We start from the raw sequence: 60,948 nt of genomic DNA, 5'->3' as shown, positions 1-60,948 counted from the left end.
CGCTGTCTCCTCCTGATTGGTGGATTTCTCCAGAGATGGTTCTCCTCTTGCCACATCAGAATGCTGGAGCTCTGACAGTTCATGGTAAAGAAAAAAACTTCAAGTCTGAAGTTTTTTTCTGTACCATTACCCAGAGCAGTGCTTCGAGACAGTCCTATCTTGAATAGAAATGAAAGTTTGATGTTGATTGTGGAATTTGCTCAATTCTCCATGCAGGTCCCAAGACTTTTTAATTAGGTATGTGTTCGTTTCATACAATTGCCCCATCCCCAACTTGTCTTCTTCTCTTGGGAACTACAGTTAGTGTTGGCCATCTTTCTGCCAGGGCTTTGGTTCCTGTTTGACCAATGAAGTGAAAGATAGGCAACGCTAGAATAATTTAAGTCAAACGTGATCAGATTAAAGTGTTTGCTTTTCCTTAATGCAAGTCAACATATGGAGTGTCATGACGGATGTCACATTCCCACTACAAAATTTGGTGGTGTTTTCACCTCAATTTTGGCGTCCTGGTATGCCACTTCAAAATAACACAAAGCTTCTGGAATCACTCACTGTGATGCATCCTTTCTCCTACAAGGAGAACATTTGAGAGAGCTTTTAAATTTAAAAAAGCAGTGGAGCAAAACCTCCCTTTGTCACCCATGACTGCTGTGAACTCATGCAGGACCGAGCATCAGTCCGGGCTGCCAAGCTCCGCCGGAGCCAGGGAGGCCCCATCGCTCGGGCCTGTGGGCTGCTTTCACACCAGGTTTATCCACGGCATGGCGATCAGGGGGATTAAAGCGGCAACTGATAGTAACAAGCCTACTCACGGCCTTTTGAACATGCTGTCAACGCTCCGGCCTCAAACACATGCACCGAGTGGTGCTGGGTGGAAAAGCAGACACAGGAGGACAAGTGTCTTTAGGGAAGGGTTAAATCATGTTTTTGTTTTTTTGTTTTTTGAAAGTGGAGCTGTCAACTCACAGGATGCAATGGTAGGTACTTCTCTACGATCTCAATGATTGCAATCATGGATGGATGGATTTAATATGAAAAAAAAGCAACATTATGAAGCTACTGTGCTTGATAGGCTAGAAACAATATCAGTCTGATAATTTCCACACTTATGAAAATGACAAATATTGATCTACATGTACTGTATGTTCATTATAATAACGAGGCCGTGAACATTTATATTTAGGAATATCACATCTTTATAGTCAGTTAATTCTAGTAAAATAAAAAAAATAAAAAGTTTTCATTCTCTTAAAAATCAGATGAAAGGATTTTTCATTCGCTTAATTTCTCTACTATACACAGTAGGATATAATGATGACATGTACAGTCTGAGAGCCTACATAAAAGTTGCATCAGAAATATATGCTTCTATGAACATAATAATACTCAGATTTGATTAAATTCCTGTTATGTTTGCTTGACAGGAACAGCAATAATGTCCTTGAGTCACTTTGACCTGGGGCGTGTTTAGTCATCAGAAACATGACCTAAATTCTTTACTTGTTTTAATCTGTGCATTATGTGTATTTCTCAGTTATTACAATAATGTCTCTGGGACACTTTGAGCCGAGGGTGTGTTTAATTATCCAAAAGTGTCATAAACTCTTTATTGTGTGCAATCTTACTCACCAACAAAGTCAGTACTTGAGTTCAACATATGTGTTCAACGCATGTGTTTCTCTGGACGCTATCCATTGGACACTTTTGAATGAAAGAATGAATGAAATTGAATGAATGAAAGAATCAGAAGCAATTTATTTATTTATTTATTTATTTATTTATTTTATTTTTTTGTAATTTTTAGATTTAGACTTAGACTTGATCCCTTTGGGATGGCTCCCTCTGGGAAATTTACATGTCCAGCAGCAATAAGAACAGATGATAAAATAAAAAAAATAATTCAATCAATCAATAAATAAGGTTATTACACCAGAGATTGAATTAATAATAATAATAATAATAATAATAATAATAATAATAATAATAATAATAATATAAAAAATAAAAATTTAATCAATAAATAAATAATAATAATTCTGCTCACAAACAAAGACAATCGATGCATTTGAACTCTTTTGATACCTTTTTTTTCTTCAGGAATAGGAATAATATCCCTGGGTTGGTTAGCTCGATTAAACAAAAGTTTCAGATTTTTTTTAAAAACGCCAACAAACATTTTGTTTAATCTAAAAATAACTCCTTTACTAACAATCCCAATCAATAGTTCCTCTCACATAAACTTCAGAGTTTTTAAAATAAATAAATAAACAAATACATCATTTAAAAATTGCATACAAATACCATTTTCAATGAATATGCTGATTATACATACCAAAAAAGGACTTTCACCATTTATTTGAACTTTCAAATGGGTCAGTCTCACCCACAACAACACAGGAAGATTAACATGGTTAGACAATTTGTTAGATGTTAGCTTGCATTGGTATAGAAAATTTGAATGGAGATTTAGCTTGTCCGTGATTATTCTTTAATCATTGCCACAAAAATCATCTCTATTATATATATTTTTTAAATTTAGCTTCAGTCGCAATCTATTTCAGTGACCTTCAGTACCTTTTAAATTGAAGAGCACTGATTAAAGGTAATGCCTGAGACATAGATTTTGCTTTTTGTTCCTCAAACAGGACAAACACACTGTACATACATAACAATCGGTTGTCTTGTATGACACCACCGAACAGAGGTCACAGTTCAACAATCAACATTTCCCAATACGATGTGTTAGAGTGTGTGTGATTATTGTATGGCCTTGCGCTAATTCCCCGTCCCTGTGTAAACAGAGCGCACTGAGTGGAATAGGAAGTGTCCCCTAACCCCGGAGTCCCTCTCGTCCCTCCTCCCCCTCTGGGAGGTTTTGTAAAGCGGACAGGAAGCTGATGGTACTGGCTGACCTCTGCTTTGTCTCGCGACTCATCTCACATCTGGGCAGCCACACAATGTAGGAGACAGTCGCATTCAGCGTATATCACAAAGCCCAACTCTTATCTTCAGAGCTGCACATCAAGCAAAGTCTAATTGATGGAAATGATGTTGGATTTTGGATCAGGGTAATGATGGAGCACTTGAACATGTCCTCAGTAAATATTAGGCCACTGTACATTATGTTACTGGTACTGTATTATCAAAAGCATACTATATACTTGCAATTGGTTCAGGTTTTATGGAAGTGCATCAATTGAGCTAATTACCATCTGCATTATTTAGTGATGCTATACTATATTATCAAAACAAAAACATTTGAAGTTTTGTTTTATTTTATACTATTTGACCACAAATTTGACAATAACTATATGATTATGAGTGATGCAAAAAAAAGTATTGCCCCCAAGTCTTCAGAGAAAGAGACAATAAGATTTTTTTTATATATAGTTAATAATATTACCGAAATGTTCTTTGTTTATTTTATTTATTTATTTATTTTAAATTGTGACTAATGATTAAAGTTTTCAAATCCAGGAACTGATGACACAGATGCATTTGTGACATTTCAGAGCAAGGGAGAAAAATAAATGTGTCTTTAACGACACAATTAGTCAACTTTACAATGGACACAGCAGTTTTTATTTACAGTGTGTACAAGCTTATTAACTTTTGGATTATCTTTTATAATTTCATTATAGTGATTGCAGCACAAACCAAATGAAGTCATATTTCAGATATTTTTTTTTTATTTCATTCTTCAACCTTTCAACTTCGATTGAAATGTGAGGAACATTGGCTAAAATAACTAAAGTAAATAGTTAAAAGTTATAGATAGCCTATACTGTACAAGACAAAATACATTACAACGACTTGAAGTTGCATAAGGTTTGCATTAATCACCTGAACAACGATTAAGAGATACCAAAAACAATATGTAAAATTTCCCATATAGTTCTCGTTTTTCTTTCTGAAATGGACAACAAATTCACAGTTGAATGGTTTTATTTTGAAGACTTAACCAAAATTGATGTTAGACTTAAGTGAGCATCTTTGATTGCAAATTAAAAAATAAATAAATAAACATACCTCATATTATAGGTAAAAGGGTCATATTTAGTAAACTATAAATAAATATATAAATAAATGTCCCATCATTCCGGCATCATGCACGGCTCTTCAGTACTGAAGCCAGACAAGTGGACCTGTTGTGACTATTGCCGTACAATAAGGCTGTGCAAATAATAGAAAAATAATAGCCTCATCAAAAAAAAAATGCATTGTAAGGCTGCATTGACATAAAAACGTGATGATTTAATAGGCCTATCTGCCGCGACAATATAAACCAAACTGGAAAATTAAGTTTATGCACTTCATTCTGGACCGTCAAAAATGATTATCTTGCCTATTATTATTATTATTATTATTATTATTATTATTATTATTATTATTATTATTATTATTATTATTATTATTATTATTATTATTATACAATACGTCAATAAAATCAAATATGAGACAATTTGATACTTTAGAGTCGTTTTCGAGTCTGACTGCATTGTGGCATCTTTATCAATTCCTGCCAAACTCGCGTCATAATTTTGAGGTCAAGTTAATTTGGCCATTTTATTTTTATGTTTATTTTCCACTTCAAATGAATTATCTGCGAAACAGACTATCCCGTAGACTGGAGTGAAGCGCATCACATAACGACATTTTGTTATTATTATTATTTTTTTTTAAGTGTCGACTTATGTTAACCGCCATGAATTAAGCGGTATATGCCTACATTTAAGTTGGATCATGACTGTCCGTGCCATAGTGGACATGCATTGTTTCGTGCGCGCAGTGCAGGCGAGCGTCAAACAAGAAGCCCACATTTGGCAAATGCGTGCTACCTGCCGCGAAGATGAAGGCAAGGGCCTTGCACAACTGCTAGTGCGTTTATTCTTTCGAATGCACATCGAAATACGCAAATGAAGTAAGTATAGCACAGTTTAAGAATTAAGGTTAGATAGATAGATAGATAGATAGATAGATAGATAGATAGATAGATAGATAGATAGATAGATAGATAGATAGATAGATAGATAGATAGATAGATAGATAGATAGATAGATAGATAGATAGATAGATAGATAGATAGATAGATGTAATTTGCATATTTCACTGAGAATGCCATTTGTATACGTTCAAGTTCTATAGAGAAGACTATAGAAGTAGACAGTGAATAATTATCATTGCAACATTTGTAATACAATCTATTTATTTTATTTTTATTTTTTTTAATTTTTATTTTATTAATCAATTTATCAATAAAAGAAGGTGACTGTTAGTGTACTCATAATCTATTCACGAGAAATTATTACGTCATTTGAGTTCGCTGCTTAAGAGGCAACGACTCTTAAGAGCGTGCGTGTCGCACACATCCAGTGTGCGTGTGTGATGGGATGGGGGGAAGGGAGGCGGAGGCTGAACTGGATGCAGGCGAGCCCCTGACGGCGATGATGACGGGGATAGTCACGTGGTCCATGGTCATGTTTTATTTATGTTGTATGCAGACTCATTCCAAGATGTTGTCATTATCCACGTGTAGGCTATAGGTCCAAATGTAAAGACAGAAGACAGTTACTCGTGTTGCATTCAAGCTCTATGGGAAAATGTGAGCACTTAAATTATGCATGACAATTAAACGAATGTCACCTATTTTTCTTAATTACATGTTTAGCCATCCATGCACTTAATTTTTATTTATTTTTAGTGCCTAATAATAAATAATACAAATTTGAGGGGAAGTGTAGTTTTTTTTTCATATTCGAATCGTGACATGATACTTGAATTTGCACGTGTTGTTTTTCTTGACAATTTGAAGATGTCATTAATAACACAAAGGCTAATTAGGCTAGTCCTTAAAACAAATGAAAACATTTAAACAGCGGGCGTAGCCTATACATAAATCATTAAAATTGATAGTCACTACAATATTACTATAAATACGTCCAGAAATACAAGACATTTTTTTTATTGACCCTATTTATCTATCTAGTTATTACAATTTGTTATAATGACCAACGGTGCTTTTCATTTTCCAGTTATCGTTTGTGGATATTTAATTAGAGTTATAGATACTGACATTTTTTTTTTCACTTGAACGTATACACGTATACGGAGCAGACTGATTCTGCCTCCAAGGAATTCTAGTGACGTCACGTGACAGGATCTCTGCATGTGGATTGGTCCAAGGCACGTGTCTAAAGCGCCGTAGTACAACGACTCTCAGCCAATCAGAAACGAGAAGCAAATCTTTAGTGAAAGTATTTGAGCGTCGCGTCTGAGTGAGGACGCTTTACTGCTGAGAGCATCAAAAAATGTGCGCAGCCATCACGGAAAACTCTTGAAAAAAACAAAACAAAAATCTTTTATTATTATTATTCAGAATAATAATTTGAAATCTCTCAACAGGGAAACAATGAGGAGTCGATTATTATTTGAAATGGAACTATGATTTTTTTCTCAGTAAAAAGAAAAAAACGGCACGTTTGTATACCATTCATTTGTAGTCTACTAAAAAGCCGCTTTTGTATATTTTTCTTTAGCATCTTGAACGCATCATTAGATTGGAATTCACTTTTGTTGCAAAAGTTCTGAGGACATCAAGCGTCATCATCATGGAAGAAAATGCTCGTCGAGACCCGGAGCGCCCGGAGGACTCCGGTGAGGAGTCCAATAGAGCCATCCTGCCTCTCATCCTGCCACCTGGCAACCAACAGTCCCACAGGATCACAAACTTTTACATTGACAACATTTTAAGGCCAGATTTTGGTCGGAGGAGGAAAAGTGGCATGCTGGTCCGCGATGGGATCACAAGAAGAGATGAGGTGAGAAACGAGCCCAAAATTGGCGACATCCAGGGACGAGCCGAGGACGACTCTCGATCATCCGACGACAACCAACCGGACATTCTCATCCAGAAGGGCGAGCTAGGCGGGGAAGACAGCGAGAAGGTCCGAGAAGCCGACGAGAACCGCTGCAGCAGCCCACAGGCCAGCTCAGCATCTGATGGGGGCAAACAGATGCTGTGGCCAGCCTGGGTTTATTGTACCCGCTACTCGGACCGTCCGTCGTCAGGTTGGTGCAAGAATATTCATCTATTCTTTTTAAGAGATTCGAAGGGAGGGAAAATGGATCCTAAATAAAGTAGAATGTGAGAAAAGGCAAAGATTTGATTCAAACAATCCGTTGTAATAATCAGCTGCAATATAGCATATTTTCCGAGATTCAACTTTTGAAAAAGTTTGACTTCCCGAAAAAAAGCACAAAAAGTTATGCATTATGTGTTTTAATTCCCAGAGCAATGCACCCACCTCGTCCAATTTAATAGACATATCACTTGTAACAATTGACAAACCAATTATTGTATCATCAGATTCTGCTTTTAAAAGTCTTAATATGATCAAACAATCGAATAGTTCACTCTTCTCTCTCTCTCTTTTTGTTATTCCGAGCTGTTTAAAAAAAATAAAAAATCAAGAGAATCCATTATAACAATGGCCTAATATAGAATTGAATTTCTCATAAATACATGAAAATTCGACAGTTTTGTGTAGTGTGCTGCAAATAAAGTTGCATTTCGAACATACTTCGAAAAACACAAATAGAAATATAGAAAGTAAAGTAAAACCAAGTTTAACGCCATTGTTCCCGACTCTTCTTTGTTAATATTCTATTAGCATATTTTTGACAATGGAGGGTGTCTAAAAAGTGAGGGTGTTGAGTCCTAAAGAGATGGATTAAAGGCGAAAAGCAGGCTACAAAATTACCCCCAAAAAAAATTAATAATGCACTTACAAATTTGAGATTAATGTCATTTTGAATAATTCTGCGACTTTGTGCATATTTTTTACGGATTTGCCACTATAGGTGCATGCGTTCCTTAACCACAATGTTTTTAAGGCTGCAAAAATGTTGAATAGGCCAATATGTATAGATTTTCTTCATTTAAATAGCCTAATCATTCCTCACTATTGACAGTCATATTTTAAATGCAACCTTTTTTGTGTAATATAGGCTATATTTATTTATGCGAAATCCCGTTGAAAAAAAAACCCTCCATAAATATATAGTGATGTTCAAAGACAACTCCGAAATCATCATAAAGTTATAATGAGACCCAAAACCATCTAAAATGTTAGAATGCAGTCCTATTGTGTTTTGGAGGCAGAAAAGTTTTCATGAAGCTTATGGAAATCGCCACAATGGGCCTTTAAAAGGGGAAGGGGCTGCATTCGGCGGACCAAAAGAGCCTATAATAGAACAACGACTGACGTCACACAAATGATTTATATTTTAAACGTGATTCTAAAACGGTCTATTTATTCCCCCAAAGTTAATTGCTGTCAAACTATATAAGCATGCAGATTTGCGGCTTAATGAGACTCCATAATTTGCTGATTTTAAACAATTAAGGCCAATACTTATTTATTTATTTTATTTATTTATTTATTTTTGGGGGGGGGGGCACTTTAGATGTAAAGTACACAAAAACACGCTAATTGGATTTTCGTTTATTTGTTATCCCGATTTCCCCCAGATATCACTTAGTTCGAAAAGATGAGTTGATCGTGTGTTTTTTCAGGAAATAAAATGAAAATGCGGGGAACAGAGGGAAAGAGGCACCTTCTCCCCCTCCTCCATCCCAGTCTGGCCCCACCCCCATCTGCACCCCTGCGCCTCCTCCTCCTCCTGCAGGCTTCACTGTGAGCTGCAGCGGGACTGGAGGACATGCACCTTGTCCTTACTCGTTTCCATGGAATAAGAACTATAATTGTTTCGCGTGTTTTTGTCTGCATGCGACTAATGATAATAAAAAGTGACATGAGATCATTTGCATATTATGTATTTTTGTGCGTCGATTTGGGGAGACGAATTTGTGGCATTGTAGCTGCTTATTGATGACTAATTGAAAGAAAGAGAACTAACGACCAACTAAAATCACCCAACTATCAAAGTCCTTTGCAACAAATGAGCGATTTCGGAGTCTCACCCTAATTAAAAAGACGAAATATAGCTTACCACCAAACACTTACTTCCATTTGCGGCAAACATTTCATGTCAAATTCAATTCAATAGGCTGACCGAATAACATTTCTCCCCCTCAACTCCCACCCCAAGGGCCCAGATCCCGCAAGCCAAAGAGGGCTCGGACCCCGACGAAAGAGGACAAGCGACCCAGGACCGCCTTCACCGTCGAGCAGCTGCACCGACTCAAGAGCGAGTTCCAGAGCAACCGCTACCTGACCGAGCAGCGGAGGCAGGACCTGGCCCGGGAACTTGGCCTCAACGAATCGCAGATCAAAATCTGGTTTCAGAACAAAAGGGCCAAAATCAAAAAGGCCACAGGGAATAAAAACTCGCTGGCGCTGCATCTGATGGCGCAGGGACTGTACAACCACACCTCGTCCAAGGACGCCAAGTCGGACAGCGACTAGCCGAGATGAGATGATGCAATAAAAACCACGCCAACACCAGCATTCCTATTTAAAACAGAGACAACTTTTAGATGAGTATAGGTCACGTGTGTGAATGTGCGCGCGTGCAGGCTGCGTGTCCTCAGGGTTGATGGCGAATGAAACGCAGAATGCAATTTCAATATGTGCCACATCACAATTCATGGAAAATAATGAGCAAATATGTTTGGAATGCAACACACGACGGCGTATGTCGTCATTTCATAATTCTGAACTCGTAACTCAAGGGGTTGATTTAATTAATTTAAGGATTTTTTTTAAGATTGCATGCACGCCATATTCAAAATATCTTGGTCACGTGGCATTGGATTTTTTTCTTTTAGTACGTGTTGGCGGAAAAAGTAAACCAAGAGCCAGTTGGAGCTGAGAGACACTGATGATGTGGACTGCCTGGATGAGACAATTAAGTGGCCTGCTTGGACAAAGACGCGTGTCCCGCTCAGTAGACCGAACCTCTTGTTGCCTGGTTCACACGAGTGATCATAAAAAAACTATATGCTGAAGTCCAAAGATTTTTTTTTTTTGTGCTGCATTCTGGTGGCCATTGAAATTTATGAAATGTGTTTTGTCTTTTCTGAATTGATTATTTTCTGGTTTTGTCTTTAGCCGTTAGTGTCTTTTGTTTGCTATAAGTGCAGTGACAGTTAACCTGCAGGTCTGCTTGTTTAGTTCGACATTTACAGCCTTTTTATGGGTGCCTAAATCGAAATTTGGAAAGCACACATTTTTTTTGGAACATATGCGCTCGCGCTCGCGCACGCGCCGGCACCAGCACGCACGCGCGAGTTGTATTATTTTATTTTTCTATTTTCTAAGTAGTCTGGTGAATAGAGTTGAAACTCTCCACATCCGAATTGGCATCGAAAACACACGCTGTAGGATAGAACCAATAAGCAGCAGACGTTAACAAGTCAGACTTTTGATTTCGTTCATTCTTTTAAAGGAGAAAGGTCAACACCAGCACGCTGAAATTGAGCCCAAATTGTGTGAACTTCTTTAAAAAAGTTTCATTCTAACTGAGCTCCATGCATGTGTTCAGGGATGGCTGTCATTCAAACGTGTTGACGTGGCACCGAAATTTATGGAACTATATTACGATATATTTACACGCATCCACGAATGTTCAAGCAACTTGTTATTATTCATTTTAGAAAAAACAAACAACATATTCGTATTTATAATAAAACAGCCATGTTGAGTCGCGTTTACATATAAGTTATTTGTTCCTGCAATATTATTATTTTTTTTTTAATGCAAAATCTCACAGGCCTTTTGCTGGGTAGATGTAATGGAGATCGAAGCCAAATGGTGGTCTTACTATATGCTGTGAATGTTTTTTTTCTCCCCTCAATTTTCCTCGACTGATCGGGAAAGTTGTCTGGCAATGTCAACTAACTCATTTGCCTTAAAATGATGTATAAGCTGAAATATGTTGCAGTGTTGTGAAGAGTGAGGGCTCACTTTTTCTATACGGAAATGGGACTTTGACATAAAAAAAAAATTATAAAAAAAAAAAAAAAACGGGAAAAAAGAATGAAATCTGCCATTTGCTCCTCAGCCAGTTTAGGTTCTATTTTACAAGGTCCTGTGTAAACATTTTTATTTTATTTTTGAAATGATGATTTAAGGGTAAATAAAAACAGTGCAAAGTGATTGTTGGGATTTTATTTGAAATCAGAAAAATACAACAAACATGAAAATATATGGTTTGTATTTAGCAGTAAATCCAGTTGCTTAAAGTCTGTCATCTGAAAATCAATTTGCACAACAATAAATGCAGAGAAGGACAGAGGAAAATTTGACCAGGTGCACCTTTTGGCCTCAAAGGAAAAACCTTTAAAAAAAATAAAAAATACAGACTATCCACTACCCATGTCTTCAAGAGTGCAGATATAATACATATTTGAATGTTTCCAGGGAGGCAGATATTAAAAAAATAAATTAAATAAATAAATAAATAAATAAATAAATAAATCAAACACACCTTTACATAAATTAAGTGCATGGAGATATGTCAGTTAGATAAGCTTATTATTTTTTTTAACTTAAACTAAAAAGTGAGCTCCAATGAAAACACATCTCAAGAAATTAATACTTAAAACTATCATGATAAAGGTTCATGAAAAAGTCATGAGTAATAATCCATTTTATTTTGAGTAAATATTGAATGATTTCTTGTGGACTAAAAATGGTTTGATTGCATTGCGCCATCAGTATTTACTCAGTTGATTTTTAAAAGTCCTCCAAGTACTTTTGTAGCATTAATGTACCACACAAAAAACTTTGCAATAAAATATGCCACGTTGGTTTGAAAAGAAATATTTACTGAATCTCCTTTTACCTGATTTTGGTGGTGAAACAGCAGACAAAATGAAAAAATAAAAATAAAAAAGTATGTAAGTTTGTCCAAAACGAAAGAGCCAGTTATCTTTGACTCCTCAGCAGAAGCTTTGACTCAGATTCTGTGAATGGCTGCTGAAGGACTTCATCTGCATTTTCTTTTATTAGTTGTCTTGTATATGGAAGTAACACCCCAACGCTGGCTGGCTTGATGAGCTGAGCTCTTGACTTGGGACTGGGAAAGGGGGAAGGCGCTGAACGGAGTCTCTGTGCACAGTCTGTGCTTGTCAGTTGAAGGGCTGGAGGGTGTGGGGAGTCAAATCAGCAGAGAACCTGGATGAAGGTCAAAATACTTTGGGTGTCCATGCAAATAGCAGCAGGTGCCCGAGCTGCTGCCAAGATTGGCCAGAAAAGGACATCAATCTCCTTAGTGGTTCCAACTGTGGGGATTATTTCATATTCAAATGCTTCCTGTAGCTAAATGAGATGCACTTGTTCTCACCCTGGATCCCCAAATGTGATCATTTCACGTGTTACATAAATGCATTCAATAATAACTTTCAACAGATGCGTCATTGTAGACTCAAGCCAGTGAAAGTTTGGGAAATACTTTTAGAAGGCAAAAAATATATATATATGGTCAAAGGACAAAAGATTTTTTTGCTGGCCAAGGGCAAAAAAGGCAAAAGGGAAAATCCAAGCTTGGCAACATGTGAAATGCACATATAATCCCTTTGTGATTAGGGAAGCTACTTTACAAAGTAGTTTATGAGTTACATCTGCCAATTTAAAGCAACACTTTATAGGAAACATATAAACGTAAATGTATAAACATATATAAAACTATACATGTACAGTATAAGCATATAAACATTTTCTATTTGTAAGATTAACTTTTTTTTTTTCCTCAACTTTTAATTAGAATTGAGCTATTAAGAAACATTGACAACATTAAACTAAAAGCATACACATTAATAATAAGCTCCATCTCTTTTTGTCCACATCCAAGTCACGGTCAATTTGACAATTTGTCTTGAGCTGTTGCTCTCAAGCTGTAAAGACAAATACTCGTGAATGTGTAATAGTTCAGTTTTCTCGTCACAAAGTTCATGTCCTTTCACTTGTGCTAAATGCCTCTCCTTCAGCAAGAGGCAAATGGCAGACAAACAGAGAAAAGAAAAGTACATATACAAGTCCTGATGTCCCCCCCGCGTGTCCCTGACAGACAAAAGATGACCCATCAAGTTGCCCTTCCCCCACTGAGTAATTTAGCCATAGTTCTCCAAAACGCTTCCTAGTCAAACCTGAAATATGGAATGAAGGGGCCGGGGGCTTTGTGGCGGAAATATAATTACGGCCCTGAAAGCTGGAAAAGATGGAGAATGGGGGATGACATCAGACCAATTTCACACCCAGCCTTTGGATGGCCAGGCCAAGCCTGGGCCTTGCTGCGCTACACTGATCAAAGCCTGCTGCAGCCGCCCCAAAAGCCAAAAAAGGGGAGACTTAACTATGCTAATCTCCAGGACAAATATATTTTAATCTTGTTAGAATACAAGTTAATGCCACAGCTCAGTGACCAAACTTTATAGCATAAGGATACAAATTCACACTTTGTCTCACTAAGAGTTGTTTTGTTTTTTTTCTATTCACCAAGAGCGGCGGGTTTAAGTGAAATTGGGGTGAATTCATAAAACACAGTCACTTAAAAGCTTCAATTATTATTTTCACTAATAATGACTCACCAGGTGTTTTCTTTATGTGGCGACACGGGAGACAAGATATGTTGTTTATGTATTTTCTTTAGAAAACAGCAATTGCTATGTCGGATCATTTTTTTCCTCCTTGCATTAGTACACTGTATGATGGTACAAGCTAGCATTCTGACCAATTTAAAAAAAAATAAAAAATAGGCTACTTCCTGTTTATTCTTACTAAAAACAGTGGCGTACATGTAAAAACAATGCAACAAAGTCAGAGTGAAATATCACAGCTAACTTGTGAAAATACATCTTTGCTCATATGAAATAGTTGTGCTTTAATAGGAACTCTACCATAAACCCTGGCAGTACCTAAATATGGGATCGTTCCAAGATAGCCATTGTGGGAAATGGCCAACAATAGCCGTGAGGAGTGTCTGTCACCCTTTGTCAGCACTTTTGTAACCCTTGATCTGTCATGTGTGGAAGCTGAGCTCGCTAACATTTCCAGACAGGCAGCTACACAAAGAGTTTGCATGGGCCCTACCGTGACTTTAATTACAGGATAGAGAGGAAACTTCAGCAGCAAGGCGGGAGGGAGGCTGAGAGTGGAGCAGAAGCAGGAAACCAAAAGGGGTGTCTTTGCACTATAGTCCTTATTTGGGATGAAGAGTCATGTTCATAACATTGGATGAGAGACAAGTTTGCCGCTTTAATTACACAAAGACTGCACAAGACTTGCATGAAACTTTGTGGGGTGCCCAATTAGAACCCTTGTATTGTGTTGTGATTTGTGTTTGTGAGTTATGTTGACTTCTGTTGAGTTTTGAGAACTAGATGCTATACGATATAATATTATGCAGTTATAGCCTATACAGGAAATGTGTTCAAATGCCATTTTTTATGTTTAAAAAATGAGACCAAGATAAATAATTTGAAAAGTTAATTCACATATAATGTGATCTACAGCCTGTCAGACTCAATTTTAAAAAATCAGGAGGGGAAGCAAAAACATACAACTGGGATCATGGGGTTGCAAAAATGAACACACCCTCTTATAAGGGGGGATGTGGCTATATTCAGAATTAACCAGTCACATCCAAAGTCAAAATGGGAATCGGCACACACTTGCCACCAATTAACCCCAAACAAAGGTCTGTTGTTCTAGTAGGCTTTCATGACATTTTTACAGCACTAGACAAGATTCGCAGACAGAGTGTCAGAGGCATCGCTTGATGAAAGGCATCAATCAGTCAAGTCAACTACTAAATACCAAGAACATCTGAACTTTAATCGGGATTAATCAGACGCACTTGCAATTGTGTATTGATTCCCAATCAAACATGAACATGAATGTGATTTGTTGATTCTGAACACAGCCCATACTAATTGGAAGAGGCCATACTACAATTTCTCATTTTCTTTTACACCACAAGAGACCTGAAATTTATATTCACTGTCTAGGACAGTGGTGTCCAAACTACGGCCCGGGGGACATTTGCGGCCCACCATCCGTTTTTTTAGTGGCCCGCGACATATGCTAAAAATGGCATTTGACTCAGTTCAGATAAAATAAACATGTTTGGAGATGGTCAAAGTAAGAAGGGAGGGTGTCGAAAAACACAGGTGCTATTAAAGGTTATTTTAGTTATCTAAAACTAACGAAATAACTAAATCTAAAATTCAAAAAAACAATTTCGATAACGAAATAAAATAAAAACGAAAATGCTTTTTAAAAAAAATGAAAACTAGCTGTAATTACATTTTATATTTAAAAAACTAACTAAAACCATAATTACAGCAAAAATGTACTTCGTGTTAGTCTTTGGTGTAATTTTTAGTAGATTTATTTTCATATCAACCGGAACAATGACGTTTGAAAGTATGTCACACAGAAGTGACGTCGTCTAGCAACAGCCAATAGAAAAGTAGAAAAGCACCTTCAGATGACGTCGCTCCCATGGTGTTTTTTTAGTTTTTTTTTATATTGTGCACAACTAAAACAAATTTAAAAAAAAATAACAAAAACACATTAAAAAAAAAAAACTAAAACTAATACTGAAACTAACTAAAACTAAGCATTTATTAAAGAACTAAAACAAATTAAAACTAACAGAACTACTCTGAAAACTAATAAAAATTAACTCAAATGAAAAATTCCAAAACTATAATAACCCTACTGCCATATTACAAATAAGTTGGTTTATATACTGTAGCATTTTTCTAAATATGCAAAAGCACAAATAAATTATTTGTACAATTTTTAGGACTAAACACAATTTCTCTTCATAACATTATGTGGCCCTTGCATCCTTCGGATTTTCTGTATGTGGCCCTCAAATGAAAAAGTTTGGACACACCTGGTATAGGATGTCATATTTTCCTTTTGTGCTGTGTGCTTCCACAATAAAGGCTATTCATATTGCCTATATTACAGTGCAAATCTGCAAACCACTGACGACAGAAACTGTAGAAAAAAATATATTACTGTATGTACAATAATGCCCACATTTGCAATTTAATATTCAAAAATTGAATCCGGTGCATTTAAAAATAATAATAATAATATAAATAAATAAATAGATAAATAATAATAATAATAATAATAATAATAATAATAATAATAATAATAATCTGGAAGCAATTTAATTGTTAATGAGTTTAAAGTTTCAGTTTGTTTTGGGATAATAGTTAGTATATTTACATTTTTAATTCTAAAGATTTTGGGGAGTGAACAATCAATGAATTGAAAAGGATTACTGTATACAGTGTTCCCTCATTTTCCGCTAGGGTTAGGTTCCAAAAAATACCTGTAATAAGTCAAATCAGCAAAGTAGTTAGCTTTATGTTTTCCATGTTATAAATGTTTTAAGGCTGTAAAAGCCGTCACCACACACTTTATAAACTTCTCTCACTGAGGCATTTACGTTTTCTCACATTTCTCTCTCATTTAAAGATTCTCAATGTTCACACCTTCATAAATTTGATAACATAACTACATTAATGTAAAAAAAAAAAAAATGCATGCAAAATTGCACAAAACAAAATCCCGGATACAGCGACGCCGGGAAAAGTGAACTGCGTCATAGCGAGGCAACACTGTATCCTATACATGTCCCCCAAAACGTCTCATTTAATTATTATTCTAAGTACAACAATCTTGTAAACTGTGTTTTTTGCTTTAACATGCTTTATGTAATCACTTTCACTTTAATCAGTAACTCCAATTGAAGGCAAAGAAAACGAACATTATGCAATTGAGAGTCAGTGGTCTGATCTCAAGCCAGCACAGGAGCTTTTCCTTTTTTCTTTTCTTTTCTTTACAGAGGACAAAATTGAAAACGGTCTCACAAACAAGCAGCATGTGAAGGCCTGGCAAACATCTCCGGGCAGCAAAGAGATGAATGATATCATTGCTCCCAGACTTCACATTCTCACTCTTTGATTTTGCATGTTTTATTCATCAAGTGTCAGTCTGTCACTTTTTACAGGACTACTTCCGCTGATGCAACTTCACAATAAGAGAGTATCCAGAAGTGTAAACATGATAGCAGCGTTAGCCCTCTGTCTCTGTGCCCCATCAAAAATTATTTTCAGTGTAGGCCTGACATCGAGACTATGCGATCTAATGCCTCATGTTGTTGACAGGCTTATTTGACTTGTCAAAAAATGTCATTAATTAAAAATAGGCAACCTACGTGGCATTTTCCAGGTCTGGATTCTAGAGCGCCGTAATGATATTACCATTAAGAGAATTTAACTCTTTGACCGCCAAAAGCGTTTAATAACGATCAGTAAAATCACGATGTATGCCGCCATAAACGTTAATTGACGTCAACTAAGTTTTTTGATTTTATTTTATTTTTCTCAGTGCAACGTCTTAGTGCAGTGCTGCCCGGTCAATGGGCTGTGGAATCAAAAACACTCTAAATATAGCCAGCAGGTGGAAGCATTGTTATTTTTTGTGAATGAGCAAAGCTTTTGTTATGTAAAAGTTTTTATTTTTTATTATTTTTTTTATATAACGTGTGGCAGTAAAAGAGTTAAAGATGAACACCACTTTCACTACTTCTAGACAACTCCCAAGAGTTTTTGACAACACGTTTTAAACTGGATGCTTTAGTTAATGAGACTTGAGACAAAGACTCATGACTAGTAAACAACGCACATCATTTTCCACCATTGACTCTGCTGACCATGTCAGTGTTACATATCCTGTTACTGAAAACTAACCCATTTAACAAGGTCACCTTTGACAGTCAAGTGCTTTGCCAAAACACCCTTTCAAGGCCACTACATTTCAAGCTCAAGGCACAATGAGGGATTTAACTAGCCTGTTGTTTAGACTTTTTTTTTATTTATTTTATTTGAGAACAAATGAACACGTTCACATTGTACTCAATTTACGACTTGAGCTTGATTCATACGAGCATCAGTGCACTGACAGCAACTGGACATTGTGTCAGCTTTGACATAACAATACTGTTATGTATTTATTGTATCAACGGTCTGTGAGCAATAAACTAACTGCCCAGTTCACTTAGAGTATATAGCTAAACAAAAGTGCATCAATGCAGAAAACACAAAGGTACATATAGCAGTCAGTAGCTGCCACTGTGATTTTGTGATCTTCCAGTTTTAGCATAACCAATCATTTCCCGTTTGCCCTTGAAAGCACTATCAAAAATCTATCTTGAAAGGTGACTGGATTTACATATGTGCCAAATCTGATCTGCCAATGAAATTACAAAGAAGCAGCACCGGTTTTCCTTGCCATGTGAGCCAAGAGTTAAAACATCCTTTTCAGAATATAAAAATCTTCAGTGTGTTTTGTTTTTTTTCTTTCTCCAACGAAATGCTACACAGTTCTGATAAAACTATTATAGCATCCATGCTAATCTCTTTAAGGCTCACCATTGTTACAAACTTGCATTTGCTTATTGCCTTTGAGCCTTCGAGCTATTAGATGCAATATTCAAATTTAACAGCTTATGTACAACTATTATAGGTTTGTGCATGCAAAAACAGGACCCAATTTGATTGAGAATGCAAACAGATTCTTAATTGCTGTTCACTTCATTTTTTGCTTTGTAGGATGAGTTTTGTGTCGAAATAGCACATCTGAAAGACAAGTACAAACCAACATGCGAAGCAGGGCCAAAACGGTTGCAGGGGTAACTTTTCTGCCCTTGTAAACATTTTTGAAAGCACGCTCTAACTGCATGAGACAACATACAATTTAGTATCCGCTTTTCAGGATCTTTGCAAATTATGGCCAAAAAGATGATCAAATTTGGAATGACCAATACAGAAAAAAAATTATTTTACAATATTTAGAGTTTGAGTGGTTAAATAAATTGTGCACCATATAACATCAACAATAAAGAGCATGTATAGCAATGGCTGGGCAGAGTTGTATCTTCCACCCTTACGTGGGTTTTTGCCCAAATCTAACGTCAACTATCAGAATTTGTTCAAGAAAAAACAAATGCCTTTTGAAGGGCAGTTCTGGGGTTTGTGCTAAAGGAAATGTACATTTAAGTTATTGAAAGTGTGTGTTTTTATTGTGTCATTACCATGTTCACATAATGATAAACATCCTATGTTGCCATGCATGAAAGGAAAGTAAACTGATGACTCACACACAGCTAAAGTAGTTTTGGAGCGCAATAGCTTGCTCAGACAGAGAACGATAGTTCAACCTTCCACTAAAGAGATGACCGAGATGTCCACAAGTAAATGCCCCGCCCCTAACATTTTTTTTTTTTTTTCATTATAAATTTCAATACCCAACCAGACACACACTACAATCGTCTCCTGCTGTAGTACTGCAAATACAAGTCTGTTCTACTCATATACACCAGGCTAAAGTGGGCTGCATCGCAATTTTTTTGGATCATGTTTGGCACGTTTGGCAATTCTTACTACTAATATTTTGTTCTAGAAATTTATTAATAATGTCTTTATTTGAAAAAAAAAAAAACTTTTGTAAAATAATAATAATAAGAATAATAATAATAATAATAATGCTAATAATAATAATAATAATAATAATAATGCTAATAATAATAATAATAATAATAATAATAATAATAATAATAATAATAATAATAATAATAATAATAATAATAGCATTGTTGTTTGAAATTGAAGTCCTTATTTGTAGTTTGTGAACTATTGTGAATATGGGCGGACTTTCCTAAAAACAAACGGTCACAGAAAAAATATTTTTGGCAGTGGGTAAAAAGAGCAAAACTAAATAAAACAAACAACAAGCAAACAAACAGAAATCAGGGTTAATATTTGGAGGGGGAAAAGTCAACATTTTCACATTAAAAGAATGGTAGTAAAAAATGAATGGATAAGCAAAAAATGATGAAACGGGAAGACAGTGCCATCATATCACATGCCATGCATACAGTATGTTCACATTGCTGAGTAATTAATACTGCTCTGTAATCTGTTGACTATCATCTGAACTGACATGAACACAGATAACGCAGATATTGAAATAAATGATATGGAAGATTTGTGTGAAAAAAAATAGTCCTCTTACAGTTTTTTACATGTTTTTTCCTTACACATTTACATTTCTGTGCGCTCTTTTTAAATGGATTTATAAATTAGTATGATCAACAAAAGAAAAAACATTTGTCTCATTTTACATTAAAGAGCCTAATAAATGACAATATTTTTAGATTACCAAAATGAATGAAATCTATACTTAAATTACACCCACCATTTAAATCCATTACTACTAGAAGTAGTTTAGTGTACCAAGTTACCTGTTGTACATTTTATTCTCCAGCCAAAATGCTTCCACTGCATATTAAAGTGAATATACACATACTCGTCATAGAACTACTTTATAAGATAGTTTAGCACTGAGCTGTGTGTGCGCAAGAGTGTCAATTATAAACCTCAGACAAATGTTGACAAAATATATATTTATTTGTCAAAAGTTCCTTTTTAAAAACAAAAAAAGGTCCAATTTTCCATTTCATTTAGAGAAGGTTGGTCACGCTCTTTTAAACCTAAAAAAAACACACTTAAAAACTATAGCTCATCGTTTCTGTTAGTGTTGTCGTTACAGTAGTCTGAAACAAAGAGCAGGAAAAAAAAAACAGAATAAATGTTTGACAGCAAGCTGATCAATGTAAAGATATCGCAAATAAATATACAAAGGTTTGATTTAGGATGCCACAGTCACAAGATAACAGCGTTGTGAGTTTACACTAATTGCTGTATTTATTAATAAAATAGCTCAATATGATTTCATATAAGTAAAAATGCATGTATAAAAAGGTGGGTGGCTACAAGCAATTCATCTAAAACTTTCTATGATGAAACAGTATGTACACATTGTGGAGCGGCATCACGAATATCGAGAGAAATCATTTCAAATACGGTTAGTCCCTCCTAATCATGTTTTGCTCCACACATCCAGCTATTTTATTTGTGCATCTATGTTAATGTAAAACTAAATGTCCATTTGTGGTAAATAGTGATGCAATGACCTGATGGACAGATAAACAAAAAGCTGAGTCATACATGTGATAAATAATGTGTGAAGGAGTTGCGGTACCTGAGACAATGTTGCATAACTCCTTGTGCGCATCGTCTGTGTTCTGGCTGAAAAGAGCGATGATATCATCCTCCAGCTCCTCTACGATGACTTCACACTGAGAGAAAAAAAACAGAAGAAAGACTTGACCTGGAGGTAAAAGTAGAGCAACCTGGCCATATGTATACTCATACACACACAGTATTGTCATGATTTTTTTGATACAATGGAGGACCGCTGTTTGCAGGGCTGTGGCCATTTTCCCCCCACTGCTTGCCCAACTGTTCGGCCATTTTGACTGTTCCGATTCAGCGAAATATTATTATTACGATGGCGCTGGTTGTGTAGTGGTGCATGCCGCTGCCTTTCATGAAAATGGCACAGGTTTGATTTGTGGTCAGTGCCACAAGCCCGGATGAGAAATATGTAGGTCGTGCCAGGAAGGACATCCGGCATCAAAACTGTGCCAAACAAACCATGCGAGCGACCCACTGCGGCGATGCTGACGGGGCAAGCCAAAAGTCACAACATTAACATTACATTTAACAATTTACATTGGGTATATCTTTGGTAATTATAAACATTTTAAATAAGAATTTAAATTAGAATCCTGCCTGTGAAATACTACATATACCAAGTGTCCGCTGATTTGAATATCGAGCTTTATGAGACCCTTTGAAACTCTTTTGGGCTTAAAATATTTCTGTGCTGTTAAGCAGCAACTCTGGCAGGTCGAAGAGGGACGAAGTAAATTAAACTTGATCATTTACAGACCAGTTTTTGCCCTGACTTTAATTCACCTTTGAATCGAGTTCAAAGTCCAGAGTAGCCATGATTTTGCATTTTGGTTCTTGTCACTGGTTTGCTTGTACAGTATTAAATCCCTTCAGAACGCTGCATTGTATTGGTTTGTGAGTATATCCTCAATGGGCAAACCTGAAGTGCTTAAGGTGTTCTTTCTTTTTTTTCAGTTTTCACATGAATAACTTCTTGTGAAAACGGATTATTGGCACTAAAACAACATATCACATTTTCAGCCTTTAGAATAAATGTAATCTTATTTTAGCATTTAGCCTACTTATCAAGAATTAGTACAACCAAAATGACTTAATGACACTTACATTATGTCACAATCCTGTAGAACCCTCATTCTTGAACACATATCCATGATTACAAATCCCCAAACTGCCAGTGCACAATACATTTCATGATAGAAACTGATCAGATAAACACCGAGATGCTGCGATAATTGCGAACAGATTGTCGTTTTTTTAATCTATCTGTATCTGGCAATGTTATTTGAGGCCTTTTCTGCAAAGAAGGCTATGAGAAATGTGTTTGAGTTCAAATGCAGATGGGATTAAGATGAAATAATTTAAATAATTTGCTTGGTAAAAGCAGAATGTCACCCATCAATAAAACTTTGCAGGGATTTAAATTAGTACTTGCTCATAGGAGAAATACTTTGGTCTTTTTTTGTATATTACATTATTAATAATTACTAATTACTCTTGCAGCAGACAATAACATTCAATATTTTTTTTAAATGATATAACAAGGCCAATGAGTAAACTGCCATGTCAAATTGTGTAAATGCAAATGACTAATTCAACCAGGATGCAAATAAAAATAATAATAATACAGGCATATGACACGGACATCTTATTTTTTGTATGTTATGAATCATTGGGGTTTACCTTTGTAGTGAATAGTAACTTAATTGAGCACCTTTACACATATAGTTTAATTGTTCTAAACAAATTACCTCAAATAATAAGCTACAGTACTCTATCAACCTAATTTCTTCAAATCTGCCGTAATTGTTTGAGCTGGACTCACTCGAAAGTCTACAAAAAGGTGTACAGCTTTTGCACTCACTGCGAATTTCAAGGCATTGGGAGCTTCAGGTCCATCGAACTGGAAGTTTTTAAGGTCAGGGAAGTCCCCAGTGCTCCGAGGCACAAACCTCATGTATTGTTTTTGCTGGGTGTCAGGGTCCACGTGGAGGGCGTAGTCACTCATGGAGCTGCAAACCGCATCCAAGAGCTCGCTGAGGTGAATTTCGGAACGAGCTAGCGGTACCTGGGACGCAAAAAGGGAGACTGAGATTATACTTCCTTAAACATGTCATCGCTTTCGTCACATGATTTCCTTTGTTAGAAAAAAATCTTGCAAGCAAAGCAGTGACCTACGGAAAAGGTACAAAACATTCGCAACAATAACAACGAAAGCATCCTGCATCAAAATATTGGCAACTGAAAAACAAACTAATGAAAAAGAGAAAAAAACCCTCTTTAAAACCTCCAAAGCCCTTTCGAGTGCCCTCGTGTCAGCTGTGTTACGCCACAAGACTCTGTAGGTCAGCAGTGTGACCTCCTATTTCTGCCTTGTTTTCTTCACCCTCACTAACAAACCTCACCCTCCAACTCTGACTTTTAACCTGTGCCAATACCTCCCCACCGCTGCATCCGAACCCCACGGTCCTTTTCCTGTGCCCCCTCGGAAGACAAAACAGAGAGCAGTCATGTCTAGACGGGTCAAGACAGGTGCAGCGCCCTGATCAGCCCCGGAAGGACACCCGTATCTGGGGATCTATGCAGATGCATGGGGGAGGAAGAGGTGGGGACAGGGCAATGAAAAGGGCAAAGGAGAGGGGTGCTTTTTTTTTTTTTTTTTTTTTTAAACAACTGACCTGTTCTAGGGAAAAAACACAGAGGGGTGCATTTCCTTTGGAGGTTGGACGTCAAAAGAGGCGGAAAAAGCAGGAGGCCTCAACAGAAGCCAAGTACAGCGGGGGGAAAAAAAAAGCCCACACTTTTTCATCTGCTTTTGTGTCCCACATAGCCCCTGCGCCATCCTCCAATGATCAGAGGAAACACTCCTCGTCTTTTTTTTCATTCAAAAGTTGACTGTTACTGTGGTAACAAGTTTGGCACAGATGATGGAAGCCAGTAAGGCAACAATGAAAAATGAATTAAAACTATAAAATTGTTCATCGACCTCAGAATTGATTGTTTCCTATTTTACTTCTGCCACTCAACAAAACGCACTTCATACTTCTACTTGCGATCGCAATACCAAAAAGCTTAAAGCAATCACTAATCCCCCGTCTTTAAGGTCAACCCCACCTCTCCCACATGCGTTTCATTCAGGAGAAATGTGATTCATTCAGAAGAGGATCCCTTGAGCTTGACAACGTTGTTGTGCTCGGGAGGAAGGAAGTTGGCGGAACAACAGAATGTTACAGCACGAGGGCAAAGGCTGAAGGCCGAGCAATGAAGGATGTAGGTCACCCCAGCCCATGACGATGAGGTTCATCTGTCAATCATTATCTGACTGCAATACATTTTTCCCCCTGTATAAACTAGCAATGCTTGTTCAAATGCACATTAATTAATCTGCATTCATTCAAATGGACTTTTGTTAAATTGTTAAATTTTCATTACAGAATTGTGAATTTTATTTATTATTTGAAAAGTAAGAGTGAAAATTGTTTGGCTAATGCTGTCATTAAAATGTGAAATTATGCAAAGTAAAATTATTTTGTAACAGTGAGACAATTATTGTTAACATTAAATAAAAAATGTGAAGCTATTTATCAAATCTTCATCCACTATTGAGCAGTGAATAAAGAATATTCCATAAGACTATTCTTCAACTCCATTACTATCATGTGGAGAAAAAAAAGAAAAAACTTTTCCTGTCCAACAACACAACAAAACCATGTTGGTCCATTGCAGCCCTTGGGCTTGTGTCTGAGTCATTATCATGCCATGCTACAAAATGGTTTAGAATTAAAGCCCTTCCTTGCCAGTTGCAGCCCTGTGAAAAGGAGCTGTCAGTCACCGCGTTGTTTGAAGAATGAGGTGGAGGGGGGTGCATCGGGGGCAATCGGTTGGGCCAGAGAATAGGCTTCTCAGGGATGCTATCCTCCATTCAATTCCCATTGGACAGGGCGCCATTATTACACTGCTGTGGACGGGGGCCTTTCACTTTCATTGTCCTGCTAAAATGGGCCAATGAAGACCATTTTAAAAATATATATATATAATATTGACTCCAAAGCAGATGGTGGAAAAATAAAATGAAATGCAGTTGACTATGCAAATTAAAACGGTAGAGTAAAAAGGTGTGATGGCAGAACTTCATCATGCCCATTGGGTGATGTGTAATTTAGTTGCTGCTGTAATTTATATTCAGTCTTCGAAAAGCTCTCAAATATAGCCTACAGCTATTTTATGTCAGCATTTCAGAAGAAGATTGGAGGACAGCTGCAACATATGAAGTGCATAAAGCAGCGGTGGGACACTTGAGGATATTTTTCACTAGGGAAGTTAAAATGGTTAATTTATGTCCTTGACTAACAATGGGAGTTGAATTTTAAATATAAAACAGTTAGCTTATTATATGAATCAGGGGAGCATGTGGGGTAATGTTATGAATGGAAAAATAAAAAACAGAATTTTGAAGAAAGATGAGATGTATGATAATAAAATCTAGAGTCTTGTACATAATGTGAAGCGTTAAATAGGAAGTCAACCCCCAAAAAAATTCTTGACAATAATGTGTTCAGCCCCACTGGTTTAAATATGGTATTCTGGTTAGTACTGCGTTAGTAGAACAAGATCGAGTTAACCCGTAGGCCATATCTTATTTTGAAATGACTTGATCAGAACCATCAAAAAGCCCAAAACGGATCACAATACTGCCTACGGGTTTTAAGCAGCAAAATCCAGCAGTTTTTAATCAACATCAGAAGGCGGCCATTTTGTCACTTGCTGCCGAGTGAAAATGACATCACAGTTTCTCAGTTGCTCACAGTCTCAGGTAACAACCAATCACAGCTCAGCTTCAGTCGTTGCATGAGCCCCGACCAACTGTGATGTCATCTTTAGTCGACAGCAAGTGGGGAAAAAAAAAGAAAAAAAAACAAAGAATACAATTCAGTTTCTTCTTTGGGATGCTATTCACTTCTGAAATAGAGATCAGTTTTTTGTGCTTTGTAAAGCACTTTGTGACAGTTCCGGCTGTTTGAAAGCGCTATATAAATAAACTTGAGTTGAGTTGAGTTGAGTTGAGTTGAATGGTTAAACAATGAAGGAAATGAAACAGGCCTGGACAAAAATGGTGGTACCCCGAGAAAAGATATGGTGAAATAATTACACCATAGGGTGATGTTCAACCAAGGTGTGCTCTCTAATTAGCATCACACGTCTACAAACTTTAAATTAGTCAGCCGAACTGACCTATTGAAAAGGTGAAAGTAGTCACTCTGCTGTTTGGTGACATGGTATGTACCACACTAAACATGCACCAGAGGAAGAGATTATCAAGGTTCAAGATTCCTCAAGGCTCTGGATGTTGCAAGGCTGTCCTGGTTGACACGCCTCTGCAACATGACATAGATATTGGGGGAGCGTGCCTCTGGATTGGAAGAACGGGGTGGTGCTCTTCCTTTTTAAGAAGGGGGAACAGACGGTATGTTCAAACTACAGGGCCATTAGCATCCTCAGCGGGTACGGTCTATTCAGGGGATCTGGCGAGAATGGTCTGTTGGGAAGTACAATCTCAGATCCAGGAGCAACATAGTGAGAATTGGACTCTGCCAAGGCTACATTTTGTTAGCGATTCTGTACATAACCTTTAGGACAGAATTTCAAGGTTGTCGAGGGGGTCTAGTTGGGTGGCGTCGGTACTGAATCCCTGCTTGTTGCAGACAATGTAGTTTTGCTGGCTTCATCAAACAGTGGTCTCACTAGAGTGGTTTGCAGCTGAGTGTGAAGCGGCTGGGAAGAGAATTAGCACCTCTAAATCTGTGCCCATGGTCCTCAGTCAGAAAAGGATGGAGTGCCCTCTCCAGGTCGGGAATGGGATCTTGCCCCGAGTGGAGGAGTTCAAGTATCTTGGAGGTTTGTTCACCGTACGGGAAGGATGGAGCGGGAGATTGACAGGCGGATCAGTGCTGAATCTGCGGGGCCACCCCTGACCAAATTTGGGCCCGGAGCAAAATTTTAATTGGATGCCGCCCCTTCCCCATCTCTCCACATCCATGAACAGTAAACAGTAAATTTGACTAAAGTAAATAAATCAACACATCTAAAGTTAATATGCACGTTTACCTTTTTCAAAGAAACATAATGTGCATTTTCTGGATGGAAACTCATCAATGAGGTAAATCATTGCATGACAACTGCTGTGTAATGTCATAATTAGGCCTGTCAAAATTAAAGTGTTAACTCTGGAGATGCATTTAAATCTATTAAAGCATTAAAAAAATGAACTCGGTGAACTCAGTGTGTCCTCAAACTTGGTGGAGTCACTGGCGGGAAGATGAATAAACAGAGATAGTTTTACTTTCCGATTTACTTGCTTGATGCTTGTTGGAAAACTGAAGTAATTTGCTCACTTTGCAGAGCCAAATTCAATATTTGTGTAACATGTAAGCGGGAAATTCTGACAATTTTTTGTTTGAGTCCGTTTCATCATTTTGTTTAACGGTTGTATTTTACAGGAGAAGTATTCTACTCAAGGCTCAAAGAATGCTATTAGAACGGTCTTTAATTATAAATCCACTTTCTATTCAATGATTTCACATTAATTTGAAGATTTTACTCAAGTAAATATGTTACTAGCTGAAGAAAAAGTAGAAGAAAAAGTATAAAAATGTGATTAATCGTGATTAATCAAGATTAACTAGGGAAAATTGTGTGATTATTATTTTTTTTAATTAATTGTTCTACAGCTCTAGAATTGATCAAATCAAAGAATGCTCAAGATTTTTAGACATTATAGCACACGTGTCAAACTCAAGGCCCGGGAGCCAGGACCAGCCCGTCACATCATTTTATGTGGCCCGCCAAAGCAAATTATGTGTCGACTTTGTGTTTCTTGTTAAATTACTGAAGTTGAAAAATCTTTTCACTTTTAAAAACACTGACATATGGCAAGCATTTTTTGTTATCAACGGCCCATTTAAAATAAATTAGAGCTGTCAAAAGATTACATTTTAATCAGATTAATCCCGATTAATCGCTTAATGAAAACGACTTTTTTATTAACATTTTTTTGCCCGCCAAAATTGAAGAGCACCTGTTAATTCTTTTGACATTTAACGTTATGAGGACTTCAACATTTTTTGATCCACAGCACACGCTCATCCTCCTCTTTTTCTAATCAGTGAATTACTTGCAAAATTTAAAATGAAAAAAAAATGACCCCAAAATTTTGACATGATCAAATATTCTGAATGTTATACACAAACATTTTTAAATGCTTTACTTTAATGCATGTAGTTATGTTTATTGCTCAAACACAACCAGTGCTACCTTTAATGTAACAATCCGCTGTCAAGCTAAATGATCATCTGCAGTCAAAATGAGTAGCGTGATTAATCTGGCTTAATACATGATTAATGGATATTTTTTGGGAATAATTAATTAGTTAAGGCTTTAACCTAGACAGCAATAAAATACATGTAGTAATAAAATAAAACAGTTTTCATTGGCCTCTGCTTTCAAAACTAGTCATTCATCATTTTGTTATGTAAATGTAATATGAGGCGATCATACATTTATGTGGGTTCACAATCATAACAGCCCTCCGAAGGAAACCCAAACGACGATGTGGCCCGCAACAAAAACGAGTTGCACACCCCTGTGTTCGAGGCTCCAAAGAAATCTTGGGATTTGCCTGTTAGCCTAATGGTGGTCCACCTTTGCGAGGTAGAAAAACTGCCTCACTTTGTACAAATATTAAATACATTAGCCTGATTACTGAAAATTTGAGTGCATAAGTGCCTGAAATCTTTTTATAGCCATTTCTACTTTTAGTGCAATATGAAGTATCTATCATCCCTTCACTCCTTAGGAAACAGAAAACTGCTTGACTCTCTGTTATTCAGTCCCATTTCTGGACCACGATATTATGTGTCACTGTCTAAGCACACCATTGTGCATCCTCTCATTCTCAATGCATGACTTCCCACCGGTCGCTATGAGATCAGCTTGCCTTCAAACTAAGTTCAATGTCTTTGGAAATCTTAAATGTGTCATTGTTACAGCAGGCAGGTTTAACTTTTGTGTCAGTGAGCAACCCCATGCCCCCAGGAAGTCCTACTGTGAAGAGGCCAAAGAGCAGAGACTTAAAACCAGCAAATCCTTCTCGCTGATGGCATCTAAGCTGTGACATCCCTCCCTCTCTGATTCACACTAGGTCAAAAGCTGATGAAAAGGCGGGAGCTGCGAGGGCATGGGATCAAGGTTTGGCTTCTTCTGTGGTTCAGTAACATTTGATTGACTAAACGACAGGTGGAGGATTGTGTCAGCAAAGGGCAGAGGAGGAGCTCATCTTAAACTGGTCTTCCTTGGGGACTAGAATGGTAACAATTCAGCAATTCTTCTCCACGCTATCGCAAAACCTGGGAAAAGGTTTATGAATCGAATGCTCACATGGCTTGAGTTAACAGCATGTACACATTTTTTAACTGCGTATGTTTACAGTTACATTTCAAATGAATATTTTCACCAGCAATAGTTATCTAAATCAGGGTTTACCAGGTTTTTTTTTTCAGTTTGAAACCCAGATTAAAAATGTTATGATTTTGCCTTTAAAGACATAATTACAGTGGATTTGAAATAAAGTAATCAAACTGTGTCTTACATGTAGATTCCTAGCTTTAAGTGATATCACAAAAATATTGAGTATCTAACCATTACAGCCACTTTATACAGAGTACTTTTTCAGGCTTTCAATAATAGTTGTACAATTGATATAACAAGAAATAAAAAAAAAAAACAGTTCACCGATAAACCATGAAAAACTTTTCAGATGGCGACTTTCACCATTTCAAATTTCAATTAAGGCTACTAACCGCATATCGCTGGCATCGGCCCAGAACCTCCTTTGTCACAATTTGGTCAATTTAATATTTTTTCCCAAACCTGTACTATTGGTTCACACATTTGGGTGTTTTTTTTTTGTTTTTGTTTTTTTTTAAATTTGACCCAATCTAAGTGTTAAATATGTTCTGACTATTTGATGATGCCATGTTTCTGGTTGAACTAAAATGCCATGTTTTAGGGGTCTCCTGAAAAGTGATTATTTTATAAGTACGAGGACTCTGCCCGACACCAACGATATTTGGTGAATACTGCAACAGCAAACTGAGAAAGAAGATGCAAACCACGGAAGAATGTGGAGAAGACGCAGTATGTTACGAAAACAATGATTCCCAACCAGTGTGCCCGAGAGTTAATCAAGTGTGCATGCACTCAAAGCACACACATGCATGCACAAACTTGTCTGTATGTGTGTGCATCGCACCAAGTCAACATGCTGGCAGTAGGCGGGGGACACCCTGAACTGGTTGCCAGCCAATCGCAGGGCACACAGAGACAAACAACCATCCACACTCACAAGCACACCTAGGGACAATTCAGAGCACCCAATTAACCTGCCATGCATGCAATAAAAGACGTTACATTCATATCTTTCACCACACGTAGTAGCACAGGTGGTAACTTTCTTAAAAATAATAATAAAATAAATAAATAAATAAATAAATAAACCAGGTGGTCGAGTGGTTAGCACGTCCGCCTCCCAGTTCTGAGGACTCGGGTTCAAGTCCAGGCTCCAGCCTTCCTGGGTGGAGTTTGCATGTTCTCCCCGTGCCTGCGTGGGTCTTCTCCGGGTACTCCGGTCTCCTCCCACATTCCAAAGACATGCATGGCAGGTTAATTGGGTGCTCCGAATTGTCCCAAGGTGTGCGTGTGAGTGGTTGTTCGTTTCTGTGTGCCCTGCGATTGGCTGGCAACCAGTTCAGGGTGTACCCCGCCTACTGCCCAAAGCCAGCAGAGATAGGCTCCAGCACCCCCCACGACCCTTGTGAGGAATAAGCGGTCAAGAAGATGGATGGATGGATGATCGTGCTTCATCAGGAAATTCAAAAAGCACTGTGTGGTGTGGTGGTGATTACTGATGGGAAAAACAGGTTGGACTTGCAGAACTGCTCGCTCACAGATACATTTTCAGAAATATCCAGATAAAGATTTACTTGGTTGATTACAGGAATTTCACATTTGATGTGTGGGCAGGCATTCCAAGGACCCAAATATTTGTATACAAAAGACAAATTCTCCACAATACTTGTACCCCCCCATTAGTTCTTATTCACTATATTCTATTTCAAGCTATTTTTGCTGAAAAGTTTGTGAATGACCTTTTACTGTTCTCTTGTCTCATATTCACATTTAGTCATTTGACAGAAAAAAAAGGGAAAAGAAAAGGGAATTGGTCTCACTTGTTCTAATACTTGTTGAAGGATATTATACAAGTACATTTATGTCAATTGACTAAATATATTGAGCCACGTAAAACTGGGATACTCTATCCATCAAATGGCTCTGGCAGAGGTGAGGCATGTGTGACAAATCTAAAGATGGATACAAAAGAGATTGGAGCAATAAAGTTGCAATTGCTGAAGCAGCCAGTTATAGCTTTGAATTACTACCCCAACCACTCGACACTCCAGACTTGATTGTATCTATCCATCCATCCATCCATCCATCCATTTTCTTGACTGCGTATTCCTCACAAGGGTCGTGGGGGGTGCTGGAGCCTATCTCAGCTGGCTATGGGCAGTAGGCGTCGTACACCCTGGACTGGTTGCCAGCCAATCGCAGGGCACTCTAATTCATAAATGGTATAAGTGAAAACCTCATACATTGAGACTGAAAGTAATCATCCTTTGATCATTTCACTTCATATCCTTTTTGTGCTATATGAGTCCTCTAATAAAAGACAATTCGATACGTATCTTGATACTTTGGCGTGTGAATGAACTTGTCAATACTGTAAATGTGGCATTTCCTTCAAAGATATGTCTCTACAATTGGGGGGTGGCAACGCACCCACCAAACTATTTTTGTCTCACACATTAAAATACACCCATAAACTGTCTGCATGTCATGTTTAACGATTTCAATTCTGTAAAGTGCTCGGAAATACCAGTTTTGTAACCCCAATGTTGCCAATTTGGAACGTATCTGGATATATTTTAAAGTACAAAGATTTGATTTGATTTGATGCACTTGCATCATTTAAAAACGATTTTCTGATTTAAATCCGTTTTTGCTTCATCTCTAGGCAAAATCAAAGAAGATTAACCAATGTCAAGCGGTATTATCATTAGAGAGCAAAATTTTTGAGGACAAACATAAATTAAAGAGCACTTTTGCCAGGATAATTCATGACTGTTTGACAAAAAAATAACCTCCACCGGGCTTCACTCCTCTTTTGGCTCTGATCTTATCAGTTTTTTAAAGACCTACAGTATACTACATTATTTGTTCTGCATCCATCCATCCATTTTATTCTCATGTCTTAATAATAGTAGTGAAAATTGAAGCATTTTTTTCTTTTTTGTAGTCTTTCCCCTTTTCTCACTTGCTCCAACTAATCAATGCAAATATCACTGCCAGTCTAACAGGAACTAATCCTGGGAAATCAATATTGGCTGGACACCTTATGATAGCCTGGTCTTTGGGGAATAAAGGATATCCATGCTCCGGTGGGACGCGACCTCATTAGGCCAGCAACAATAATCTAAATCTGTAGTCATGGTGTGCTAACACACTATCACTGTATCTGTATCGGTCATTCTCACGTAGTCATGATCCCATTGTGTTTTATTTCTTCAGTTGCGTTCTATCTTAATTTTAAAGTAGCCAGAGGGAGCATTCTGCACATAAATGATCTTCATGGCAAAGGGTGTTCTGGAACATGTGATAGATGCAAGACTATTGCCTATTTCAGTGGTTCTCAAATGGGGGTACGTCAAGTCACTCCAGGGGTTACATGACATTTGACAATATATTTTAAAAGTATCTGTAAATATTTGAGAAAAATATAGGTTCATAAAATTTATTTTATATTCAGTAGGCTACTCAATTATAGTATCCTAAAAACCCAGCATCTCTCCCATACCAAAATGGTTAGACCTAACTTTTGTCATTTGTAACCTAAAATCACCTGTTAATCACTTGTAAACTGTAGGAATAATTGTAAATATGTTATCATACATTTTCTGCAATAAAGAATTGCTTCTGCTTGCAATGAAGAATGCTTTGCTCTGCTCCACACTCACATTCACATAGCCTAGGTAGGCTATGTTATCTTAACAGAAGATGACTCAAGAGCACAAGAATCAGAACATCTAACGTAGCAGAATGGTTAGAGCCAGTCTGCCGAGGTCGCCTGTTGTCTGTTTAGAAATGATTGCAAACTTGACCACACATGTACTCAGCAATCTTACACTCACATGCACACACACATAGTCAAACTAGTACACTGTGCAATTGCGTTTTTCGGGTTAGAACACCTGATGTAACTAGGGACGTGAAAACCAAATAAAAAGGGAGGGTGAGGAGGGGATTTTTTCAGAGAGTGCAGTAGTGAATTGTATCAGTCAGTTCCTCTCTTCTCTCCTCGCGAGCTTTAAACTGAGTGTCTTCTCTCTTTTTTGTGCCGTGTTTAATAAATGTCAAACAGGAAAATCTGACATAAACTTGAATTAAAATTTAGTTATTTCTTTTTGAGAACAGAGCTTTACTATAATCCCAAAGAAAGAAACTTAATGCTGATAATGTTTTTTCATATGCACAAACCTTTACAATTAAGTTAATTATATATTTTTTGTTACATCTTTTTATTTCCAAAGAGTTTAAGAGACCACATAAATACAAATACAGTTCCAAAGTTTAATAAATGAGACAATGATGGTGCAGCACTCGGTTTTAAGTGTTGTCGTTGTTTTCAATCAGAAATGCTTTGCGCTGGTTCGGGGGTACTTCGCTGAAAAAATATTTCACAGGGGGTACGTCACTGAGAACCACTGGCCTATTTGACACCATTTGCCTGTATCGAATGTTTTGGTTCATCTTGTGTTGGCTTTTTCTTTCCTTGTTGTCACTAGCACAGGTACAGGTAAGTCGTTTTCTACTTAACTTGCTACTTAGTGCCTTTGAAACTTGTTTTGTTGAGATTGTTTCTTCAATGTTTTTCCTAGTTATTCTATATGTTCTGACCTGTGCAGGCCAGATGCTGTTCTTTCTGTTGTACAAGCTTTAGTTGGTTTGTGACTTGTGTAGTAGTGATTCAGTTACTATTCTGACTTGTGGCTCTCTTCACCTACTTTAGTTTGTTACTACGACCAATTCTGTGTTTTTTCATATTCATAATTTTGTAATACTTTCCCATGTCTCCTTCTTGGTTGCTGCATTCTTTCTAATGTGTCCTTGGTTCAAAAGCCTTGTTTCATTGCTCTCATTTGATTAGGCATGGGTACCGAAGACAGTTCTTTTTGTTGTATGGACCAATTTGGGTCAGTACTACCGAGCATCGATTCATGTAAACTCAAACTTTGGCTCATCTGATTTAAATTTTACATTTTTGTTATTTGTCAAGTTTTCTACGTTGAAAAGTTATTGTTAAATTAAAGTACCACTCGTTTTCCGCATGTGACTCATCCCCTGAGGGAGCGGTGAGCAGCAGCTGGAGCCGTGCTCTGGATTCATTTGATGATCTAAAGCCCCAATTCCAACCCTTAATACTGAGTGTCAAGCAGGGAAGCAAATGGGTCCCATTTTTATAGTCTTTGGTATGACCCGGCCAAGGATCGAACCCACAACCTCCCAGTCTCAGGGCGGACACTTTACCACTAGGACACTGAGCTGGCTTTTAAAAATTGATTTTTAAAAATGATTTTACTGTTAAATAAACAATTATGGACATTTATTACCACCCAAATAAATACCTAAAATGTGAAAAATAAAATAACTAAATAAATTAAAAAATTAAAAAATTAAAACAATTTAAAAAAAAAAGAGAGAGAGTAAAAATTTACCAAAAATTGGTGCCGGTATTGATTCCCAGGTACTGAGAATTGTGGTACACACACTCCTTTCACAAAATAAAAAGTTTCAAGGAGAAGAAGTCAAGTTAAAAAAAAATAAAATACACTAGGCTATGTCCTATGGGCCCACTCTAGTCTAAACACAGTGTTCTGATTGGGCTTGTGGAATATGAATTAAGCAGAAAAATCCATTGGTTTTTATCTCATGGGACGGCCATTTTGCCTTGTACTGCCACTTGCTGTCAACAGACATCACAGTGCCTAATCAATAGCTGCAGTGCTACAACTCCCTCGTTATATTGTCCTTATTGGTCCCCTGGGATTAACTTCCAAAAAATTGCTCCTCAAAATCACAAAGTTGCTCCTCAAATGAAGTCAGTGATTAGCAAAACTACTCCTTAATCAAAAGGGACATTCAGTGATCCTTAGCGCCATCTAGTGGTCAAAGAATGGCATTAGAGGCACGTAGGAGCACTCACACTACGGTGGTTCAGACAGACCACATTTCGCAAGCCTACCACAATTCTTATCTTGCGTGAGCAAATGAGCCTCGGCAAGCGACAGAACTTGGCAGCCTTTGTGCGACGCCGGAAGACTGAATGAGCCGGAAGTAGTCGGAGCAGCTAACAAGAGCGGCTCGTGGGAGTTAGTCGGAGCCATAGGCTGGAGTGGCTAAAGAGCAGCTAGCGGAAGGAGCTAGTTTAAAAAAACAAAAAGCTCGTAAACGCTTGGGAGAAAGTGACAAGCGACGGCCCCGAATCACGGGCGTTAGTGACGACCACCTTTAGGCACAAGCTGTGGAAGGTAAGCTGTGGTCGACCCATTGGGTCTAACTACATTCGCGAAGATGTTCTTTGGACATCTGTAGCAGGAAGATGGCGGTGAAACATGGCAGCTCTAATAAGGTGAGACTACAGCTATGTAATATAAGTACTGATTATGGCACGGTGAGTGAGTGAAGCACATCTGCCTCATAGACTGAGTTTGTGGGTTTGCAGTGTAGGCATTCCAACTTCCTCCCATGTGTTAAAAAACATACTTCTTATGCTACGTGAAGACTCTTTATTGTCAGGAGGTGAGAATGAGTGTGAATGGTTGTGTACCTACAGTATGTGGCCTGCGAATGGCTGGCAACCAGGTAAAGGTGAAGCCCATCTCTTGCCCAAAGTCAGTTGTGATAGGATCCAGCTCACCCATGACACAAGTGTGCATATGTGGCATTGGAAATAGCTGGATGCTTCAAACCACTGTATGCATCAGTGTATTTTACCTTTTTGTCTTTCATGGTTCCATCTGGATTGAGTCTAAAGCTGCCAACATTAATAGTTTTCTTTGGGTCCACCTGGTCGATTGAGTGATTCAATTCATCTACAATTGCACGGCAAGCTGGAAAACACAGGTTGCATTCAGTAATAGGATGGAATTATGTTGCGAGAAATCTTTTTTAGTGTACACCTTACATTATTTTAAATGTAGGATACATGAAATGCCCTCTCTTTCAGCACACTAATGCACTTACAGTTGAGTATTATAGTGTCACACTATCTAACTATTGTTGTTATGAACTATTTTTGTTATTATTGCAATTATTATTATTACATATTGTAGAAATTACTTACCAGAACAGTATAACATATTGTCCCTCTTTGCCCAACAGCAGCAGATGAAGAGAAACATCATTGTCATCCGAAGAATCCATCGGCCCATATTGTAATTGTTAACCTAGAGAGATAGTGTCAATGTGGTCAGGCAACACTTTTATTCAGTGTGCATTGCCAAGTAAACAATCACAGTAAACACAGAGAATAAATCGTCTTTTCGTATAAACAGAAGAAGATATCTATTTTTTTTTTTTTTTTACTTCGGGCTTATTTATTTATCCATCCATCCATCCATCCATCCATTTTCTTAACTGCTTGCTCCTCACAAGGGTCGCGGGGGTGCTGGAGCCTATCCCAGCTGGCTTCAGGCGGTAGGCAGGGTACACCCTGAACTGGTTGCCAGCCAATCGCAGGGCACACAGAGACGAACAACCATCCACACTCACAAGCACACCTAGGGACAATTCGGAGCGCCCAATTAACCTGCCATGCATGTCTTTGGAATGTGGGAGGAGACCGGAGTACCCGGAGAAGACCCATGCGGGCACGGGGAGAACATGCAAACTCCACCCAGGAAGGCCGGAGCCTGGACTCGAACCGGAGTCCTCAGAACTGGGAGGCGGACGTGCTAATCAGTCAGCCCCTTATTTATTTATTTATTTATTTATTTATTTATTTATTTATTGTCGGTCTGTGGAACAACTGTTCTGAAAGTATCAAAAACCTGTACGTCATTGCGTATGATGAAAAAACTTTGTAAGGAAGGTATGATAATAAGCTATACTATGGAAATATAAATTTAAATATTTATTTACCAGTCTAATGAAGTGGATGTGTGTTGAATGTTTGGTATTCTTTTCCTTTTTTCATGATCTCATGTTTCCTATTGGGTGATTTGTGTTTAAAACCTCATTTTTGTACTCTGTATTGTTTTACTGCTGTTAGAATGACCAGGGCAGATGGTCATCCTCTGAGCCCGATCTGCCTGAGGTTTCTTCCTACAACTGAAAATGAAGTAGGGAGTTTTTCCTTACCACTGTTGCTGTTGTGCTTGCTCAGAGGGTATGTGCAAGGTTAGACCTTGCTGTTGAACACCTTGTGGTGATTTGTCCTTATTTGATGCTTTAGAATATGTTAAAGTATTGAATTATTGATCATTTTTTTCTGTTTTGTAGTGCTGGAGGGGTAGGCACAGAATGAAAAGCTTTTGCTTCTGCCTACACCCTTCAGTTGTATATTTTTGTATGGATTTTTTTTTACCATGTTTTTTTTTTCATTTGCCAATGAACCGAATACATTTTTCATTCATTCATTCATTCATTCATTCATTCATTTATTTATTTATTTGGTACAGATAATGTAATTTGTAAATTATATTTGGGATTATTTTTGTATTTGGTACAAAACAGGTTTACAAATATGAAGCCAACACAACGTCCATATAGATGAATACTACGTCCTTCAATCGCACGCACCGTAAAGGTTGATGAAAATGATGAATGTATATGAATCTCTCTAACCTATTGACAAGAACGAAATGGTTGAATTAAATATTTTACCACGACTATTAAATCATTATTTCGCAGTTCTATTAGGCTTCACGCATAGTGATTTTACGCTTGATCTCCTAAATCTTCGCTCCTGATCATAATATGAATTCAAACTTTCAATATGTTGAACTGGAGTTTGAGTGTTGCTCTTTCTAGATAGCAGCGCGTCATGTCTTACCGGGCGAAGAGAGAGAACATCGGCTCACAATGGGTTGTAAGTAATCAAATAATTGTGGTGATAGAACAACGAAGAACTGTCACAGAATGCGTTTTCGGCTTTTACCTGTTTTGGACTTCACACGAACAGACAGTGCCAAAACAAATATCGAGGTCTCCGGTATCATTCATTCAACTTTACAACTGCGTGACTTCCGGAAAACGTTCAAACAAATGGAATGAGGAAAACTGAACAACGAGAATTGTTTTTTAATACCATGTCTTAATTATCATGTCTATAACGTAAATTCTTTTTCACCGTCTTTAAAGAAATACTTTGTGGTACTAGTACATTTACTTGGGTCAAAACGAAACAATATATACTTTATTTTGAAGGCGCATCCACTCGCCTTCACAAAACTTATTCTTTCTGGTTTAACTGGTTGTTATCAACCCCACTGTGGTAACGTGCTTGAGTGCAGTGTAGCCACGTTAAGTTTGACAGGAGCCCGTCAACCAATCACAGTCAACATGGAAAGACTTCAACCACAAACTGGTATTTGTATGAACGATAATGAACTCTGGTAGCTTTTAATGTAAGATGTTTATTTTAGCACCGCACAAAAGTGGTGACAGCTGTAATTAAAAAAAACATGTTTATTATTATTATTATTATTATTATTATTATTATTATTATTATTATTATTATTATCCACCCATCCATCCATTTTCTTGACCGCTTATTCCTCGCAAGGGTCGCGGGGGGGTGCTGGCGCCTATCTCAGCTGGCTCTGGGCAGTAGGCGGGGGACACCCTGGACTGGTTGCCAGCCAATCGCAGGCCACACAGAGACGAACAACCATCCACACTCACAAGCACACCTAGGGACAATTCGGAGCGCCCAATCAACCTGCCATGCATGTCTTTGGAATGTGGGAGGAGACCGGAGTACCCGGAGAAGACCCACGCGGGCACGGGGAGAACATACAAACTCCACCCAGGAAGGCCGGAGCCTATTATTATTATTATTATTATTATTATTATTATTATTATTATTATTATTATTATTATTATTATTATTAATAATAATAATAATAATAATAATAATAATAATAATAATAATAATAATGTTTTAGGGGGATGAAATATTCTTCAATCGCCATTAAAAATGGGTTTGTTTAAAAAAACAAAACAAAAAAAAAACACCATAACCACTGGTTGAGAGGACACAAAAAAATAGTTTAACTTGTTAGAATTATTATTTGTTTAGTGCATACATTCAGGGGCGTGCAGGCGGCGCAGTCACTGTCATCCACCTTGTTGTCAGAGGTTTAGCTATTAATAACTGATTATGTTTTGTTTTTTTTAAAGATAATTTGAGGGATCAATACATTTACAGAGTCATTTCTTTAGTGTTACCACATTAAAAGATGTCTGCAGAAATGTGAGGGATATACTCACTGTATATAACCTATTTTTATTTTCACAAAAACAAACAAACAAACAAAAAGAGCATTTTTTTTTTTAGTTCTATAGAAAGATATTTCAACACTTTTCATGTGTTTAGCACTCGTGAAATCAGAGAAATACAATTGTTGGCGCTATTAATTACACTAGGCGAGTGTGTCGCTGTGACTTACTGGTATATTTTCTTTGTCGTTGCCATAAAGTGCTTGTAGAGTTACGAGTCACGATTCACGATGTTAATGATTCTTGGTGGAATAGAATTGTCAAACAAATTGCTCCTCATGGCAGCCGTTTTTCTGCAAATATCTAGTGTTATTTTTATTAATGTCACTCTTGTCAAAGTTGTCAAACACGAAAGAGTTCGATGAGAGGGATGTGGACTGTTGCTAAAATTCTATTATAATCATTGTGAAGGTCCATAAGGAAGACACATCGTGACACGCTTCCCGCGGCACCTCCAAAATAAAAGTCACGACATATTTCAGCTGTCAAGACACATTTTTTTGTCACGACGTCCATCAACAACAGTGCCTCTAACTGCACGCAAATGACATTTTCAGAGCTAGTTTTCCAGAAATGTGCACACGACTGCACAAGTCAAGTTTATTTATATAGCCCTTAATCACAAAAGAGTCTCAAAGGGCTTCACATACCCACAGTTGACAAATATTAACGACATCCCCTGATCGAACCACAAGAGAGCAAGGAAAAACAAAACAAAAAAAACAAAAAAACAAAAAAAAACAACAACATCAGGGGAAAATTAAGAAACCTTGAGAAGGGGCCACACATGTGGTAATCTCTCTTCCAAGATGACCAGGCTGCAATGGATGCCAAATGGGTAAGTATTTACATAGTTTACTAAACGATATTAACTCAAATAGTGCGATAGTCCATTTAAGAAGGTGAAGGACAGCAAGAAGACGTCATCAGGGAAGTCGTGTCATCACCCAAATCCAGCCCGTTGGTCGGGGCAGCTATCTCCATGACAGTATCTCCAAGGTGATGGTCCGCGCCAGATTTGTCCCAGTAAACCAGCGCAGAACTCGTAAAGCAGCATCCAAATCGGTCATTGTTACCTAACTCCCTCCCCAAGCTGTGGAGAAGGGAGGGAAAGAGAGCCAGCTGCAGTCACCAGGCCCACATCATTCAGCCAACCAAATGCAAGAGTATAAAAATGTGTCTTAAGACGTGACTTAAACGCTTCTACAGAGTTAGCAGCTCTGACTTACAAGGGCTGGGCATTCACACTGGAGCCTGGCTCGAAAACGCTCTTGAACCCGCTGACTTCTTTTTAGCTCTTGGAATCACCAAAAGACCCGCGTTTTGCAAACGAAGGTTTCGTGTCGGAACGTACGGTACTATTAAATCGACGAGTGAGGAAGGCGCCAAGCTGTGTAATGTTTTGTATGTAAGTAACAAAACCTTAAAATCGCATTTCAAGTGGACCGGAAGCCAGTGCAATTTGGCTAGTGTCGGTGTAATATGATCGAACTTTCTCGTCCGCGTCAAAAGTCTAGCTGCTACATTTTGGACTAATTGCAGACTTTTAAAACTGGTCATGGGAAGACCAAAGAATAAATACATGACAGTAGTCGAGGCGAGACGTAACAAACGCATGAATTATAATCTCTGCATCACCATCAGACAACATAGGATGAATTTGAGCAATATAGGTGAAAAAAAGGCATTCTAGTAATATTTTTAATGTGCATTTTAAAAGAAAGAGTTGGGTTGAATATAACGCTGAGATTTTTTACTGAGTCATTTTGGCTAATACATTTATCGAGGTAACAGCTTGTAAGCTTCCTTTGAGCCTTGAAACTAATAAATAACTTGTAATGCAACACATTTCACATACAATAACGATAACGGCGCTTCAAATACGGGGAGAATAATCAGTTAAAATTCCCAAAACAAGATTTTGGATTATATACTGTATTGTTTGGCATGTTATTTGGATATTGCATTACCTTGACATTCCCTGTGTTTGCTAAAAACCCTCACGTAAGCACGTTTATCCATTTGTCAATGGATACACTGCCCTCATGCTTTTGTGTATTCGCATGACCTTGTTCTCATGTAGGGCAACTGCAACCTTTTGCACTCAATACCATCCATACACATGCTTATCATTTAGGTTGTAATCTCGTAAAAGGTCAAAATGGAGTTCTTTCCCTTGTCATTCTTATACGGGTCGAACGTCTTTCAAATGACTGTGGGTTTCTGGCGATTACTCTGTTCAGTGTTGATGTCAATGTACTGTACAGGTTTTCATTTGTGAAGAAGCATTTCTTGAAACCTGTCGTTGAATTCCATCCTTTTTGCTAAACTGTAATAAATAAATACAATTCAAACGCCTTTCACAAAGGCTCAAAAACATCATTATTGCCTCAAAACAGTTCAAGCATTGTAGATGCTACAGTAGCATCGCAGTCACAACAACACTAAAGAACAGCAATCACAACCTGTTAACACATCTGCACAATATTTTTCTTTAGTAATCCTGCTCACTTGAAGACTTATACTCTGCATCTTTGCACACTGCGTGCACATTTTTCTGTTTTTGCACTAACTAAACTATTACTACTACCAAACTCATATACGCTGTCTCTATTTTTAAATGTCATTGTTTTTAAATTATGTGCATTGCTTACCCCGTTTTTCCCTTCAGTATTCATCTTTAATTATTTAAAATTGCTGTTTTCCATGTTTTATATTATGAATGTATATGTATATGTATATGTATATGTATATGTATATGTATATGTATATGTATATGTACATGTATACTAGCGGGCGGCGCGGTGGTTGACTGGTTAGCATGTCCGCCATCAAGTACTGAGGACGCAAGTTCGATTCCGGGCTCCGGCCTTCCTGGGTGGAGTTTGCATGTTCTCCCCATGCCCGCGTGGGTCTTCTCCGGATACTTCGGTCTCCTCCCACATTCCAAAGACATGCATGGCAGGTTAATTGGGTGCTCTGAATTGTCCCTAGGTGTGCTTGTGAGTGTGGATGGTTGTTCGTCTCTGTGTGCCCTGTGATTGGCTGGCAATCAGTTCATGGTGTACCTCGCCTACTCCCCATAGCCAGCTAGGATAGACTCCAGCACCCCCCGCGACCCTTGGGAGGAACATGCGGTTCAGAAAATGGATGGATGGATGGATGGATACTAGCAAATAAAAAAATATATGTTGTGCATATAACAAGTAAACATATTGAATCTTTGATATTTGTATACATACGCCAAATGTATGTATTTCCATATATTGGGTACAGCTTAATAGCTGCACGATAATAATATTCTAAGTTACTCCATTTATACGTCTAATGTTTCATTTTAAAGTTGTACTGAACATTTTTGGTGCGGTTGGTTTCTTGTGTGACCTTGAAAACCGGGTGTGCTTTGTGTACCTGCATGGCAGCTATCATTGACAGCAGAGCTTTTCACTCGTTTTTCACTAAAGGCCAGAGCTGATAAAGTCTGCCTCATTGAAAGAAATATTGACGTACTCTATGTCAAGGTGACAAGGTAATTGTTTCCCCTAGTTTGTTTTTAAGCAACCGTGTATTCATTCTTTTTTTTATCCTAGTACGGGGTAAACAATATATTGATCAATTTAAAAGTAGACTGGATCAGTGGTGCCAGTCACATTGTTGTTTATCTTGAACTGTTGTCGGTCAGTCTGTCTGTCTGTCTGTCTGTCTGTCTGTACTGCTGTAATTATGTCATTGAAAGCTCCTTGATGTTTCTTGGAGACCACCCCTATTTTTGCATCTTTGCGGCCACATTTTAAATTGTTATTGCGAATCATGGACAATGTGTTGTTATCAGCACAGCGTTCAAAAGGCAGCATCTGGCAATGGGCATGTTTGTGCCCATGTTGCAGGCAGATGGGCCAGGACAGACCTGTGGGTGTCCTATTGAAAATCTGCGGCACTTTATGAACAGCAAAATATGACAATGGAGACAACTCAAGCTGTACATCAAATAAGAATGGGAAAGAATTGGAAAAAAAAAAAGTTTCAACATTACATGTGTTTTAATAATCCATTAAATAAAAGATGAAAAGGATTTGAAAGTCACGGTTTTATGTATTTATTGACATTTTACACGTCCCACCTTGATTGGAATTGAGGCTTGTAGCTGAGTTCCGAGCCTTTTTACCTAGTGTAGGACACGAGTGCACCAGTAAGTCATTGTGCAGCATTCTCTGCCCAGCCGTGGTGCCAACCTGAGCTTTGGAAACAGCTTTACCTGGCTACGTCCATGACCAACCACGAATGTGAAAAGGATAAGGCAGATGCAGGCATAGTGGTAGGGAAAGGGGGGAGTACCTTGAAAAGCTGCTACGAGTGACGTTTTTTTTTTCCTGATGCTATTGAACACAAAGGATATGGGGTTGATGGGTGTGTGGGGCGTAGAAGGGGAGGAGGAGGAAGAGGGAACATATTTGGATGTTTTTTGGGGGGATGGTAAGGGGTAAAAGGGGCACTAAACCGGTGGAGCATGGAAGGTGGGAGGGGGGGAAATGGCGGATTGTTTGCCACATTCACATGACAGCTGGTGAGCTACAGTTGTATTACTTCATAAAACAAATGTCTATGAAAATAATGAATTATAAATTTCAACTGTTAAATTTGTTGTTTAATCAAATAATATACTGCAGGCCTGTTTTCTAATAGATAGCGAAGTGAATATTTACCCTGCTGTTTTAAAGCCAGTGTGACAGCCAACTCGTCTGGTGGGCACACCTCCAAAGTCACCAATTGGAGGTGTCATATGGAATCATTTCATTACGCTGTGTGAGGGAATTAACCTTGACGTTCAGTAGCATGGCTGTAATTTGGAATCCAAAGCGTTTAGGAAGATTGGCTGTCAGGTTAGATCCACTGCTATAGGCTATATTGCACATGTTTGATTCTTCCACCAATTATTAGCGCCACCAAGCACAGCCTCATGTTATTGTTTATCTTTTTATATAACGTACACACACACACACACACACACACACACAATACAGGCTGGCTATTGAGGCGAATAACACACTTCCATTCAATGTTTTTGAAACACTGCCAAACACCTCATCTCTAATTCAAATTTTACAGTTATAAGATCACAACAGCATCACCAAAAATCTTCTGCGCAAGTTATATTGAGCAGATGATGCGGTATATATTTTTTGATATGTATTTCTTGTTAATTAGATAACCCTTTTGCTTAGTAATCTAATTTATAATTTAAATTGCTTGGTTAAACTAGAGTGTGAATAATTGTTTATCCCCTGTGATTGACTTGCAACCTGCCACCCAGAGTGAGCTTGGATAGGCTCCAGTTACCTGGGGCAACCAAATTATATAGAAAATGGATGGGCGGAAATACAGTAGGTTATTTATTTTTTTAACCATAATGCATGCTGTTTTTGTAGTGTCCTTACTGATGAAGTGTTTGCTTTCCACGTAAAGAATTAATCACATCTTGCAGTTGCTCAGTTGTGTTTGCATGGGATTAAACACAAGATTACGTGCCACCGTTCCTGTTCGAGCCCATAACATGACTTTCAAATCCACGCCACCCCATTGATGCTTATTTAGTTGAGGATCCTCTGACTTGAATTTTAAAGAGAGGATTACAGCACAAAGAGGCACAAACAAGGCATCTCCATTCTTCAAAGATGATCATATTCTTTTCGTTGACAATTCCCAATTTTTTTTGGGGACAATTGCAAATTTCAGTGCAAGATTTACAAATCATCTTAGTCTGCTGCTGTTTCCAGTGAGACCACATCTTGAAGCTAACATACAGAGGACTCATTGGATTTTGACTAATGAAGACCTCAAACTCATAATTCTTGATACAGCATAAAGAAGTTGACAGAATTCACCATGCAGAGATGTTTTCCACCTGATGACGATAACCTGTCATGACTTTCCGGTCAGAGACCAGTAAACTGATAATGAGATGATAATCTCATTTCATTTCCTTAGTCATTCTTTGACTACACTGTGGTCTGTTAAAGGTAAAAATACAGTCACTTTTTTTTTTTTTTTTTTTAGCCAACATACCAAACATTCCGCAGATTCTGCTCTGTGTATTCTTTGCATTTGTTCTCTACACACTGTAGCCATGACATTCCAGTCTGGATGTTCTTGTCTGGTGTGTGCTGCTGTCAGCAGTTGAAAGTGTACCATGGCTGAGCAGCCTAACATCTTTATTCACCCACTGTCGCAATAATCTGCCACACTCTTATCATCTCCGCACTGGAAAATTTCACTCTGTATGGTATGTGTGTGTGTGAGAGAGAGAGAGAGAGAGAGAGAGAGAGAGAGAGAGAGAGAGAGAGAGAGAGAGAGAGAGAGAGAGGGAGAGAGAGAGAGAGAGAGAGAAGGGGGGTTAAACGTGTTGGTGTGTACATACACTATGAAACTCGTTAGCTTACATACTTCAAAAGTCGCACAAAAACTTGGTAACGCACGACATCATACCATCGATGTCGTCATACCATGTGAGACTTCAGCTTTAAGGCATAGAATATTTGTTGTACTTTTTAAAATACACAACGTATTCCAAAAAGACGGACTAGTGACAACAAGGAGAATGGAGGTGAATAACAAAGAAAAGCGAAACAAGAATATGCATCCAGTATACCAGAAATTACATGAATTAAGTGGAATTAGTTTTAAAAGTTTTAAGTGGACTCAGTTTTAGAAGAAGTCTCAGACCTCCTCCTGACTACCAGGAAAAAAAAATATATTGTCCAATCATGTTTATTTTGATATTCCACAATCTTTATGAAGTAACTGGAATACTGCAAAAGAAATTTTTGGAAAACCAAAAAGTTTTATTTTTAAGCTATGACGTGTCCACTAAAGAGGACGTTTTTTAAAACTTAAATGCTCGGCTCAAATACAGTTAAAATAATTCAAACAATATTTTCATGTGTTCTTAAGAGTCTTATAGAAAACATGTTAACAACATTTAAAGCCTAAATTTGTTCAATAAAAAGTGTTATACTTTTCCTCTTCCCTAAAAAGTGCTTGCTGAGGGAAGCCATTTTCTTTTATGATGCTATCAAAGGTAGCAAAGCCCCACCCCGACACATTTGGTATAATTGGAAATATCGGAATGTCCACTATAGAGCACAAAAGTTAATTCAATCGTATGCACTGGGTGGGAGATATTCAGGTTTAAAAGGTCCACTACAGAGGACAAATTTGAATTGCTGGTAGTCAGGAGAACATATATATATATATATATATATATATATATATATATATATATATATATATATATATATATATATATATATATATATATATATATATGTATGTTCATAATTTAAGTAATATTGTTTATTTGTCTGTGTGTTCCCTACGATGGTTGGTGAACAGTTTGGGGTGTACCCTGCCTACTGCCCAAAATCAGCTGCAATAGATACCTGCGACCCTCGTGAAGATAAGCTGTTATGAAAATGGATAGATAGATAGATAGTAGTAACATTATTCAGTATTAATAATATAATAATGTAAAATACTTCTAAACCTTTATGAAAGGTTTGCTCCAAAGGTCAGGGCCTCATCACCGGCTAGACTACTGTATATATAAAAAATAATAATAATAATAATAATTAAATTCTTCTAAAATATTTTGTCCACAGTTTTTCTGGTGATGAGCATGATGTCATGTAGCTAGCTACACACCTATCTGGACATCCTTGGCCTGTGTATACCAATTGCCTCACCACCATTAATAAATATAATGGGAAAAAATGAATAATTAAATCCTTGAGGCTCATATCACAGGATAGCAGTTGTGCAAAGGGAGGCGTATCAATGTTTACCAACCCTTACAAATGGCAAACAAGCATGTCAGAACAGTGTGTGCGTGCACGCGTGCTTGCGTGTGTGTGTGCGCGTGTGGGCAGCAGCTGCTACTCTCTGGGTGTCTCTTAGGACCAAGCAGGCCTCTGTGAAGGTGTGTGTGTGTGTGTGTGTGTACGTGCATGAGTGTGTATGTTTGCTTCGGGAGGCATATGAAGGGCACTTCAATGAGACAGTGAACAGAACCACCGGTCAAAAAAGAAGAGCAAAACAGCAGGTACAAACTACAAAGAGTCAGTTGCCCCCAACTAAAGTAACAGGAAATGAGTTTGATTTCTTTAAATGTAAATAGTTTTGGTACACTATTCCTTAATATTCCTATCCAAATCCTCAAGGATAAGAATGAGAACTGGGTCATAAAAGCACAACAACATTAAGGAGTAATACCTGTAAAATAGGTAGGTAGGTAGGTAGGTTGGTAGGTAGTTTATCATTACAATCATTCCAAAGCTAAAAGCAATTACAGGTATTTGACAGACAATTCCGTAATTAATCGCATTTTTCAACTAGTATTTTCTACAACTCTTGTAACTGATATTTGAGTAAAATATTGGAATACACATAAAATCATCAAATGCAAAGATTGTAGAAAAGATTGTTGTAATAGCTTTCTTTGAGCCTTGAATACAATTATTTTCCTGTAAAATGAACAAAATGATCAAATTTGAGTCTTCTTTTTGGGCATTTTTCTTTTATTCTTACAGAAAAAAACTTGTCAAAACTTCTCGCTTATAGGTTTCGTCTGCCCATAAACACTGTACTCCTGCAGTGTAGATTTATGCGGCCCCATGGAGATAACTTCAGCAGGGTGTTTTGCTCTGGGATGATATGCCAAAGAGATATCCTCCTGACTACCAGGAAAAAAATATTGTCCAGTCATGTTTATTTTGATATTCGCCAATATTTGTGAAGTAACTGAAATAGTACTGCAAAATACATTAAAAAAAAAAAAAAAAGTTGTTATTTTTAAAGCTATGATGTGTCCACTACAGAGGACATTTTTTAAAACTTAAATGCTAGGCTCAAACACAGTTAAAATAATTCAAACAATACTTTAATGTGTTCTTAAGAGTCTGATAGAAAACATGTTAAAGAGATCGTTCGGCTTTTTTAACATGAATCTGAATTTCATCCTCACCTCCCGTGTGTGCGATCAGCACTGACTTACCCCTGACAGCGTTCTGTGACAACAGTTCTGGTCCGGCGTTGGACGAGAGGAAAATAGTCCGGCAAGCTGGCTGGGGTCTCGGAAATAAAGCGTTTTTCTTCTAAAAACTATTTGTTTTCAAAAGCGTGATACATTTCCATCACAATACTCTTTCCTGAATAAAGTCAGACGCCATTTCCGCCAGCCACTACTTTTCTGTTCGTTCATATCACTGCGCGGCGCCCTGTAGACAGCGAATTGACGCACTGCTACCAGCTGATCCTTCCGCCTGAAGTTGTTTGCCTTTTCGAAGGCGGAAGTATCAGCTAGCTGGCTGCAGTGCGTCGGTTAGCGCTCTACAGGGCGCCGCGCAGTGATACGAACGAACAGAAAAGTAGTGGCTGGCGGAAATGGCGTCTGACTTTATTCAGAAAAGAGTATTGTGATGGAAATGTATCACGCTTTTGAAAACAAATAGTTTTTAGTAGAAAAACGCTTTATTTCCGAGACCCCAGCCAGCTTGCTGGACTATTTTCCTCTCGTCCAACGCCGAACCAGAACTGGTGTCACAGAACGCTGTCAGGGGTAAGTCAGTGCTGATCGCACACACGGGAGGTGAGGATCAAATTGAGATTCATGTTAAAAAAGCCAAACGATCCCTTTAACAATATTTAAAGCCTAAATTTGTTCAATAAAAATTGTTATACTTTTCCTCTTCCCTAAAAAGTGCTTGCACTGAGGGAAGCCATTTTCTTTTATGATGCAATCAAAGGTAGCAAAGCCCCACCCCTACACATTTGGTATCATCGGAAAGCTCTGAATGTCCTCTATAGAGCACAAAATGAGTTAATTCAATCGTATGCACTGGGTGGGAGGTATTCAGGTTTTAATAACGTCCACTACAGAGGACAAATTTGAATTGCTGGTAGTCAGGAGGATATAACTATACGGGGGGATGGATGGATGGATGGATGGATGGATGGATGGATGGATGGATGGATGGATGGATGGATGGATGGATGGATGGATGGATGGATGGATGGATGGATGGATGGATGGATGATTCTCATCTAATTGTGGCTGCAAGGTGAGCAGAAGTCAGTTGTCACAGGAAGTTAAAAACAATGAGTTGCTGAGTTAATTTTTTTTAACACTCTATGAAGTTTAAATTAATCTCCAAAGTTAACGCTTTAACTTTGACGGCCTTAAATAAATGATGACATGATAATTGCAATTTTTAATATAATACTTGCATTGTTAAAAATTAATCAGTACCCATGAGCAGCTCTCACTTTCAAAAAGGTTGGTTTATATGTTTGCTGTTGCCACTCTCTCGGCTCAAGGTTAGAAAGCATGACCGACGCCTTCTCGTTAGACTGAATGATGAGCTCACACAATGGTTCCTGCAGATCAATACACCTGGGAAAGGCGCTTCCATTGACAGACCCTGAATCAATTATAACCATCAAACTCAGCGCTTAATTGCATGTCCTGCGGGTTGTGGAGTCCCACGGTGTCCGTTACCAATGTGTGTTTTTGCTGGACTTGTCTGCATGTGTCGTCGCTCTATTGGCCTGAGAAACCCCTCCTCTGAAACCGGTCCTCGAAAAATATATTATGTTTTGAGTCCTACATTTGTATTTTTTTTCATGTGTCTGGTCACATGCTGTGATGCGTTACCTCAGACATTGCTCCTGATCTTGCATACTCACAAAGCAGGTTTGTATAGTTTATTTAACCAATACAATATGTGACAAAGATGATGTAGCTGAACTTCAACCCCATTTGTGTGATGTGCCAAACAACCAATAAGTGAAAATGAAGTTGTAATTGTCAATGATATGTGCAGGTTTACCAATATAAGGCGACACCAAACAAAGGCAAGAAAATGTGTGTTTGTGTGTGACACTAACTTTTAATAGACATTTGTTGTCGGGTTTAGCACAATGTTGGACATCTCACTGTGGCTGAGATTGAGACATTGCTTTAAAAACGCTGTCATTGTGTCAAGGATGTTTGTCACATCAGGAATACAGTACTTCATAAAGCCCTTTCAATAAGAGTATACAGTATTATATGTTAAATAGATTTAAAAAATCTGTCTCACAAAATACAAGACAAAGATAGGCTAAAACAAACCAGAGAAAATGATGGCCCACCAACATTGACATTGGACCACCCAAAAACATTTTCAACTAGTAAACCCACGCCAGCCCCCCAACACACACACACAGCATTAATCATGTGACCTTGATAACAGCATATGTTTCGCCATTTTCTTACCCAGACTCAACACAGCAGATGCCTTATGTGCAAAAGCGGACACACATACATGCACGTATGTGTGTGTGTGCTCAGCTTATTTTCCATAATGCAAACAAGCTGATTATATGGATGCCACTGATGGACAGCAAACAAATGTGTAGCATATACCTAATAGCCACATGCAATGTATATTTAACCAGATTATGGACTGTAAAGTCCAGTGGTGGAAAGAGGCAGATGGCCAGGAGGGGGAGTTGAGGAGAAAGGGGAGGGCTGATCTGGGAAGGATTTTGCACCTCTCTGTTGAGATCACTGATATAAATTTCATTGATAATTAGCGTCCCAGGTGAGCCTATAATGAAAAGACACGTACTTCAGGAGGTAGTTCCAGATTATTAAGCAACTCACTTTTCATATGTTATGGGGAACAAGAAGGATCATTTTTGCCTTTAAGTGTGAATTAGTCCAAGGGCTTGCAACAAATAATAAATAAAATAAAATAAAATAAAATAAAATAAAATAAAATAAAATGAAATCATTGTACAGTGGTACCTCTACTTACGAAATTAATTGGTTCTGGAAGAAAGTTCTTAAGTAGAAAAATTTGTAAGTAGAGACGCATTTTCCATGTAAATGCCCTAATCCGTTCTAAGCCTCCCAAAATTCAGACATAAATGTTTTATAAGGCATAAAAATGCATCAAAACATGTAACAAATACATGTTACAATTAGATTATTGCACAATAAATGAGAGTTGTGCATAATGTAAAAAAAAAACAAAGAATAAAGTAAAGAATAAAAATGATGGTCATTTACCTTTTTAACTGCTGTCCTCATCGTTTTTTGCCCTCTTTGGTTCATGTTCCTCTCTCTCAGAAGTGTTTTTTTTTTTTTTTGCCTGGTGTTTTGCAAAGAACTGATCCATGGTTGTTTTTTATTTTATTTTATTTATTTATTTATTTTTTTAAAACAATCCTTCGGAAATGTCCAAGGCAACCATCATCTTAGTGAGCAAACGCCCGACTGGTGAACACTTTTTCTGGGCGATTCTTTTAAACAAATTCTGAAACTTCATGGAAACTTCCGGTATGGCGAGGCATCTTTTTCAAAAAAAAAAAAAAAAAAAAAAAAAAGGCCCGTCTCGTCGCAATTAAAAACTTACTGTGCCTTCATCAATCACCAATTGTTTGAATGTTTGCACAAATTTGTTGGCCGTTAGTTCATACATTTACGAAAAACCGAACCGGAACACATCATGGGCCGCGGGATGAATGATGAGGACGCTGTATAGACACCGATCTAGTATACGCTCATAGATACCTATGGTAAAGGTTCCTCTTAGCCAATGGGATGCCAGAAACATGCACAAACACCGATCTAGTATTTACGCTCATAGATACCTATGGTAAGAAATAGCCATAGCCGAAAGTATGTTGCGTTCGGTAATGTATTTTTACCTTTCGTATCTAGAAATTTCTTTCGTAACAAGAGGCAGTATTTTCCAGTTGAGGCGTTTCGTAACTCGAAAATTTCGTATGAAGAGACGTTCGTAAGTAGAGGTTCCACTGTACTGGTAAATAATTTATGGGATTTGCAAATCCTTGAAGACATCATACAAAGACAAGATATTTCATCTTCAAACTATTTTTTTGTTGTTGCAAATATTGAAGAGGACGACAACAAACATTTCTTGACAATAATATGTTATATGTGACCTCACTAGTCTTTGTGGAATAGGAGTTATGAAGCAAAATGCAGCTGTTTTCATCCATCTCAGGGGGCGGCCATTTTGCCACTTGCTGTCGACTGAAGATGATATGACCCAAGCAACAACCAATCACAGCTCACCTGTTTTCTGAAGCTGAGCTGTGATTGGTTGTTACCTGACCTGAGAAACTGGGATGTCATTTTCACTTCGACAGCAAGTGGCAAAATGGCCGCCTTCTGATATTGATAAAAACTGCAGGATTTTGCTGCTTAACTCATATTCTATTAACGCAATATTAACCAGAATACCATATATAGATTAGTGGGGGTGCATAGAACATAATTGTCAAGAAATGTTCAATTGATCCCTGCGATATGTTCTAAAAAAAAAAAAAAAAAAAAAAAAAAACCTGGATGGGACAGTGGGATGTTTGTTACTGTGTTAGATCATCCTTCCTTTTAAGTCCTGACAAAAAAAAAAAAAACAGAAAAAAGTGATGGAACAATACAAGTGCCGAAAGACGATGACAGAGGTAAGATAGTATGAAAGTGAGGCAATGTGAAAAAGAGAGGTAGCAAGGTGGGGGTTCAGGGGCATGCAGAGGTGTGCCGACTGTATTGTACTATGTCAGTTGAAGGGCTTTTTCTATCATCTGCAAATGTCCTGTAGAGAGAAACCTGCTGACTGCAGGAAGATCCTTTCAGCTGGGTCAAAGATGTCTCGACGTGTTTCCCGCAGGCTGCCGGAGCTTGTTACAAACTGAAGGGCTGATAACATCTGAAAGTAACCTGGTGTGAAAAAGGATCGCTGAATAGCGGTAGAATGCACACTATGGACAGTCTGATGAGGATTAGAATGGAAACATTGGCAAAACTGTACATCTGATGACAACTGCATTTTGTAAAGAATAGCTCCTGTCTTACAAAGGGCCCGGTGATGCTAATTCATCAAAAGACTTGTCAGCCCCTACTATCATTATTTGCACCTCAATCACTTAAGAGTTATTACATGTAAGCAGTGGATCCCACAAATGCTGACACAAAGTAGGAACACAAAAAATATTATACACAAAGAGCACACAATGACAAAGTACAACTGAAATCGCTTGCAAATGCAAGGAACGAGAAGAACAGGGAGCGCACATCAAAACGCGGAAGTCTACATAAACAAAAAAAGGTGCTTGCGCCAAACAAAAGGGCAGTAAGAAAACAGTCATCAACAGGTAAAACTAAGTACTTAGACGGAAGTAAGCTCAGGAACAGGCAAGGCTAAACATGGTCGAGGAACAGGATCAGGAAGTTGAGACTACAGTTGGAATAAGGAGGTGAGCAAAACGAATAATCCGACAAGTGACTCAGACTTCAGCTGCCTCTATATACACACACATACACACACACTACTGATTGCGAAGTGGCTGCAGGTGTGTGTCTCCTGGGGCCCGTCCACTGGTCAGGCTTCTGCTGCAAGTAAACACAAACTACCTCAGAGCACGGCCTGACAGTACAGATCAGGACAAGAATAACGTTACACTTTTTAAATTATACAAATACAATTTAACTTAATAATTGCAAAGCATTCATTCAGCAACTGACAATTCTGAACATCCGGCTATTTCTGCTATTGCGAATTCAGGAATTACGTCACAAGTCAAAATGGCAGTCCGCTATCGAGTAGAAAATTTCACATGAACGCTCGTATTTTCCACTGGACAACTAGGAATTGATTGTTTCCGAGTTGAGAGAACCTTTCAAGTTTCAACATGGAAGAGAACGCTGAAGATGCGTGAATGGCAAGAAATATTATACACTTATATGGGCATTGTCGTCCGTTAGCAGGTTTAGAATATACACAATTACGCAGCGTACACAATTCAAAGTCCTGTCCTTTACAACACATTATTTCCCGTAATTATTCAGTTTTATGAGCAAAGACTACATCAGCTCCCAAGTGTATTTTTGTGCTACAATAAAAGCACATGAATAGCACTTGGTCGTAATTAGGCGTGTCCAAGTGGTGACGTTCATCTGTCCCCGAGCATGTGAAGGCAGGGTTATGCTGCATTCGAGGACGGTCGGAAGTTGCATAGATCCGAGTTGGTTTGTTCCAGTTCCGACCTGAAAGCATTCGAGGCGAAAGTAAACAACCAAAATGGCGGATAGTGATAAACCTTTTTTTATTTTGGTCCTCCAAACTCATTTTTGACCTCCAGCAAACTTGCCGTCTCACAATTTTGCTTCATTTATTGTTTTTATCTTATTTCATAAGCATTCCATACAGTTCAGTAGTTCACCGTATAATTTCATGCAAGGAGATAGCGGCATACTGTCATGTATGTTGTGTTATGTGACGTTATGTTGAATATTTATGAATGAAGAAAGCTATCTAGTTTTATACTGGAGTAAATTGTGTTTTACCATTCACAGTCTGTTTCCAAAGGAGTTGCCATTGTAGACTGACTCAAGGACGCATCTGTACTCGCTCCTGCGCTGGCTCGTGACTTCTAACTATATTGATTTTTACATTGAGATTTTACATTGTTGCAACATGCCTGGCGGGAAAAAGAGCTGACGAGAGTGAGGAGATAAAATCTGTTCTGCAAAACTCAACAAAATGGTCACTGAATTACTTGAAATGAAGAAGAGCATTGAGCCACTTCTGCAGGAAATCAATTGAAGAGAGAGAGAGAGAGAGAGAGAGAGAGAGAGAGAGAGAAGAAAAAGATCACCGCATTGTCTCCTTGGAACAAAAAGTGGATGATTTGGAACAGAATCTTCGTATCAACGAAGTTATAGTCACAGGTATCAAGATCAAGCCGCGCTGCGACCCTTCGGTGAGAGCTGCGGCCGGCACAATCGCAGATGATTCTGACCAATCTTCAGGGTACCTGGAACAGCAAGTAGCAACTCAATTTAGAGAATTGGGATTAACTGTATATCCAGCGCATATTCAGATGTGCTTTTCACTTCCAACTGGGGGGACGCGACCACCGGCAGTTCTGATCAGGTTTGTTGACAGGAAGTAAGGGAAAAAAAAATCCTCTCCTGAGAGATCACTACAAGCTTCAAGGTAAACACATCTACGTCAACGAAAATCTCACTCAACGAAATGCTGACATTGCCAAAAAGGTGCGACAATTTAGAAAGAATGGATTTATTGAAAACACGTGGACAAAAAAAAAAAAAAAAAAAAAAGTCAAATTTTAATTCAAACAAAAGAAAACTTATATTCTCAAAAGACAACACGAATCGTGAAGAGTGCTAGCGGAATTGCAGAGACAATAATTACAATCAGTAACTCACAACATTAAATTGTGGATTATATCTCACCTAAATGAAATTATTGTAACATATTACTAATTAACCCAAAAGTGGAGTTACACGCGATTACTTGCTGACATTGCCATGATTAACTCTTGTTTATACACCTGCATTGATAACATGTATTGCTGTTTCCTGTAAGTATGTAAACACTGCCTTTAATTCTTTTTGGACATTTGGTGTAGGCTGTCGTGATAAGTTTATATTGAGTATGCAATGAATCTGCTGTCAATATTCAAAATGGGTTTGGGGAATTTGGTTCCTGGATGCAGCTGGCAGGGGTTGCCCTGCTGGGTGGGCTTGCCTTGGTGAGCGCTCTGGAGTATTCTATCAAGAACTACAAGTAAGCATCATCGGATGCTGGCAACAGCTGACCAGAATTGAGTGAACATTGCTGTGGATGCAATGATCAGAATGCAAGTCGATTTACTCTTCTGGAAGCCACAACGTGAGAAAGCTGATCGAAGGTCAGCGAAGATGCGACTGGTTAACGAGAGAGCATGCGCTCGCCTTGGCTGCTCGCCTGGCGGGGTGGGCCTGTTGGTGGCGTCTGGGGACCGATTCACCAGTTCCAAATGACTGGGACTAGCCGCAATCTACAAACAGACATTCAAGATGAACTGAGCAAGGAGTGTGCAGATATAAGTCTGGGATTGATGGATAACGATAGGAATCAATGACTATCATAATCAATGTATATGACTGATGCGTTTAGTATAAGAATCGATGGGGACAGCCATGGCTTCTACCCGTCAGCCCTTGTTTCGGACATCAATGTTGCAAATGATGTGATGTGATCGATGTAACCTGTAATAATGTGTCCAAAATGAATAAAACAAAACGTCACATTATAGTCCGCCAGTGAAGTCAGGGAACTTCTTTTGTTGCATTCGAGGATGGTCAGAGGCGGACTTTTCCCAGTTCAAACCATGAAGTGTGTACGGGAACACCCCCTTGAACTCGGAAATTCCACTTGCGAAGTCAGGAAAAAAAAAAAAAAAAAAAAGTACACCAACTTCACCGACGGACTGCAATGTGATGTCACTACAATGGTGACTCCTTTGGAAACACAGACCGTGAATGTTGAAACATATTTTACTCTGGTATAAAATTAGTTAGCTTTCTTCATTCATAACTATTCAGCATAACTTCACCTAACACAACATACATGACAGTATGCTGCTAATTATACACTGAACTACTGAAGTGTATGAAATGCTTATGAAATAAGATAAACACAATAAGCAAGAGTGGTTAGCACGTCTGCCTCCCAGTTCTGAGGACTCCGGTTCGAGTCCAGGCTCCGGCCTTCCTGGGTGGAGTTTGCATGTTCTCCCCGTGCCTGCGTGGGTCTTCTCCGGGTACTCCGGTCTCCTCCCACATTCCAAAGACATGCATGGCAGGTTGATTGGGCGCTCTGAATTGTCCCTAGCTGTGCTTGTGAGTGTGGATGGTTGTTTGTCTTTGTGTGCCCTGCGATTGGCTGGCAACCAGTCCAGGGTGTCCCCAGCCTACTTCCCATAGCCAGCTGAGATAGGCGCCAGCACCCCCCGCGACCCTTGTGAGGAATAAGCGGTCAAGAAAATGGATGGATGGATGGACAATAAGCAAGATTGCGAGAAGAGAAATTTGCTGGTTAACGCAGCCATTTGTCATGTGAACATATGTTACATTTGCCTCGAAGGCTTTGAGGTCGAAGTGACACAATCCTAGTGGGATAAATCCCATTTTGCACTTTCCTGATGTACAGCATTTTTCCTCAGTGAAATGCATCTCTCTGCTCATTGAAAAGCATTGGATTTTGGATAGTTGAAATTTGATTTGTGATTATTTATTATTTGAAAATGTAACAAAATGTTTGAATATTCTCACAATATGGCTGGTTTGCATGCTAGTCACAGGCAAAAGCAATACTACGCTGTGGAAATGAAGCGTTGCATTGCGGAAATAGCAAAAATGCCCGGATATTCGGAATTGTCAATAGGTTACTTGTAATGACACTATGACATGACGAGTACAGGTATTTATTTATTTATTAACTGGCAGCAAGGCATTTGTCCACGTTCCTTAAAACAGATAACCGGCGCCATCTGTTGGTCATCACCACACTCTACATTGACTGCGTTTATTTCGAGTTCATAACTAAATTTGATATGTGGCTCCTTTCAAGCGTCCACTTCTGGCGGCGCAAATAAATAAATAAATACATACACACGCACACGCATACAGTCGGAGTGTACTGCCACAAAAATGTACATTCAAATGTGACCTTGCCTACCAATTAATTCCAGATGGCAAGACAGAGCAATGATGAATAATAAAAAAAAAAAAAAAAAGAAAGAAAAAAAAAAGAAAGAAAGAAAGAAAAAAAGCTAGATATGAATTTGTGGCCAAAGTTGTGGACCCATGTATCCCATGATCACTATGAAAAACAACCCGATTGTGGTATTATGCCATCGGATAGAATGGCTGTAGTTATTGTAGGATTCAATAGAAATGTTTTCTGCAAACTTAATCTGAAACTGAGGGAAAATTGTTTCATTACATACAATACTGAGACTTCATATGATGTCTCAATATTAAATAAAATACGGTAAAGTCCATGTTTTCAAGCTAATAAAACATCCATCTATCCATTTCCTTGACCGCTTACTCCTCACAAGGGTCACGGGGGGTGCTGGAGCCTATCCCAGCTGGCTCTGGGCAGTAGGCGGGGGACACCCTGGACTGGTTGCCAGCCAATCGTAGGGCACACAAACAACCATCCACACTCACAGTCACACCTAGAACAATTACGAGCGCCCAATTAACCTGCCATGCATGTCTTTGGAATGTGGGAGGAGACCGGAGTACCCGGAGAAGACACGCAGGAACGGGGAGAACATGCAAACTCCACTCAGGAAGGCCGAAGCCTGGACTCGAACGTGTGTCCTCAGTACTGGGAGGCGGACGTGCTAACCACAAATTAAAACAAATAAATATAAAAAATAAAACATTTGGGTTTATAACAAAATACTGTAATAAGCAAAGCTCTTAGCATTTGTTGCATCATTTTCATGCTTACATTAAAAGGTAAGCATGGTGCTAAAAATAAATAAATAAATAATACAGAGCTACAACTTTATACTGTAACATGGGCCGGAGAAGAAACCATTATACTTTGGTAAAGATCTGATTAAGGGCCGGACTTCACGAGACTTTATTTTCACAGTTTGTTTAACTAATATGGTATCAATATAATCATAATCATACACCTCACACAGAATAAGATTGACACAGCACATCTGTCTTCCTCCACACACTAACAAATAGATGAAAGGGGTAGGAAGGGATCTTTCAGTTATTAGTCTCCTCGCCTGTGGAACCATCTTCCAGATGGTGATGCAGACACGCTCAGTACAGTTAATGTCGGTATTATTAATTATTAAATATTGCCAGGGATCTTCAATGATGCCCTCAAGCCCTTCTCTGTCCATGTACAGCATGCCCTACTCACCTCTCGCCACCTTGTCCGAACACCTGTTGTGAATTGGCACTGTCCGAATACAACTAAGAATTTATGGTGTCTTGGTTCTCAAAGGTTTGAGGTTAATGGCAGCTGACAGATGCAAAACAAGCGGTTATGTGTTTTAAGTACAAATTGTGCTGTAATGTCATTGTGGAATTGGCTCTTGGTGACCTCTGCAGTCAAGATGGTGAAGAGGGATGTGGAGCAGCTTCATGATCAGTTTGATGAGTCTGCAGGGTGGTGTACTTCAGGGAAATATCCAAACCCACCAGGGGGCCGACCACGCTGAGCCATGTCAAAATGTAGTTCACCTTCCTACACATGCGGACAGACAAATAGAAAATAAAGTATGTGACTCGGGCGGCACGGTAGACGAGTGGTTAGCACGTCCGCTTCCCAGTTCTGAGGTCTCCGGTTCGAGTCCAGGCTCGGACCTTCCTGGGTGGAGTTTGCATGTTCTCCCCGTGCCCGCGTGGGTCTTCTCCGGGTACTCCGGTCTCCTCCCACATTCCAAAGACATGCATGGCAGGTTAATTGGGTGCTCCGAATTGTCCCTAGGTGTGCGTGAGTGTGGATGGTTGTTCGTCTCTGTGTGCCCTGCGATTGGTTGGCAACCAGTCCAGGGTGTCCCCCGCCTACTGCCCAGAGCCAGCTGAGATAGGCGCCAGCAGCCCCCGTGACCCTTGTGAGGAATAAGCGGTCAAGAAAATGGATGGATGGAAGTATGTGACTCATAATGTATTTTGTGTTTATTATTATTTTAATATTGCTAATGGTGGGCGGAATTTCTAGATCACTTTTCAACAAAACACACTTTATATTGGCCAATAATTTGAAGATTAACTTACACACGAGGGGACTGACCAACAGTATCAATTTGTGAAAATGTATGAAATTATTCCACATATGATTTTGTGATGACTGACATGTGAAAACATTAACCTCCATCTTACCCATGCTGCTGTCTTTGTAACTGCATCACGGGTCTCATAAATTCTTCCGTTTTACAGGGATGGAGCATGAAGAAAGGCTGACCCAGCAGTGGATGCTCCTGACAGACAAAACACGCAATGACAGAAGTTAACAGCCGATAAACGTCCATGTTGAGCGTCAGTCAAAGTCCATGACAAAGCTAAAGACTACCTGTTGCGTGATGGTTGTCAACGGGCTGTGCTGCAGTCGCAACCTGAAGTTTGGATGAACACAACTCCACACTTCATCCAGAGAAAGACTCCTCCCCTCTGATATACACATAAAAGAAAACTAATCAAGCCCTGACTCAACACATGCTTGCGCAAGCAGTGCTATTCAGTGCTTACAGCCCCATCTAGTGGTGATAAAGGGAAGGAACAACTCACCTAAAGTAGA

The 60,948-nt window shown here is 38.3% G+C and overlaps 3 protein-coding genes across 5 annotated transcripts in view; 1 reads left to right on the top strand and 2 right to left on the bottom strand.

Moving 5' to 3' along the window:
• Positions 1-841: 841 nt before the first annotated feature.
• LOC144029491 (homeobox protein engrailed-2b-like) lies at positions 842-11,116 on the top strand. 2 transcript variants are annotated; one of them, XM_077535730.1, is made up of 3 exons: positions 842-977; positions 6,537-7,068; positions 9,112-11,116. In XM_077535730.1, exons 1-3 carry the CDS (start codon positions 975-977, stop codon positions 9,426-9,428), a joined length of 852 nt encoding a protein of 283 aa, XP_077391856.1. In that variant the 5' UTR covers positions 842-974; the 3' UTR covers positions 9,429-11,116. The 2 variants fall into 2 exon arrangements, with proteins under 2 accessions (XP_077391856.1, XP_077391864.1); XM_077535738.1 differs by lacking the exon at positions 842-977 and having other exon boundaries at positions 6,290-7,068.
• Positions 11,117-20,439: 9,323 nt separating this feature from the next.
• On the bottom strand, positions 20,440-38,519 carry cnpy1 (canopy FGF signaling regulator 1). Of its 2 annotated transcripts, none has more exons than XM_077535719.1 (6): positions 38,415-38,519; positions 36,600-36,702; positions 36,251-36,366; positions 22,950-23,153; positions 21,093-21,189; positions 20,440-20,604 (listed from the first exon to the last, which is right to left on the bottom strand). In XM_077535719.1, exons 2-6 carry the CDS (start codon positions 36,685-36,687, stop codon positions 20,564-20,566), a joined length of 546 nt encoding a protein of 181 aa, XP_077391845.1. In that variant the 5' UTR covers positions 36,688-36,702; positions 38,415-38,519; the 3' UTR covers positions 20,440-20,563. The 2 variants fall into 2 exon arrangements, with proteins under 2 accessions (XP_077391845.1, XP_077391835.1); XM_077535709.1 differs by having other exon boundaries at positions 38,310-38,438.
• A 20,723-nt stretch (positions 38,520-59,242) lies between these two features.
• atg10 (ATG10 autophagy related 10 homolog (S. cerevisiae)) overlaps positions 59,243-60,948 on the bottom strand; it is a 2,953-nt gene continuing 1,247 nt past the window's right edge. Inside the window, exons 4-7 of the mRNA XM_077536014.1 lie at positions 60,939-60,948; positions 60,724-60,821; positions 60,534-60,631; positions 59,243-59,895 (exon numbers count right to left, since the gene is read on the bottom strand). The exon at positions 60,939-60,948 is cut by the window's right edge and continues 156 nt beyond it. Of these exons, the coding sequence (XP_077392140.1) occupies positions 59,760-59,895; positions 60,534-60,631; positions 60,724-60,821; positions 60,939-60,948 (342 nt within the window). The 3' untranslated portion in view covers positions 59,243-59,759. The remainder of the gene's footprint in view (positions 59,896-60,533; positions 60,632-60,723; positions 60,822-60,938) is intronic.

Source organism: Festucalex cinctus, chromosome 1 (assembly GCF_051991245.1).
Source record: "Festucalex cinctus isolate MCC-2025b chromosome 1, RoL_Fcin_1.0, whole genome shotgun sequence".
NCBI lineage: Eukaryota > Metazoa > Chordata > Actinopteri > Syngnathiformes > Syngnathidae > Festucalex > Festucalex cinctus.
The sequence above is the reverse complement of the archived record's forward strand: the minus strand, read 5'-3'. Positions and strand labels throughout refer to the sequence as shown.

Coding starts and splice junctions, on each gene's coding strand:
- LOC144029491 (XM_077535730.1), top strand. Junction 7,069..9,111: donor CTCGGACCGTCCGTCGTCAG/GTTGGTGCAAGA, acceptor TCCCACCCCAAG/GGCCCAGATCCCGCAAGCCA.
- cnpy1 (XM_077535719.1), bottom strand. CDS start 36,687: ATGGGCCGATGGATTCTTCGGATGACAATGATGTTTCTCTTCATCTGC. Junction 23,154..36,250: donor GAACCATGAAAGACAAAAAG/GTAAAATACACT, acceptor TTTGCGTCCCAG/GTACCGCTAGCTCGTTCCGA. Junction 20,605..21,092: donor GTTATGCAACATTGTCTCAG/GTACCGCAACTC, acceptor TCTTTGTTTCAG/ACTACTGTAACGACAACACT.